Source organism: Scyliorhinus torazame, chromosome 24 (genome assembly GCF_047496885.1).
Source record: "Scyliorhinus torazame isolate Kashiwa2021f chromosome 24, sScyTor2.1, whole genome shotgun sequence".
NCBI classification, from domain to species: Eukaryota; Metazoa; Chordata; class Chondrichthyes; order Carcharhiniformes; family Scyliorhinidae; genus Scyliorhinus; species Scyliorhinus torazame.
Genome location: NC_092730.1, coordinates 56,222,974 through 56,295,062, shown reverse-complemented (window position 1 = coordinate 56,295,062; position 72,089 = coordinate 56,222,974). Strand labels below are relative to the sequence as shown.

Here is a 72,089-nt window from a genome sequence, read left to right as displayed (position 1 = left end):
GTCTGTGTGGGGGGCTGGGGGAAGGAAATTGTCTTGCCTGCCCACTCAAGCTGAATGTTGGGGTTGAGGTGGTGATCAGATTCCGTACGGAGGGTGAAATCCTTTCACTGAATTTCACATTTACAGCTCAGGTCCTCGAGGGATCGCTCCTGTATTCCCAGGAGGCGGTGGTCTCATTCTTTAAGCAAAAAACTTCAATCCAGGACCGGTTTGTCAATAAGAACACGCTGGAGGATTGGGATGTTAGAAACTGTTCAGCACTGATTCACTTTATTCATTGTTGTTTCCTGGAATAAACAAGTGGATTGTAGCTGTCCATTAAAAAAACAAATAGAATTCGGACTTTTCTGGCCAGTAACTTCACAATGTCCACTATTACATCACTCAGCATCCTCAGCTGCATTACATCTCGTCCACATGACATGTGAACATTACCTACAGCCAGTCGTTCTCGTTCCTCTTTGACATAAGTTTGAGACAAAAGAAAACATTTACGAATGGTCGATGAGGACAGTGGGCACTTTTATTGAAGGGAGTTTAAAGAAACCTTTGTGATAAAGAAGTGGGATCGGGGAAATGAAAGTAACAATATGTGGAATGAAGGCGCGGGTTGTTCCTGGACTGACTGCAGAATTTGCTGATTATTTATTCAATAGAGATTTCAGGCCAATTGTATTTGATGTCATTAAGGAGATTAACATTGAAGGAAGCATGTCGTTGTCTATAATGTGTCATTACCTCCTTTTATCAAAATTGCTTTGATAGATGGGATTCAAAGAATTGGAGTCATATGGCATTCCTGTGGATTGTTAGATCATTGCGAGGGTTCAAACAAATCCTTCGGAAAACCGCCAAGACCGAGGAGATTGTGCAGTGGAGATTGACTGGAGTGGTATCAGTGGTGAAGAGTGTGCTTCCGGAAGATGTATTTCCAATATTGCAAACCAGGCTGCACATTCAGAACCTTCTTACCAACTTCTCATCGATGAAAAGGATGCACTGGTGCAAATCTTCCATGAATCCTTAAATTCTGGAAAATCGCAGCGTGTTTACTTCAGACAGGCATCATAATGAGCGCAGGCTGGTAGTGCCGGAGAGCCTGTTCCTGTGCTGTACTGTTCTTTATGGAAAACTGCCAACATAACACCCTTATTCGAAAAGGGAGGGAGACAGAAACAGATAACTAAATGCTAGTTAGCATAATATCTGTCATGTGGAAACTGTTAGAGTACATTATTTTTGCAGAATAAAGGGATTAAGGGTTATGGTGTTCGGGCCGGAAAGTGGAGCTGAGTCCACAAAAGATCAGCCATGATCTCATTGAATGGTGGAGCAGGCTCGAGGGGCCAGATGGCCTACTCCTGCTCCTAGTTCTTATGTTCTTATTATAAAGGATATAATAGCAGAACATTTAGCAATATATAACATAATGAAACAGATTCAGCATGGCTTCAAGAAGGGCACATCATGCATGACAATCTTTTCGAATTATTTGAAGTGGTAATGATCAGGATAAATAAAGGGGAATCCTGCCTCCAGCTGCCTCCCTACCTCCAGTTCCCTCCATCTGTTCCTCTCACAATATCACCCATTGTGTCACTCACCTCCTTTCCCCCCTCTCACCCTTCCTCGCTTTTCCTATCCGCCCTCTAGCTCTAATCTATTTCCCTTTCTCTGGGATCTGCCTTGTCTCCAGGATCCCACTGACCCAGGGTTCGGGGACTCTCAGGCCGGCCACGGTTCTTTAACCGGCTCCATTCACAGGAAAAGTGACTTCAGTTTGCACAATATCATCCGCTCTCTCTGAAACCCCCAAACTGAAATTCAGACTCACCGGGAAGGTGAAGACTGCGTGGGCAGCACGGTGGTACAGTGGTTAGCACTACTGCCTCGCGGCGACGAGGTCCCAGATTCGATCCCAGCTCTGGGTCACTGTCCGTGAGGAGTTTGCACATTCTCCCGTGTTTGCGTGGGTTCCGTCCCCAAAATCCAAAGATGTGCAAACCAGGTGGATTGGCCACGCTAAATTGCCACTTAATTGGGAAAAATGATTTGGTTACTCTAAATTCTTTTAAAAGAAGGTGAAGACTGCGGGTCCCGCTCCTGCTGTTTAATACAGATCACTATAACTGGGCACAGTGAGCAGAAAGAAATTCATGTTGTTTGCGTGCATTTCACTCCAATTGAAAACGCCCCTGAATGAAAGTGTCCGTGTCACACGGCTCCCGTTCAGTCAGGAGATGGCACCAGTCCGCAATAAATGTATTTATGCAATTTATTTCTGATGATCTGTGTGTCCTTACATAGGACTCTTACTCTGATCTGAGACCTTACCTTGTCCTTGTGTCCTGGTGCTGCTCTTTTCATCCTGATTCAGTAATAACTATTTACTGGTATTAATTATGTAACTTACTTAGTGATTTATTTATTCAGCCACTAGGAGTGTTTTAAGCTCATTCTGTAAACGGAACTTTGCGTGGCTCGTATTCTGGCCCTTTTAACCCACCTATTTACTCTTGTTTCAGACTGAGAACTTAGTTATTAATGTTGAAGATTGTTGTTTATTTAAACCATGTTTCCACGCAAAACAAATTGATGCTGGTTATTAGATAAGAAACCCATGGGTGATGAGAACAGTTGGTGAATTTTATATGAGGAGTGTCCCCTCCTTTTCCGTCCTGACCTGCGATATTTAATTAAATAATTCACCAATGTGATGGCCAGGAACTGAAGTTGGGTCAAATGCTGGGACAGTCCCCACTATACCACCACCTGTCCCCGGGTAATGTCACCCCCTCGGTATTTACAGAACGAATACACAAACAATGAAGCGGGGAAATGTTTGAAATCAGAGATTGGATATTCTTGTAACCAATAGGGCTGTAATGGGAATCTTTCATTTTCCGATAGATCGGGATGAGCTGGGTCGCTCAGTCAGAAATCAGATATCTGGGGATTTAAATGTGATTACTACAATGATAATATTTAACCATGTTAATGTTATTTTGCTCCAATTGAAACGTGTCACGAAGACATCGTTACCTTGTTGCACAACTTGCTTTCAGCCAGGAGATGGCAGCAGTGCGCAATAGTTTGGGTCTCCTGATTATGTCCACAGATCTCGATAGGAATGGAGCTGCTGCTTCCCGGGAGCTGCCAAGCAAGAGGCACAGATATTGACCAACTGCAGCCGCTCCAAATAGATTCCCCTAATTACTGAACAAAACAAAAACAAGCAGAAATCATATTTTCAGAAACTATGACAGTGTCTCTGAAAACAATACACCAACACCTCTGAAAGAATCGATTTGCTGTAACTAATTCAAGATGAACCGCTTCAATGTCAGCCGTAATTCCTTACCAGTTCTCAGACAGGCAGCTTCACTTTTCAAGGTCCGGCTCAATAAAATCAATCACAGGCCCATGATCTGCTTTCCTCCTGTTCTCAGATACATCCACTTTGTACAAGGGCGCACTAACTGGTTTTCAGAGTAAGAGTCAGACTGCAGTCACTTCGTTCTCTCTCGATCCCTTTATCCCAGAACCACCTCACAACCAGGAATGGAACTTCTCACAGAGCCAAGAATGGAATAGTTTGTCGATTCTTCCACTGATTCAGGACCGTCCATCACCAGGACGTATTCGTCCAAAAGAGTTGGGATGAGATGGGGCTGAGTTTCACTGTGTATCCAATCAGTCCCCGGAGAAGCACAAAAACAGTGAGTGAGGGAGAGAGAAAGAAACAAAGAAACAGATAGAGAGATAAAATATGTTCCATTTCTACCACGATCTTTTTTCCCAGAAATACATTCACCTGAATGAAACCAAACCACGTTTCCATTCGCTGCCGTTGCTGCTTCTCCTTCCAAACGTTGCAGGAAACGTTATTATTTATTGATTGTTGTTTTGAGTGCGAGATTCTTTATATTTCGTTCAGTTTCCCAAAAAATGTTAAATATCTGACTAAACTCGATATAGGTTCAAACCGTTCATTTACAAACATTCCGATTCATTCCCGACTCAACGGCTGGCGCGGGGAATTCAACAAACATCTCGAATCACAGAGCTCGAACCTGCGCGGGGAAACGCTAATAGATTTCAATCCCAACGCCTTAACCACTCGGCCATCGCAGCTGGGTCCAGTGAGTCATTCATTATTAATTTGGTCGATGGAATACATTCTAAAACCAGCCTGGAATCACTCCAGGAAGTTGTTGTATTCAAACGATCAACGGGGCCCCGTGGTTTACGTGAGGAGGGGTTGAATCTTCGTGGAAAATGGCCATTGGATTTGGAGAGAAGCCTTGAGAGAATCGAAAACCTCAGCTCCCTAAACGCACAATTCCACTGATTGGAAATCTATTAGAAATTCAAATGGAACAGGACCACACTTTCCATTCTGGAAGAAATTTTAAATTATGAAATCTAGAAATTACAGCACAGAAGGAGACCTGTGCAGGCCGAATGGTCACATGATGACCTGATGACGCATCTAACATGGTCACGTGTCGGGATTCCGGCAGTTCCCCGGATCGCGGTCAGAGCACAAGCCAGGAGGACCTGCTCAATTATTAAATCAGTTATTTTTTATTACAACTCCTTGGTCGCCAGTCATTGAGAGAGCAGCATTTCTACATGGTGTCAGGAGTGGGCAGTATGGCAGAAGGACACCACCGTATCAACCTCCTTGTATCATAGAATCGTAGAATATCCAGCTCAGAAGTAGGCCATTCGGCCCAACCAGTCAGCACTGACACTCCGAATGAGCACCGCAGCAACTCTCTTCCAGAAGAGGTTTAAGAGATAGTGCAGCACCAGCCCGGCTAGCTCAGTCGGTGGAGCATGGGATCCTTAATCCTAGGGTGTTGGGCGCTTCCATGAAAATATTGACGCTGAATGAATTGTATTCATAACAGGAACACAAGGTTATGTCGCTGGATGGGAATCCAGAGGCCTGAACTCACCTTTCGTGACAACATTTAATAACTCTGGAAATTAAATTTCGTCTCAGTAATGGCCGAGAAAGGTTCTGCTTCAGACGGATCATATTTCCACAACTGGGAACACATTTACACAACAGGTAATGATTTGTCACAACCACAGTGAAATTCTGTCACCGGCAGAGTCACGATTCCACGACAGAGAGAACAGTTACACAGCAGGGAGCTCAGTTACACAGCAGAGAGCTCAGTTACACAGCAGAGAGCACAGTTACACATCAGAAAGCTCAGTTACACAGCAGAGAGCACAGTTACACAGCAGAAAGCACGGTTACACAGCAGAGAGCTCAGTTACACAGTAGAGAGTTCAGTTACACAGCAGAGAGTTCAGTTACACAGCAGAGAGCTCAGTTACACAGCAGAGAGCTCAGTTACACAGCAGAGAGCTCAGTTACATAGCAGAGAGAACAGTTACACAGCAGAGAGCACAGTTACACAGCAGAGAGCTCAGTTACATAGCAGAGAGCACAGTTACACAGCAGAGAGCACGGTTACACAGCAGAGTGCACAGTTACACAGCAGAGAGCACAGTTACACAGCAGAGAGCTCAGTTACATAGCAGAGAGCACAGTGACACAGCAGACAGCACAGTTACACAGCAGAGAGCACAGTAACACAGCAGAGAGCTCAGTTACATAGCAGAGAGCACAGTTACACATCAGAGAGCACAGTTACACATCAGAGAGCACGGTTACACAGCAGAGAGCACAGTTACACAGCAGAGAGCACAGTTACACTGCAGAGAACACAGTTACACAGCAGAAAGCTCAGTTACACAGCAGAGAGCACAGTTACACAGCAGAGAGCACAGTTACACAGCAAAGAGCTCAGTTACACAGCAGAGTGTGCAGTTACATAGCAGAGAGCAAGGTTACACAGCAGAGAGCACATTTACACAGCAGACAGCACAGTTACACAGCGGAGAGAACAGTTACACAGCAGAGAGCACAGATACACAGCAGAGAACAAGGTTACACAGCAGAGAGAACATTTACACAGCAGCCAGCACGGTTACACAGCAGAGAGAACAGTTACGCAGCAGAGAGCACAGTTACACAGCAGAGATCAAGGTTACACAGCAGAGAGCACAGTTACACAGCAGAGAGCACAGTTACACAGCAGAGAGCACAGTTACACAGCAGTGAGCACAATTACACAGCAGTAAGCTCAGTTACACAGCAGAGAGCACAGTTACACAGCAGAGAGCACAGTTACACAGCAGACAGCGCGGTTACACAGCAGAGAGCACAGTTACACAGCAGAGAGCTCAGTTACACAGCAGAGAGCACAGTTACACAGCAGAGAGCTCAGTTACACAGCAGAGAGCACGGTTACACAGCAGAGAGCACAGTTACACAGCAGAGAGCACAGTTACACAGCAGAGAGCTCAGTTACACAGCAGAGAGCTCAGTTACACAGCAGAGAGCACAGTTACACAGCAGACAGCACAGTGACACAGCAGAGAACACATTTACACAACAGAAAGCTCAGTTACACAGCAGAGAGCACAGTTACACAGCAGCGAGCACGGTTACACAGCAGAGCGCTCAGGTACACAGCAGAGAGCTCAGTTACACAGCAGAGATCACGGTTACAAAGCAGAGAGCTCATGTACACGGCTGAGAAGCTCAGTTACACAGCAGAGAGCTCCGTTACACAGCAGAGAGCCCGGTTACACAGCAGAGAGCACAGTTACACAGCAGAGAGCACAGTTACACAGCAGAGAACACTGTTACACAGCAGAAAGCTCAGTTTCACAGCAGAGAGCACAGTTACATAGCAGAGTGTGCAGTTACATAGCAGAGAGCAAGGTTACACAGCAGAGAGCACATTTACACAGCAGAGAGCACAGCTACACAACAGAGAGCTCAGTTACACAGGAGAGAGCACAGTTATACAGCAGAGAGCACCGTTACACAGCAGACAACACGTTTACACAGCAGAGAGCACATTTACACAGCAGCCAGCACGGTTACACAACAGAGAGAACAGTTACACAGCAGAGAGCACAGTTACACAGCAGAGATAAAGTTTACACAACAGTGAGCACATTTACACAGCAGAGAGCACAGTTACACAGCAGAGAGCACAGTTACACAGCAGAGAGCACAGTTACACAGCAGTGAGGACAATTACACAGCAGAAAGCTCAGTTACACAGCAGAGAGCACAGTTACACAGCAGAGAGCACAGTTACACTGCAGACAGCACGGTTACACAGCAGAGAGCACAGTTGCACAGCACAGAGCACAGTTACACAGCAGAGAGCTCAGTTACACAGGAGAGAGCTCAGTTACACAGCAGAGAGCTCAGTTACACAGCAGAGAGCACAGTTACACAGCAGAGAGCTCAGTTACATAGCAGAGAGCTCAGTTACACAGCAGAGAGCACAGTTACATAGCAGAGAGCACGGTTACACAGCAGAGAGCACGGTTACACAGCAGAGAGCACAGTTACACAGCAGAGAACAAGGTTACACAACAGAGAGCACAGTTACACAGCAGCGAGCACGGTTACACAACAGAGAGCTCAGTTACACAGCAGAGAGCTCAGTTACACAGCAGAGATCACGGTTACGAAGCAGAGAGCTCAGTTACACAGCTGAGAGCTCAGTTACACAGCAGAGAGCTCAGTTACACAGCAGAGAGCCCGGTTACACAGCAGAGAGCACAGTTACACAGCAGAGAGCACAGTTCAACAGCAGAGAGCACGGTTACGCAGCAGAGAGCTCAGTTACACAGCAGAGTGTGCAGTTACATAGCAGAGAGCAAGGTTACACAGCAGAGAGCACAGTTAATCAGCAGAGAGCAAGGTTACACAGCAGAGAGCACACTTACACAGCAGCGAGCACGGTTACACAGCAGAGAGCTCAGTTACACAGCAGAGAGCTCAGTTACACAGCAGAGATCACTGTTACAAAGCAGAGAGCTCAGTTACACAGCTGAGAGCTCAGTTGCACAGCAGAGAGCTCAGTTACACAGCAGAGAACCCGGTTACACAGTAGAGAGCACAGTTACACAGCAGAGAGCACAGTTCAACAGCAGAGAGCGCAGTTACACAGCAGAGAGCTCAGTTACACAGCAGAGTGTGCAGTTACATCGCAGAGAGCAAGGTTACACAGAAGAGAGCACATTTACACAGCAGAGAGCACAGTTACACAGCAGAGAGCTCAGTTACACAGCAGAGAGCACAGTTACACAGCAGAGAGCACAGTTACACAGCAGAGAACAAGGTTACACAGCAGAGAGCACATTTACACAGCAGCCAGCACGGTTACACAACAGAGAGCACAGTTACACAGCAGAGAGCACAGTTACACAGCAGAGATCAAGGTTACACAGCAGAGAGCACATTTACTCAGCAGAGTGCACAGTTACACAGCAGAGAGCACAGTTACACAGCACAGAGCACAGTTACATAGCAGAGAGCACGGTTGCACAGCAGAGAGCACGGTTACACAGCAGAGAGCACAGTTATACAGCAGAGAGCAAGGTTACACGGCAGAGAGCACAGTTACACAGCAGCGAGTACGGTTACACAGCAGAGAGCTCAGTTACACAGCAGAGAGCTCAGTTACACAGCAGACAGGATGGTTATACAGAAGAGAGCTCAGTTACACAGCAGAGAGCTCAGTTACACAGCAGAGAGCACAGTTACACAGCAGAGAGCACAGTTACACAGTAGAGAGTACGGTTACACAGCAGGGAGCACGGTTAAACAGCAAAGACCTTAGTTACACAGCAGAGAGCTCTGTTACACAGCAGAGAGCACAGTTACACATCAGAAAGCTCAGTTACACAGCAGAGAGCAGAGTTACACAGCAGACAGCACGGTTACACAGCAGAGAGCACAGTTACACAGCAGAGAGCACGGTTGCACTGCAGAGAGCTCAGTTACACAGCAGAGAGCACAGTTACACAGCAGAGAGCACGGTTAAACAGCAAAGACCTCAGTTACACAGCAGAGAGCTTAGTTACAGAGCAGAGAGCACAGTTACACATCAGAAAGCTCAGTTACACAGCAGAGAGCACAGTTACACCGCAGACAGCACGGTTACACAGCAGAGAGCACGGTTACACAGCAGAGAGCACAGTTACACAGCAGCGAGATCTGTTACACAGCAGAGAGCACAGTTACACAGCAGAGAGCACGGTTACACAGCAGGGAGCACGGTTAAACAGCAAAGACCTCAGTTACACAGCAGAGATCACGGTTACAAAGCAGAGAGCTCATGTACACAGCTGAGAAGCTCAGTTACATTGCAGAGAGCTCAGTTACACAGCAGAGAGCTCAGTTACACAGCCGAGAGCTCAGTTACATAGCAGAGAGCTCAGTTACACAGCAGAGAGCACAGTTACATAGCAGAGAGCACGGTTACACAGCAGAGAGCACGGTTACACAGCAGAGAGCACCGTTACACAGCAGAGAGCAAGGTTACACAGCAGAGAGCACAGTTACACAGCAGCGAGCACGGCTACACAGCAGAGAGCTCAGTTACACAGCAGAGAGCTCAATTACACAGCAGAGAGCACAGTTACACAGCAGAGAGCTCAGTTACACAGCAGAGAACACAGTTACACAGCAGAGAGCTCAGTTGCACAGCAGAGAGCACGGTTACACAGCAGAGAGCACATTTACACAGCAGAGCACAGTTACACAGCAGAGGGCACAGTTACACAGCAGAGAGCACAGTTACATAGCAGAGCGCTCAGTTGCACAGCAGAGAGCACGGTTACACAGCAGAGAGCACAGTTACACAGCAGAGAGCAAGGTTACACATCAGAGAGCACAGTTACACAGCAGCGAGCACGGTTACACAGCAGAGAGCTTAGTTACACAGCAGAGAGCTCAGTTACACAGCAGAGATCACGGTTACAAAGCAGAGAGCTCAGTTACACAGCTGAGAGATCAGTTACACAGCAGAGAGCTCAGTTACACAGCAGAGAGCTCAGTTACACAGCAGAGAGCACAATTACACAGCAGAGAGCTCAGTTACACAGCAGAGAGCACAGTTACATAGCAGAGAGCACGGTTACACAGCAGAGAGCACGGTTACACAGCAGAGAGCACAGTTACACAGCAGAGAGCACGGTTACACAGCAGAGAGCACAGTTACACAGCAGAAAGCTCAGTTACACAGCAGAGAGCACAGTTACACAGCAGAGAGCACAGTTACACAGCAGACAGCACGGTTACACAGCAGAGAGCACAGTTACACAGCAGACAGCACGGTTACACAGCAGGGAGCACAGTTACATAGCAGATAGCACGGTTACAAAGCAGAGAGCACGGTTACACAGCAGAGAGCACAGTTACACAGCAGAGAGCACAGTTACACAGCAGTGAGCACAATTACACATCAGAGAGCACAGTTACACAGCAGACAGCACGGTTACACAGCAGAGAGCACAGTTACACAGCAGAGAACAAGGTTACACAGCAGAGAGCACATTTACACAGCAGCCAGCACGGTTACACAACAGAGAGCACAGTTGCACAGCAGAGAGCACAGTTACACAGCAGAGGTCAAGGTTACACAGCATAGAGCACATTTACACAGCAGACAGCACAGTTACACAGCAGAGAGCACAGTTACACAGCAGAGAGCACAGTTACACAGCAGTGAGCACAATTACACAGCAGAAAGCTCAGTGACACAGCAGAGAGCACAGTTACACAGCAGAGAACACAGTTACACAGCAGACAGCACGGTTACACAGCAGAGAGCACAGTTACACAGCAGCGAGCACGTTTACACAGCAGAGAGCTCAGTTACACCGTAGAGAGCTCAGTTACACCGCAGAGAGCACGGTTACAAAGCAGAGAGCTCAGTTACACAGCAGAGAGCTCAGTTACACAGCAGAGAGCTCAGTTACACAGCAGAGAGCCAGGGTACACAGCAGAGAGCACAGTTACAAAGCAGAGACCACGGTTACACAGCAGAGAGCACAGTTACACATCAGCGAGCACGGTTACACAGCAGAGAGCTCAGTTACACAGCAAAGAGCTCAGTTACACAGCAGAGAGCACAGTTACACAGCAGAGAGCTCAGTTACATAGCAGAGAGCTCAGTTACACAGCAGAGAGCACAGTTACATAGCAGAGAGCACAGGTACACAGCAGAGAGCATGGTTACACAGCAGAGAGCACAGTTACACAGCAGAGAGCACGGTTGCACTGCAGAGAGCTCAGTTACACAGCAGAGAGCACAGTTACACAGCAGAGAGCACGGTTAAACAGCAAAGACCTCAGTTACACAGCAGAGAGCTTAGTTACAGAGCAGAGAGCACAGTTACACATCAGAAAGCTCAGTTACACAGCAGAGAGCACAGTTACACCGCAGACAGCACGGTTACACAGCAGAGAGCTCAGTTACACAGCAGAGAGCTCAGTTACACAGCAGAGAGCACAGTTACACAGCAGAGAGCACGGTTACACAGCAGAGAGCACGGTTACACAGCAGAGAGCACAGTTACACAGCAGAGAGATTTGTTACACAGCAGAGAGCACAGTTACACAGCAGAGAGCACGGTTACACAGCAGAGAGCACGGTTAAACAGCAAAGACCTCAGTTACACAGCAGAGAGTTCTGTTACACAGCAGAGAGTACGGTTACACAGCAGGGAGCACGGTTAAACAGCAGAGAACTCAGTTACACAGCAGAGAGATCTGTTACACAGCAGAGCGCAGAGTTACACAGCAGACTGCACGGTTACACAGCAGAGAGTACAGTGCACAGCAGAGAGCACAGTTATACAGCAGGGAGCACAGTTACATAGCAGAGAGCACAGTTACACAGCAGCCAGCACGGTTACACAGCAGAGAGCACAGTTACACAGCAGAGAGCACAGTTACACAGCAGAGAGCACAGTTACACAGAGAGAGCACACTTACACAGCAGAAAGCTCAGTTACACAACAGAGAGCACAGTTACACAGCAGAGAGCACAGTTACACAGCAGAGAGCTCCGTTACACAGCAGAGTGTGCAGTTACATAGCAGAGAGCAAGGTTACACAACAGAGAGCACATTTACACAGCAGCCAGCACGGTTACACAGCAGAGAGCCCAGTTACACAGCAGAGAGCACAGTTACACAGCAGAGATCAAGGTTACACAGCAGAGAGCACATTTACACAGCAGAGAGCACAGTTACACAGCTGAGAGCACAGTTACACAGCAGAGAGCACAGTTACACAGCTGAGAGCACAGTTACACAGCAGAGAGCACAGTTACACAGCAGTGAGCACAATTACACAGCAGAGAGCACAGTTACACAGCAGAGATCAAGGTTACACAGCAGAGAGCACAGTTACACAGCAGAGAGCACAGTTACACAGCAGCGAGCACAGTTACACAGCAGCGAGCACGGTTACACAGCAGAGAGCACAGTTACACAGCAGAGAGCTCAGTTACTCAGCAGAGAGCACGGTTACAAAGCAGAGAGCTCAGTTACACAGCAGAGAGCTCAGTTACACAGCAGAGAGCCCGGTTACACAGCAGAGAGCACAGTTACAAAGCAGAGAGCACGGTTACACAGCAGAGAGCACGGTTCCACAGCAGAGAGCAAGGTTACACAGCAGAGATCACAGTTACACAGCAGCGAGCACGGTTACACAGCAGAGAGCTCAGTTACACATCAGAGAGCTCAGTTACACAGGAGAGAGCACAGTTACACAGCAGCGAGCACGTTTACACAGCAGAGAGCACAGTTACACAGCAGAGAGCACAGTTACACAGCAGTGAGCACAATTACACAGCAGAGAGCTCAGTTACACAGAAGAGAGCACAGTTACACAGCAGTGAGCACAATTACACAGCAGAGAGCTCAGTTACACAGAAGAGAGCAAGGTTACACAGCAGAGAGCACAGTTACACAGCAGCGAGCACGGTTACACAGCAGAGAGCACAGTTACACAGCAGAGAGCTCAGTTACTCAGCAGAGAGCACGGTTACAAAGCAGAGAGCTCAGTTACACAGCAGAGAGCTCAGTTACACAGCAGAGAGCCCGGTTACACAGCAGAGAGCACAGTTACAAAGCAGAGAGCACGGTTACACAGCAGAGAGCACGGTTCCACAGCAGAGAGCAAGGTTACACAGCAGAGATCACAGTTACACAGCAGCCAGCACGGTTACACAGCAGAGAGCTCAGTTACACAGCAGAGAGCCCAGTTACACAGCAGAGAGCACAGTTACACAGCAGCGAGCAGGTTTACACAGCAGAGAGCTCAGTTACACCGCAGAGAGCACGGTTACAAAGCAGATAGCTCAGTTACACAGCAGAGTGCTCAGTTACTCAGCAGAGAGCACGGTTACAAAGCAGAGAGCTCAGTTACACAGCTGAGAGCTCAGTTACACAGCAGAGAGCTCAGTTACACAGCAGAGAGCCCGGTTACACAGCAGAGAGCACAGTTACAAAGCAGAGAGCACGGTTACACAGCAGAGAGCACGGTTCCACAGCAGAGAGCAAGGTTACGCAGCAGAGAGCACAGTTACACAGCAGCGAGCACGGTTACAAAGCAGACAGCTCAGTTACACAGCAGAGAGCTCAGTTACACAGCAGAGAGCTCAGTTACACAGCAGAGAGCTCAGTTACACAGCAGAGAGCACTGTTACACAGCAGAGAGCTCAGTTACACAGCAGAGAGCACAGTTACACAGCAGAGAGGTCAGTTATATAGGAGAGAGCACGATTACACAGCAGAGAGCACAGTTACGCAGCAGAGAGCAAGGTTACACAGCACAGAGCTCAGTTACACAGCAGAGAGCCCAGTTACACATCAGAGAGCACAGTTACAAAGCAGAGAGCACAGTAACAGCAGAGAGGACAGTTACACAGCAGAGAGCACGGTTACACAGCAGCGAGCACGGTCACACAGCAGAGAGCCCGGTTACACAGCCGAGAGCACAGTTACAAAGCAGAGAGCATGGTTGCACAGCAGAGAGCTCAGTTACATAGCAGAGAGCTCAGTTACACAACAGCGAGCACGTTTACACAACAGATAGCTCAGTTACATAACAGAGAGCTCAGTTACACAGCAGAGAGCTTAGTTACACAGCAGCAGGCAGAGTTACGCAGCAGAGAGCACAGTTACACAGCAGAGAGCACAATTACACAGCAGAGAGTACAGTTACACAGCAGGCAGCTCAGTTACATAGCAGAGAGCTCAGTTACACAGCGGAGAGCTCAGTTACACAGCAGCAGGCACAGTTACGCAGCAGAGAGGACCGTTACAAAGCAGAGAGCACGGTTACACGGTAGAGAGCACAGTTATACAGCAGGGAGCTCAGTTACACAGCAGACAGCTCAGTTACACAGCGGAGAGCTCAGTTACACAGCAGCAGGCACAGTTACACAGCAGTGAGCACAGTTACAAAGCAGAGAGCACGGTTGCACAGCAGAGAGCTCAGTTACATAGCAGAGAGCTCAGTTACACAACAGCGAGCACGGTTATACAGCAGATAGCTTAGTTACATATCAGAGAGCACAGTTACACAGCAGAGAGCTTAGTTACACAGCAGCAGGCAGAGTTACGCAGCAGAGAGCACAGTTACACAGCAGAGAGCACAGTTACACAGCAGAGAGCACAGTTACACAGCAGGGAGCTCAGTTACATAGCAGAGAGCTCAGTTACACAGCGGAGAGCTCAGGTACACAGCAGCAAGCACAGTTACACAGCAGTGAGCACAGTTACACAGCAGAGAGCACGGTTACACAGCATAGAGCACAGTTACACAGCAGAGAGAACAGTTACACAGCAGGATATACATTTACAAGCAGGGCCTCTCTGTGTGCAGCAGAAAACACATTTTCCGAAATCACCTTTTTCTCCATCTCGGCACCTTTTCTGTGTCATTGTGTGTGTGGCCTGATAGTCTCTTCCTGCTTTTCTGTGTGTCTTTCTCTGTCTGTCACAGCCGTGCTGATGTTACGCATTAATCTCACTTTTCCCAAACAGTAATTGTGATTGATAGATACAGAAAGATTTCCACAGTGACATTCAGTACCAATGTTTGATAGAAACTGAATCCCGCCCTCACATACAGTACCAGATATTGACTCATAATGAAGGAATCCTGCTCTCACAAACTGTTCCAGAGACTGAGGTGCAGAGTGTTCCCTCCACTCGCGAACACTACCTGTGATTTACAGATACAGAACAAATCTCAGTCAGGTGAGTAGCAGAGTTTGATGGGTACGACACGTGTTCCACACTCACCTTCTCTGCGCCAGATAATCAGATGCAGTCGACACGCGGTGTCTGTGTTGGTTTAACAAGAGTTTTACACAAGACCCGGTCCACATTTACACAATATCAGGGTATAAGACGTTGGAGCAGAAGTAGGCCATTCAGCCCATCGAATATGCTCCGTATTTCAATGAGATCATGCTTGACCTGATATATGACGTGTTATGACCTCATACGGTGGCACGTTGTCACAGTGGCTACCTCACAGCGCCTGCGATCCGGGTTCAATTCCAACCTTTGGTCACTGACTGTGTGGAGTTTGCACTTTCTCTCCGTGTCTGTGTGGGTTTCCTCCGGGTGCTGCGATTTCCTCGCACAGTCCAAATGTGTGCGGGGTAGGTGGAGTGTCCATGCTAAATTGCCCCTTAGTCTTCAGAAAGGTGGGTAGTGTTACAGGGATGTGATGGGGACACAGGGGCTCTTTCAGAATATCGTTGCAGAGTCGATTGGCAGAATGGCCTCCTTTTACATTTTAATGATTTCATGATAATCCTCATGTCCACTTTCCCGACTTTTTCTCTCTACATTTCATGATGAATCTTTAAAACCAACATTCCAACCAAGCCTCAGGTAGCAGTAACTCCGCAATGGTCGTTAATTTCCCGGCTGTCAATCATTTGGCCAATCTGAGGGAAGTCACATCCTGGAAATGTCATACATTGATCCAGTCCTAAAGTAAATTAAGTCCCTGATCACCATCGGCCCTTTGAGGGTAAGATCTGACTGGTGGTGATTTAACCTGAGGATCACCATACCTCAGGCGAGGAGCAATAATAATAATAATAATCGCTTATTGTCACAAGTCGGCTTCAATGAAGTTACTGTGAAAAGCCCGACTCGCCACATTCCGGCGCCTGTTCCGGGAGGCTGGAACGGGAATTGTGAGAAGGCGGGGTTTTCATGATTCAGTTCTATTATAGCCGTGTGATCTGAAACTAATTCGTCTGGTTTTCTCTCTGTTAATCTTGTCTCACAGTGAGGCAAACCTCACTGATTGGATAGACGAGTGATCGTTCTTCAGTCTTGTCATGAACGGACCCGCTGAATATGGAGGGAAATCCTGTGTGGCAGGATTTACCTCCAACTCAATCTTTCAGTTTGTGGATGATACCACTGTGGTAAGTCTTATCGCATACAATGACGAATCAGATACAGAAGGTAGATAAATCACATGGTTTCATAGTGTACTGTTATGTGACTTTACCTTCAAGACATGGACATTTAAGCAATGTACATTGAAGAAAACAGTGATGTCAGAGAGTGGTTGGAGCTGGGCTTTAGGTCAGCCATTTTGTAGGTTTTTAGTTTCAGTTTAAAAGCAGCTTGTGTGTGTCTGTGTGTTTCCAGAGAGCTGCAAGTTTGAAAAGAGCTTGGGAGCGTCTGTGTTTGCAGGGATCTGGGCCTCTGACATAAAGGACGATCTCTGGATTATTTGGGAGATTTAAATTCATAATTGGAAAGCCTTTAGCCTGATGTGATTCTGTTTAAAGGTGTTAAGTCGCTTGGAAGTTTGAAGGCACATTTTAAGGAATTATTTACCATTGCAATATTTTCTGAGTGATCTTTGAAGTAAGGGGTGTTAAGAGATCCAATGTTTATTTAAGATGTTAAGTTGAGTTCATGGGATAAACAGTTTTTTGTGTTTAAAAACCCACGTGTCCATAATTGTAATCCCACACCTAGGGAAAAAGCCATGTGCTAAGATGCTAAGAAAAGCAACAAATCCATTGAAGGGAGAGATTGGTTGAACTTCATGATACATCTTGGGGTTCTGAAAACGCCTCGCCCATAACAATTGGGGGCTCATCCGGGATAAAAGTCTATCTATTGGATTGGCTTTTGTGAACTTAAAGACAGTGAAGGATTGTTGCTTTTCCGCTGTGGTATTTTAGTTTAAGTGGGGAGAGTGTTGTGAACCATGGCTCTTTCAGAGGCCCAGAAGTTTTTGGATGTGGAGAATGTCACACGTACTACTTTACGGACAGGAACGAAAAGCAGACTGTTAGATTTGGCAAGAACATTGCAGTTAACATTACCTGACAAAATGCGAAAAGATGAGGTAGTTATGACGGTGGTTAAGCATTTAAAGTTGCCTGAGATAGAGTTTGACTCATTGGAAATGGCAAAAATTCAGTTGCTAATGAAACAAATGGAACATGAGAACGAATTAAAGCGGCTTGAATACGAGAGTGAGAGAGAGGAAAAAGGAAGAGAAAGAGAGTGAAAGGAAAAAGAAAGGGAGCGAGAAGAAAGAAGAAAAGCAAGAATAGCCCTAGCAGAACAAAAAGAAAAGGAAAGGGAAATACAGATCAGGGAAAAAGATAAAGATAGGGAGTTTGAACTTCAGAAAATGGCCATGAAACTTGACAATCTGTAAAAATTGGCAGATGTGAAGGGAAACGTACAGTTGGATGATAGCGATGAGGATAGTGAGAAAGAGCGTCATAGTCGAAGGCTTGGTGGGAATCTATTTAAATATGTCCAAGCATTACCAACCGTTGACGAGAAGGAAGTGGAAGCCTTTTTCATTTCATTTGCGAAGGTAGCGAAACAAATGAAATGGCCACAGGACATGTGGGTGTTACTGATTCAAACAAAGCTGGTAGGTAGAGCGAGTGAAGTGTTTGCATCACTCCCGGAGGAGGTATCTGGAACGTATGAGGAGATGAAGAAACCCATCTTGAGTGCATATGAGCGAGTGCCGGAAGCTTCCAGACAAATGTTTAGAAATTTAAGGACAGAATTTGGTCAAACATACATGGAGTTTGAAAGGCTGAAACAGAGTAATTTTGATAGGTGTATAAGGGCTTTGAAAATAGATCAAACGTATGAAGCTCTCAGAGAAATAATACGTTTGAAGGAGTTTAAAAATTCAATTCCTGATGTAGTGAGAACTCATGTGGAAGAACAGGGGGTTAAAACTGCGAGATTAGCAGCGGAAACGGCAGATGATTATGAATTTGTTCATAAATCAAAGATTGGTTTCCGACATCAGTTTCAGCCGGTGAGGGATAGAAACTGGGGACATGAGAAATACTCAAGTGGTAAAGGTAAAGGTGATCTGATGGCAGACACTAAAGAGAGAGTACCTCAGATTAAAAAAGACATCCAGGAAGTTGGAAAAGAACTGAAAAGTTTCAAATGTTTTCACTGTGATAAACTAGGCCATGTAAAGTCACAGTGTTGATGGTTGAAGAAAAGCACTGAGAAGGTTGATGTGGTAAAACAGGATAAGACGGTGGGGTTTGTTAGAGTGGTAAAGGAAAGCCCAAGGGAAGTGAAGGAGGTGCAAACAATTGTACAGCCTGTTAAGGAAGTAATTGTTAAGAAGGTGCCAGATGTATTTAAATAATTTAGTTGTCTGGGTAAAGTTTACTCCTGTGTATCAGGAGGAGCAGGTAAATAAGTCACAATTTTAAGAGATACAGTAGCTAGTCAATCTTTAATTGTAAGAGATGAGGAATTATGTAGTTTGGGAAGAATGTTGCCAGAAAAGGTGGTGATATGTGGAATTCAGTGTGAGAGGAGTAGTGTTCCATTATATAAGGTAAGGTTGGAAAGTCCAATGAAGGGAAGTGCTAGTCGGAGTAATAGATAAACTATCTTGTCCAGGAATACAGTTTATCTTGGGTAATGTATAGCTGCATCGCAGATGGGAGTGATGCCTACCGTGGTTGATAAACCAGTGGAAAATCAGACAACTGAAGTGTTGAAGGACGAAGATCCTGGGATTTTTCCGGATTGTGTAGTAACAAGGTCGCAAAGTCACAGGCTAAGACAAGATGAGAAATCAAAGAGTGAAGATGAAGTTGAAGTGCAATTATCCGAAACGATATTTGATCAGATGGTTGAAAAAGAACAAGAACAGGTGGAGGATGAGGCGGATATTTTTAGTTCAGGAAAATTGGCGGAGTTACAACGGAAAGATGTAGAAATGAAACGGATATATCAGAAAGCATAAACGGAAGAGGAATCTGAGAGTATACCAGAGTGTTATTCCCGTAAAAATGATGTCCTAATGAGAAAATGGAGACGTGTACATATGCAGGCGGAAGAAAAGTGGGCAGAAGTTCATCAAGTAGTATTGCCGGTCGGGTATACAAAAGAGGTGTTGCGAGTTGCACATGAGGTACCAGTGGGAGGTCATTTGGGAAAAGGGAAAACTCAAGCTAAAATCCAGAAACATTTTTATTGGCCTGGACTACATAAAGATGTAGTTAAATTTTGTCAATCATGTCGCACATGTCAAGTGATATGGAAAACTCTAGCAGTGATGTAACCAGCGCCCTTAATACCCATTCCAGCATTTGCTACAGGAATAGTGCCAGAGGACTGGAGGGCAGCAAATGTGGTCCCTTTGTTCAAAAAGGGGAGCAGAGACAACCCCGGCAACTATAGACCGGTGAGCCTCACGTCTGTAGTGGGTAAAGTCTTGGAGGGGATTATAAGAGACAAGATTTATAATCATCTAGATAGGAATAATATGATCAGGGATAGTCAGCATGGCTTTGTGAAGGGTAGGTCATGCCTCACAAACCTTATTGAGTTCTTTGAGAAGGTGACTGAACAGGTAGACGAGGGTAGAGCAGTTGATGTTGGTGTATATGGATTTCAGCAAAGCGTTTGATAAGGTTCCCCACGGTAGGCTATTGCAGAAAATACGGAGGCTGGGGATTGAGGGTGATTTAGAGATGTGGATCAGAAATTGGCTAGCTGAAAGAAGACAGAGGGTGGTGGTTGATGGGAAATGTTCAGAATGGAGTTCAGTTACAAGTGGAGTACCACAAGGATCTGTTCTTGGGCCGTTGCTGTTTGTCATTTTTATCAATGACCTAGAGGAAGGCGCAGAAGGGTGGGTGAGTAAATTTGCAGACGATACTAAAGTCGGTGGTGTTGTCGATAGTGTGGAAGGATGTAGCAGGTTACAGAGGGATATAGATAAGCTGCAGAGCTGGGCTGAAAGGTGGCAAATGGAGTTTAATGTAGAGAAGTGTGAGGTGATTCACTTTGGCAGGAATAACAGGAATGCGGAATATTTGGCTATGGAGGGAAAATATTATGAGGAAAGGCTAATGGACTTGATGTTGTTTTCGTTGGAGAGAAGAGGATACTTAATAGAGGCATACAAAATGATCAGGGGGTTAGATAGGGTGGACAGTGAGAGCCTTCTCCCGCGGATGGAAATGGCTTGCACGAGGGGACATAGCTTTAAACTGAGGGGTAATAGATATCGGACAGAGTTCAGAGGTAGGTTCTTTACGCAAAGAGTAGTGAGGCCGTGGAATGCCCTACCTGCAACAGTAGTGAATTCGCCAACATTGAGGGCATTTAAATGTTTATTGAATAAACATATGGATGATAATGGCATAGTGTAGGTTAGATGGCTTTCGTTTCGGTGCAACATCGTGGGCCGAAGGGCCTGTACCGTTCTATGTTCTATGTTCTAACTCGATGCAATCCGGCCTCACAACTTGGACTGGATTGTCACATCGGTGATTGCAGAAACTTTGGAAAAATGAGTCCCACTGGGAGAAAGCAGGATGGAAAATCGACAATGATGGGTTTCGAACCCACGCATGCAGAGCACAATGGATTAGCAGACCGTCCCCTTAACCACTCGGCCACCTCACCCCGAAAGCGCATTGATCAAATCAAAGGCTTATCAGGTACAAATAACCATTGTATTCAGCCAGCTGCGCGGATTCAAAAGCGTGCGTCTGCTTTTACTTGAGGAGAAATTCAGAATCCCACACCATGATCAAACGACCTTTAAATACCCTGTCCGTTTCTTACACGTGTTCTGCACTGATATATTCGCTGCAATAACTTCCCGGGAGATCAAACCTCCTCCCGATTTCAGTCAGTGACACCATCCGGGCTCGCCCGGATTTTTGAACCCGGGACATCTGGCATTTTATCGCAGCTGAGAATCAATGTCAATGTCAGGAGTGGGATTGAACCCTGGTCTCCAGAGGAGACTGACACCTGATGTATCCAAACGGTTCGGAGATGATTGGGCCGTGTTGGGGTGATCTTTCCGTGCGTCGGTGCAGATTGGATGGGCTGAATGGTCTACTTCTGCACTGGAGGCATTCTATGATTACTTAACCAGGGTGCAAACGGCAGCATCAGGCCACAAGGAATAGGTAAGGTCTCAGGCCAGAGCAAGAGTCCTATGTAATGACACACAGAACATCAGAAATAAATACATTTATTGTGGACTGGTGCCATCTCCTGGCTGACAGGGAGCAGTGCGACACGGACACTTTCTTTCAGGAGCATTTCAAATTGGAGTGAAATAACATAAACATAGTAAGACATCGTTTACGAAACAATTTATCAAACTAATGCAAAGCATCAAAAGGACTCAACCTTCGGCGGTATGTGATGGGGGGATACTGGTGAGCATCGCTGCCTTCCAAGCAGTTGATCCGGGTGCGATTCCCGGCCATCGCAATAATAATTTGATCGGAGGCGTTTGCGTGATTTCGTGTGTTTCGAGCTGAGGAAGAGAGCTGGAGAAAATGAGGTAGCTGGAGGCAGGAATCTTCGCTTGTTCTAAATAGTCTGGTTGGATTGTTCACGTCCGTCCGAGTGGCGAAAGTGTGATCTCGGTTTCTATAGTAGTTTATTATTGGATATTGTTATATATGCTTATTGCCCCTCTGTGGGGTATTCCTGGAAGTTATTATATAAACTTTTCCCCTTCTCGCTGTTAAAGGATTTGAAAACACTAAAAAAACTCCCGGTTTGATCTTTACCAAATGACATGACTGTGTTAATCAAACATAACTCATTCCAGTCAGTGGAGATGTGATATTGGCACCAATAATACTCACACACCACAGCAGATGTTGTCTGTTTTCCTCAGAGAGAGTCAATTGAAGAGCTTCCCTATTTTGTTACTTTGAGCTTCACAGTGATGTAATGCTGTCTGCTTCATTCCTGGGGAAAATGTCCCGTTCACACTGGATGCAACACTTTGATACTAATCTACTGAAAATAAAAGGCGGATGTGCCGCAGGGTGATAGAGTCATGTTTAATTTTGGGGTGACTGAGAATATAAATAGCAGAGGATGGTTTCGATCCATCGACCTCTGGGTTATGGGCCCAACACGCTGCGCTGCGCCACTCTGCTTTTTAGACCCACTGTGTTCGCAATTGCTGTTCTGCGGCAGCCACATAACTATTTTACTCTTAAACGAGAACCACGTGTTGTGAAGCTCACCTTGGCTGGACAATAACACGGAACATCAGCACGGCTGTAACAGACAGAGAAAGACACACAGTAAAGCAGGAAGAGACTATCAGGACACACACACAATGACACACAGAAAAGGTGCCGAGCAAACCAGCAAGGTACTGAAATGGAAAAACTGGTTATTTAGGAAAAAGGGATTTTCTGTTCCACAAAGATAGGCAATTAAATGTTTTTCCTGCTGTGTAACGGTGCTCTCTGCTGTCTGCTGTGTAACTGAGCTCTCTGCTGTGTAACTGTTCTCTCTCTTGGAACCGTGACTGTGCCGGTGACAGATCTTCACTGTGATTGTGTCAGATCATTCCCTGTTGTGTAAATGTGTTCCCAGTTGTGGAAATATGATCCGTCTGAAGCAGAACCTTTCTGCGCCATTACTGAGACGAAATTTCAATTCCAGATTAAGTAAATTTTGTCACGAAAGATCAGTTCAGGCCTCTGGAGTCCCAGTTCAGGAACATATCCTTGTGTTCCTGTTATCAAATCAGTCCGATCAGCTCAACACTCTCAGATTACAATATGGAAGCGCCCAACGTGGGTCTGGAACCCACGACCCTGGGATTAAGAGTCCCATGCTCCACCGACTGAACTAGCCGGGCTGATGTCCAAATTACCATTAACCCTCTTCCTGAGGAGATTAGAATTTGCTAAGCAACGAACTTTGTGTCAAACCGGTTGCTAAAAATCGATTAATTCTTCAGTCACAGTCGTTGGGAGCATGGCTCGAACCTACTGGGGAAAGTCCAACACCTTAACCACTCGATCATCGCAGCTGTGTTCAATAGGTCATTCATTAAACATTATAAAACATACAAAACATTATAAAACCGGCCTGGAATCACTCCAGGAAGTTCTTGCATTCCTGCGATGAACGGTGCCCCGGTGTTTATGTGAGGAGCGGTTGAATCTACCTTAAAATGACCATTGGATTTGGAGAGAAGCCTTGAGAGACTCGAAAATCCCAGCTCCCGAAACGCACAATTTCACGAATTCAATTGTTTGCGTAAGAAAAACAGTTGCATTGGAAATATCCTCGAAGTTCATTTTTGCTTTACATGGAACAGCACAGAACTTCCCAGTCTAGATCCAAATTAAAGCATGAGTGGGGTGCAGGATTGGAGGGTCATGCAGAGTCGATGGGCCGAATGGCCTCCTTCTGCATTGTACTGGTTTCTAGGGAAACAGAGAGAATCACAGTATTTATTCACATGCGATAAACATCAGCCCGTATGTCCCATGCGGTGGTCGCGTGGCTTAATGGCTAAGGCGTCTGATTTCTGTGAACCTAATGAAGCTTTCAGAAGATTGGAGGCTCGAGTCCCACCGCGATCGTTTGATATAGAAATCCGGTGCAACTTGCTGTCAGCCGAGTTTTCCTTCCTCCGCTCAAAGTTTCACCTTTCCATCCAAACGTTGCAGGGCTCTTTTTGGAATATAATTTTTTGGAACATTGTTCATTCAATTCGCTTTCATCTTAGTATTTTATTTATCCCCTGATGAATCTGTTTGACTTGGATAAAATATAGAATAAAATATTATGTATCAATCGGTTCAATACAATTCTGTGGAGGAAATTCTAATATCATCAGGAAGACAGACAGAGTCAAAGAGTATTGGATGTTGGCAGCATGGAAACAGCCCTTCGTCCCAGCTTGTCAATGCCGCCCAGTTTCTATCGCTAAGCTAGTCCCACTTGCCCGCATTTGGCCCATATCCATCTACACCCACCCTGCCCATGTAACTGTCTAACTGATTTTTAAAAGACAAAATGATAACTGCCTTTGCCCCTGTCTCTGGCAGCCCGTTCCAGATGCTCCTCATTACCTTATTTATGCTCTTCATTATTTAATAGACCTCTATGACATCACCCATAAGCCTCCTACGCTCCAGGAAAAAAAAGTCCCAGCCTATCCTGCCTCTACTTTTCACTCACACCATCAAGTCCTGGTAGCATCCTTGTAAATCACTTTCTAGTTCAACAATATCCTTCCGGAAATAGGGTGACCAGAATTGAACACAGTATTTCCCTTGTGGTCTTACCAGCATGTATTGTACAACTTGAACAAGACATCACAACTCTTGTATTCAATATTTTGACCTTAAAACCTAGCATGCTGAATGCCTTCTTCCCCACCCTTTCCACTTGCGACACCACCTTCAAGGATGTGTGAACCTGTTCTCCTCGATCTGTTGGTTCTGTATTTCTCCCCAACTCCCTACTAGTAACTGAGTAGGTCAATCACTGATTTGACCTACCAAAATGCATCACCTCACATTTATCCAAATTAAACTCCATCTGCCATTCATCGGCCCACTGGCCCAAGATGTTTAATAATGAGCCGAATCAACTGTTGTTCAGAGGGATGAAAGATTATGTCACTGGATTGGGAATCCAGAGGCCTGACCTAATCTTTGGGACAGGGAATAATTCCTAGCATTCAAAATCACTGATTTAATAGCTTTTCAGGGGGGTTGACAGGGGGGATGCTGAGAGTTTGATTCTTCATGTGGGAGAGTCTGGAACCTGAGGGATTAATCTCAGGGGAAGGGACCGCCCAATTAAGCCAGAAATTATGAGTAATTTCTTCTCTAAGGAGATAGTGTATCTGTGGAAATATCGTTTCTAAGCGAATACGATTGTCGAGGATGGGTCAGTTAATATGTTCAAGATTTAATCAGTAAAGAAAACAAGGATTATGGGGATGTGGCGGGAAAGTGGGTTTGAGGATTATATCAGATCAGTCATAATCTCTTTGAATGGTGGAGCAGACACGATTGGCCGAATGGCATACTTCTGCTCCTCCGTCTTACAGTGTAATGAGGTCATCTGATGAAGTTGATTTCACGGCTGGGCGGCCGGTTCTGGAAAGACAAAATCTGCCAGCAGTGCCCCAGATGAAGCTGGCGTCTGTTTTGGAGTTTCTGAAGCCGCAAGTTTTCATGGTGCCAACTCCTGCCCAAAGCTGGTGTCGTGATTTAAATCGATTATCAGACAGAGGATTCGGAATATCGGTATAGAGATTGGTGCAAGAAGATTCACTCCTCAGGCCTGTTGAACTCCGAATCTAAACTCCATCCTAGTTCCTGAGACACTGAATGAATCATCAGGTCACCCTCAATAAGTGGCCCAACGCGGAGACGCAGGAAATGGATCATCGACGAGAATGGATTCAGACCCGCAGATGGAAAGCACAATGGATTAGCAGCGCATCGCCATCACCCCTCGGCCAACTCGCCATATGACCTGACTTCACCAAACCACCTCATGGATATTTAATGTGCACAATAACTAACGGAAGAAGGTCGTCTGTGTGCATTGGTCCAGATGTGCAGCCAGATGTGAAGTGTTGGGAATGTTGTTTCTGTCAGCAAATTACATTTCCATCATATCAGCTGAAGGATTGTTCTGAATGGACTGATGGGAAACACTTCAACACCATGTTTCACATGTTTCTACACATTGTAAATAAAACACCGCGGAAAGACTGAAAGATACAAACATTTGATCGCATCATGATGATGATCAGTCAGACGCCTTAAACATCCCGTCAATGTCGGAGTTCTGACGATTCTAATTTGTTATCCAGAGAATCCCTGCAGGACATTCGGCCTCTTGAGTCTGCACCGAACTTCCGAAAGATACCGGAGGCACCCGGAGGAAACCTACGCAGACACTGCACAGACAGCTCCCTGGAGCTGTGAAACAACTGTGATAGCCACTGTGCTACCGTGCTGCCTACAGTGTGAGTAGGTTTCGAATCTGTGCGGAGGAACCCCATTTGACTGCAAGTACCAAGCCACAGCCACTCCGCTAACTGAACTACGTTTAACAAGACATTCATTGACAATTTATGCGATATAAACCCAACCTGGAATCACTCCAGGAAGTTATTGCTTTCATGCGATGGCGGGTCTCCCAGTCTGTCTGTGAGAAGGGATAGAATATCCGTGGAAAAAGACCATTGGATTTGGAGTCTGTCATAATATCCACTCATGTATATAATGAGATGCAGACAGTCAGTGATGGACACACAGGATGACCAGTAAGCACAACACAGTGCAGCCAATCACCAAACAGGACAGTACCACTATAAAGCCAGAGGGCACTAGGTTTCCCGCTCTCTCTGGACCCTGCCACGGAGACAGTCAGAGTCCACGAGCTAGCAAGTGCAAACACCATGCGGTAGCTAGTAAGTCTGATCAGGCTACTACAAGGTCTCCAGTCAGTTCAGTATAGTGTCGACCCACAGCTGAATATGTGTATCAGTTCTATCGTTGAATAAAACAGTGTTGGATTTTCTCCAGTGTTCGACGTCTGTTTTTAGCTTCCCTGCATCGAGTGCAGTCCACATTGAGCCTACCTGCCTAACACATCATGGTACCAGAGTGATACTGATCTTGACGGACCTATCTCGAGTGAATCAGCATTGACCAGGAAGCAGCCATCCGGTGAAATGGAAAACACCAGCCTCCTCCGCAGCTCCGCATCTCCGGCAACCTTGGCGCCAATTGGAAAATCTTCAAGCAAAAGTTCCTCCTGCAGATCGAGGCCCCGGACCTCGAAGCAGCATCGGATGCCAGGAAGATCACATTATTTCTCTCCACCGTGGGGGACCACGCCATCCACATCTACAACTCCCTTACATTCGCTGCCGGCGAAGACAAAACAAAATTGAAACAGTCCTGCTGATGTTTGACAGCCACTGCGACACTGAGGTGAATGAGAGCTTTGAATGGTACTTTTTCCATTAGAGGCTTCAGGGTAAGAATGAAACTTTTCAGTCCTGCGTGACCCATCTCCGCATCCTAGCGCAGTCATGTAACTATGACTCGACGGCAGATTCCATGATCCGGGATCAGATCGTTTTCGGTGTCCACTCCGACTCCCTTCGGCAGCAGCTCCTGAAAGTCAAACAGTTGACCCTCTCAGTTGCTATCGAGACATGCGTTATCCATGAGCATGCTAAGAATCGTTACTCCCACATCAGGGCGGCAGAAACTGCAAAACTGGCCTCCCATGAGGTGGAACGGGTGCAGGCCATTGTTCAAATGCACGGCCTGAGCATCGAGGAGAGTGGTCGCTTTGTGCGCTTTTCCCGGGTCCCTGCGCATGTGCGTCATGACCGAGTGGACGACGAGGCCGAAAACATGACTGCACAGGTGCGTACGTCGACCGATCGCACTGCGCATGCACGATGGCGCACGAAATGCCCTGCCGTCGGCGTCATGACATCTCCGAATTGTGGCTCCACCCACTTAAAGCGGAAATGTCCGGCAAAAGGACGCCGGTGTCTACAGTGTGGCAAGCTTGGCCACTATGCAGCCCTTTGCAGATCTGCTCCACCGCTCAGCAGCCAGCGATCCCAGCTGCGGCGCAGAAGTGTCCGCTCAATACAACAAGGCATGCCAGATTCCGATCCCGACAGCCCAACAGACCCTGATGCTGAGTGCGTTAGGTCCCCATACCGGGTGGGCATCATAACTACACATGCGCTGCCTTCCACCACAACGAGAAACGCCTCTCGATCCTCAGTGTGGATCGACGAGTGGTGTGCTGTCCACACAATTAATGAAATGAAAACGAAATGAAATGAAATGAGACAAGGCTTGCATCCGATTCAAACTTCACACCGGCGCATCAGCGAACCTCATCTCAAAATCCGGCCTCAACACCATGCGCGCCAGACCAAGCATTCTTCCACCGGCCTGCCAGTTCCTTGACTACAATGGCAATGCCATAGCTGCCAGTGGTTCCTGTCAACTAGGGGTATCCAACAAGGCGACACGGCAACGCTGTGGTTTGAAATCGTCGGGCCTGATAGAGCGTCCCTGCTCGATGCTCGAGCTCCTGAACCTGGTTCAGCGAGTCCACGCCACGTCATCATCACCGGCGACGGCCTCGCCAGCAAGTTCCAAGCCTATTTATATTCTCACTCACACCAAACGGAAACAAGGCGCTATTTGTCAGCAGCACACATGCCTTCTTCTTTATAACAGGAAGATCCAATACCTCCTTTTCAATGGAAAAGCATTGGTCTCAGGACATGAGATTCCAGCTTAAATATGCACAGCAAGACCCCACCGGCAGAAGCCCAGTTCATGACTCGATAATCTGCTTCAGTGACTCTGGTTGAGGAATTAATAGTGATCCCAAGAGAAGGGTAAAATTCGTCTTCTCTTGTAAATAGTCTGGCAGGTTGGATTGTTCACATCCCTCCAAGAGGGGCAGTTGGGAACTCGGTTTCTATTGTGATTCATTGCTCGATAAAGCTTTATTTCCCTATTGGCCCCCTGTGAGTTATTACTGGATATCGTTCTATATCTATATTGCCCCTCTGTGGGGTACTACTGGATAACGTTTCCTGTGCAGCTTTGACTAAGGGTCACCTGGACTCGAAACCTTAGCTCATTTCTCTCACTCCAGATGCTGTCAGATCTGTTGAGACTTTAAAGCATTTTCTCTGTGATTCCCTCTGTGTGAGCTTTACAATGTTGTAATGTGTCATGCTGTCTCTTTCATTCTTGGGACTAATGTCGATATGAGACTGCAAGAAATTTTCTGATAGGTATTTGCTGCAAAGCAAACAGGAACGTGTGTTATGTTTACTTTTGGCGTGAGGGAGAATGTAAATAGCAGAGAATACCCTCGATTCCTCGATCTCGGTCTAATGGCCCAGCACTTCCGCTGCGCACTCTCCTCCTTAAACCAGGAGCTACAACATTACTGCCCTGCGGTAACCACACAATTATTCACTTCCTCATTTTTTTCTTTCAACAAGAACACACGTTTGAGCACACTGATTCTGGTCAGCACAGTTCAGATAATTTACTTTCGTGCGGAATGGTTGTTCTGTGGAAGGTGATGTGATTTCTTCTGTGACGTTGTTCTGATGGGAAAGTGGGGAGTGACTGGAATCACCTTTATAAAATGAAGTTCGGGGCGGCAGATTCATCTCTCTGGGAACATTGATCACGCTGTTACAGACTTCCTCAAACTTTGCCTCAAGTCCGACCACAAAAATAAAGAGCACCGAGCAGAGTGGCGCAGCGGAAGCGTGCTGTGCCCATAACTCAGAGGTCGATGGATTGAAACCACCCTCTGCTATTCGTACTCTCAATCGCACCAAACGGATAAAAGTTGCTATTTGTCAGCAGCACATCTGCCTTTTTCTTTATTGGTACCAAAGTTTTGCTTTCAGTCTTATCCACTCTTTGACACCTGTTCTTCAGCTAGCCACAGTACAGTCGAGGTGATTAAGTTGACTTCTCCCAGAACACTCTTCTGCCGCCTCGACTGGATAAACGTTCACCTGATTGGACACTGGAGGGGTTCTTCGCCTCCTTGTCTGTGAGAGCAGCAGCAGAAGCAGCTGTGGAGAGAGATTGCAGTCGCCAGAATGCAACTCTCCAATTAGATACTTCACGCCCTCAGATCTTAGACTTTCAAAACCTTCGTCTGAGGAACAGGTAGAGCGGCATATCGGACCTTGCTGATTAGATGAAACTGATCAATGCAGCAATGAGAAGCTCCTTAACCACCAGCGGTTTGGACAAGGATGGCACTCAGATACAGGACTCTGGCTCGGGTTCAAAAGTAGGGAAAGCATGTCTTGTTTGAAATGTAATAAAGATGAAGACAGACTTTAAGACGATTTGTGCACGGATCTTAGTTTTTGCGTCAACGCGTCAGGATGGCCGAGCGGTCTAAGGCGCCGCGTTCAGGTCGCAGTCTCTTCTGGAGGCGTGCGTTCGAATCCCACTCCTGATATTGTCTTTTACTCCACGAGGTTAAATTTCTCCAGCAAGATTTTCAACCTCAGGAAGATCCAATACCTCCCTTTCAATGGAAAAGCGTTGGTCTCAGTACACGAGATTCCCGCTTAAATACGCACAGCAAGACCCCACGGGCAAAAGCCCAGCTCATGACTCGACAATCTGCTTCGGTGAGTCTGGTTGAGGAATTCATATTGATCCCAAGAGAAGGGTAAAATTCGTCTTCTCTTGTAAATAGTCTGGCAGGTTGGATTGTTCACATCCGTCCAAGAGGGGAAGTTGGGGACTCGGTTTCTATTGTGATTCATTGCTCGATAAAGCTTTATTTCCTTATTGGCCCCCTGTGAGTTATTACTGGATACCGTTATATATCTATATTGCCCCTCTGTGGGGTACGACTGGATAACGTTTCCCGAGCAGCTTTGACTAAGGGTCACCTGGACACGAAACGTCAGCTCATTTCTCTCCCTCCAGATGCTGTCAGATCTGCTGAGACTTTAAAGCATTTTCTCTGTGGTTCCCTATGTGTGAGCTTTACAATGTTGTAATTTGTCATGCTGTCTCTTTCATTCTTGGGACTAATGTCGGGATGAGACTGCAAGAAAGTTTCTGATAGCTATTTTCTGCAAAGCAAACAGGAACGCGTGTTATGTTTACTTTTGTTGTGAGGGAGAATACAAATAGCCGAGAATACCCTCGATTCCTCGACCTAGGGCTAATAGCCCTGCACGCTTCCGCTGCGCACTCTGCTCCTTAAACCAGGAGCTACAACATTACTGCCCTGCGGTAACCACACAATTATTCACTTCCTCAATTTTTCTTTCAACAAGAACAGACGTTTGAGCACACTGATACTGGTCAGCACAGTTCAGATAATTAACTTTCGTGCGGAATGGTTGTTCTGTGGAAGGTGATGTGATTTCTTCTGTGACGTTGTTCTGATGGGAAAGTGGGGAGTGACTGGAATCACCTTTATAAAATGAAGTTCGGGGCAGCAGTTTCATCTCTCTGGGAACATTGATCACGCTGTTACAGACTTCCTCAAACTTTGCCTCAAGTCCGACCACAAAAAAAAAAAGAGCACCGAGCAAAGTGGCGCAGCGGGAGCGTGCTGGGCCCATAACCCAGAGGTCGATGGATCGAAACCATCCTCTGCTATTCGTGCTCTCAATCACACCAAACGGAAAAAGTTGCTATTTGTCAGCAGCACATCTGCCTTTTTCTTTATTGGTACCAAAGTTTTGCTTTCAGTCTTATCCACTCTTTGACACCTGTTCTTCAGCTAGCCACAGTACAGTCGAGGTGATTAAGTTGACTTCTCCCAGAACACTCTTCTGCCGCCTCAACTGGATGAACGTTCACCTGATTGGACACTGGAGGGGTTCTTCGGCTACTTGTCTGTGAGAGCAGCACCGGAAGCAGCTGTGGAGAGAGATTGCAGTCGCCAGAATGCAACACTCCAATTAGATACTTCACGCCCTCAGATCTTAGACTTTCAAAACCTTCGTCTGAGGAACAGGTAGAGCGGTATATCGGACCTTGCTGATTAGAGGAAACTGATCAATGCAGCAATGAGAAGCTCCTTAACCACCAGCGGTTTGGACAATGATGGCACTCAGATACAGGACTCTGGCTGGGGTTCAAAAGTAGGGAAAGCATGTCTTGTTTGAAATGTAATAAAGATGAAGAAAGACTTTAAGTCGATTTGTGCACGGATCTTAGTTTTTGCGTCAACGCATCAGGATGGCCGAGCGGTCTAAGGCGCTGCGTTCAGGTCGCGGTCTCTTCTGGAGGCGTGGGTTCGAATCCCACTCCTGATATTGCCTTTTACTCCACGAGGTTAAATTTCTCCAGCACGATTTTCAACCTCAGGAAGATCCAATCCCTCCCTTTCAATGGAAAAGCGTTGGTCTCAGTACATGAGATTCCCGCTTAAATACGCACAGCAAGACCTCACCGGCAAAAGCCCAGCTCATGACTCGACAATCTGCTTCGGTGAGTCTGGTTGAGGAATTCATATTGATCCCAAGAGAAGGTTAAAATTCGTCTTCTCTTGTAAATTGTCTGGCAGGTTGGATTGTTCACATCCGTCCAAGAGGGGAAGTTGGGGACTCGGTTTCTATTGTGATTCATTGCTCGATAAAGCTTTATTTCCTTATTGGCCCCCTGTGAGTTATTACTGGATACCGTTATATATCTATATTGCCCCTCTGTGGGGTACGATTGGATAACGTTTCCCGACCAGCTTTGACTAAGGGTCACCTGGACACGAAACGTCAGCTCATTTCTCTCCCTCCAGATGCTGTCAGATCTGCTGAGACTTTAAAGCATTTTCTCTGTGGTTCCCTATGTGTGAGCTTTACAATGTTGTAATGTGTCATGCTGTCTCTTTCATTCTTGGGACGAATGCCGGGATGAGACTGCAAGAAAGTTTCTGATAGCTATTTGCTGCAAAGAAAACAGGAACGTGTGTTATGTTTACTTTTGTTGTGAGGGAGAATGCAAATAGCCGAGAAGACCCTCGATTCCTCGACCTCGGGCTAATAGCCCTGCACGCTTCCGCTGCGTACTCTGCTCCTTAAACCAGGAGCTACAACATTACTGCCCTGCAGTAACCACACAATTATTCACTTCCTCATTTTTTTCTTTCAACAAGAACAGACGTTTGAGCACACAGATACTGGTCAGCACAGTTCAGATAATTAACATTCGTGCGGGATGGTTGTTCTGTGGAAGGTGATGTGATTTCTTCTTTGACGTTGTTCTGATGGGAAAGTGGGGAGTGACTGGAATCACCTTTATAAAATGAAGCCCGGGGCAGCAGTTTCATCTCTCTGGGAACATTGATCACGCTGTTACAGACTTCCTCAAACTTTGCCTCAAGTCCGAGCACAAAAAAAATGAGCACCGAGCAGAGTGGCGCAGCGGAAGCGTGCTGGGCCCATAACCCAGAGGTCGATGGATCGAAACCATCCTCTGCTATTCGTACTCTCAATCACACCAAACGGATAAAGGTTGCTATATGTCAGCAGCACATCTGCCTTTTTCTTTATTGGTACCAAAGTTTTGCTTTCAGTCTTATCCACTCTTTGACACCTGTTCTTCAGCTAGCCACAGTACAGTCGAGGTGACTAAGTTGACTTCTCCCAGAACACTCTTCTGCCGCCTCTACTGGATGAACGTTTACCTGATTGGACAGTGGAGGGGTTCTTCGGCTACTTGTCTGTGAGAGCAGCACCGGAAGCAGCTGTGGGGAGAGATTGAAGTCGCCAGAATGCAACTCTCCAATTAGATACTTCACGTCCTCAGATCTTAGACTTTCAAAACCTTCGTCTGAGGAACAGAAAGAGCGGTATATCGGACCTTGCTGATTAGGGGAAACTGATCAATACAGCAATGAGAAGCTCCTTAACCACCAGTGGTTTGGACAAGGATGGCACTCAGATACAGGACTCTGGCTGGGGTTCAAAAGTAGGGAAAGCATGTCTTGTTTGAGATGTAATGAAGATGAAGACAGACTTTAAGTCGATTTGTGCACGGATCTTAGTTTTTGCGTCAACGCATCAGGATGGCCGAGCGGTCTAAGGCGCTGCGTTCAGGTCGCAGTCTCTTCTGGAGGCGTGGGTTCGAATCCCACTCCTGATATTGCCTTTTACTCCACGAGGTTAAATTCCTCCAGCAAGATTTTCAACCTCAGGAAGATCCAATACCTCCCTTTCAATGGAAAAGCGTTGGTCTCAGTACATGAGATTCCCGCTTAAATACGCACAGCAAGACCCCACCGGGAAAAACCCAGCTCATGACTCGAAAATCTGCTTCGGTGAGTCTGGTTGAGGAATTTATATTGATCCCAAGAGAAGGGTAAAATTCGTCTTCTCTTGTAAATAGTCTGGCAGGTTGGATTGTTCACATCCGTCCAAGAGGGGAAGTTGGGGACTCGGCTTCTATTGTGATTCATTGCTCGATAAAGCTTTATTTCCTTATTGGCCCCCTGTGAGTTATTACTGGATATCGTTATATATCTATATTTCCCCTCTGTGGGGTACGACTGGATAACGTTTCCCGAGCAGCTTTGACTAAGGGTCACCTGGACACGAAACGTCAGCTCATTTCTCTCCCTCCAGATGCTGTCAGATCTGCTGAGACTTTAAAGCATTTTCTCTGTGGTTCCCTATGTGTGAGCTTTACAATGTTGTAATGTGTCATGCTGTCTCTTTCATTCTTGGGACTAATGCCGGGATGAGACTGCAAGAAAGTTTCTGATAGCTATTTTCTGCAAAGCAAACAGGAACGTGTGTTATGTTTACTTTTGGTGTGAGGGAGAATGTAAATAGCAGAGATTACCCTCGATTCCTCGACCTCGGGCTAATGACCCAGCACGCTTCCGCTGCGCACTCTGCTCCTTAAACCAGGAGCTACAACATTACTGCCCTGCAGTAACCACACAACTATTCACTTCCTTATTTTTTTCTTTCAACAAGAACACACGTTTGAGCTCACTGATTCTGGTTAGCATAGTTCAGATACTTTACTTTCGTGCGGAATGGTTGTTCTGTGAAGGTGATGTGATTTCTTCTGTGACGTTGTTCTGATGGGAAAGTGTGGAGTGACTGGAATCATCTTCATAGAATGAAGTTCGGGGCGGTGGATTCGCCTCTCTGGGAATATTGATCACACTGTTAGAGATTTCTTCAAACTTTGCCTCAATACCGACCACGGAAAGAATGAGCCACGATCCGCGCAGCATAGCGGGAGTGTTCTGTGCCCATAACCCAGAGGTCGATCGATCGAAATCATTCTCTGCTATTCGTATTCTCACTCACAGCAAACGGAAACAAGTTGCTGTTTGTCAGCAGCACATGGGCCTTTTTCTTTATTAGTATCAAAGTTTTGCTTTCAGTCTGATCCGCTCTTTCACACCTGGTCTTCAGCTAACCACAGTACAGTCGAGGTGACTAAGTTGATTTCTCCCAGAACACTCTTCTGCCGCCTCGACTGGATGAACGTTCACCTGATTGGACACTGAAGGGGTTCTTCGGCTACTTGTCTGTGAAAGCAGCACCGGAAGCAGCTGTGGAGACATATTGCAGTTGCCAGAATGCAACTCTCCAATTGGATTCTTCACGTCCTCAGATCTTAGACTTTCAATACCTTCGACTGAGGAACAGGTAGAGTGGATATCGGACCTTGTTGATTAGAGCAAACTGAACAATGCAGCAATGAGAAGCTCCTTAACCATCAGCGGTTTGGACAAGAATGGCACTCAGATACAGGACACTGGCTGTGGTTCAAAAGTAGGGAAAGCATATCTTGTTTGAAATGAAATAAAGATGAAGGCAGACTTTAAGTCGATTTGTGCACGGATCTTAGCTTCGGTTTCAACGCATCAGGGTACCCGAGCGGTCTCTTCTGGAGGCGTGGGTTCGAATCCCACTCCTGATATTGCCTTTTACTCCACGAGGTTAAATTTCTCCAGCAAGATGTTCAACCTCAGGAAGGTCCAATACCTCCCTTTCAATGGAAAAGCGTTGGTCTCAGGACATGAGATTCCAGCTTAAATATGCACAGCAAGACCCCACCGGCAGAAGCCCAGTTCATGACTCGATAATCTGCTTCAGTTACTCTGGTTGAGGAATTAATATTGATCGCAAGAGAAGGGTAAAATTCGTCTTCTCTTGTAAATAGTCTGGCAGGTTGGATTGTTCACATCCGTCCAAGAGGGGAAGTTGGGGACTCGGTTTCCATTGTGATTCATTGCTCGATAAAGCTTTATTTCCTTATTGGCCCCCTGTGAATTATTACTGGATACCGTTATATATCTATATTGCCCCTCTGTGGGGTACGATTGGATAACGTTTACCGAGCAGCTTTGACTAAGGGTCACCTGGACACGAAACGTCAGCTCATTTCTCTCCCTCCAGATGCTGTCAGATCTGCTGAGACTTTAAAGCATTTTCTCTGTGGTTCCCTATGTGTGAGCTTTACAATGTTGTAATGTGTCATGCTGTCTCTTTCATTCTTGGGACGAATGCCGGGATGAGACTGCAAGAAAGTTTCTGATAGCTATTTGCTGCAAAGAAAACAGGAACGTGTGTTATGTTTACTTTTGTTGTGAGGGAGAATGCAAATAGCAGAGAATACCCTCGATTCCTCGACCTCGGGCTAAGAGCCCTGCACGCTTCCGCTGCGTACTCTGCTCCTTAAACCAGGAGCTACAACATTACTGCCCTACGGTAACCACACAATTATTCACTTCCTCATTTTTTTCTTTCAACAAGAACAGACGTTTGAGCACACTGATACTGGTCAGCACAGTTCAGATAATTGACTTTCGTGCGGAATGGTTGTTCTGTGGAAGGTGATGTGATTTCTTCTGTGACGTTGTTCTGATGGGAAAGTGGGGAGTGACTGGAATCACCTTTATAAAATGAAGTTCGGGGCAGCAGTTTCATCTCTCTGGGAACATTGATCACGCTGTTACAGACTTCCTCAAACTTTGCCTCAAGTCCGACCACAAAAAAAAGGAGCACCGAGCAGAGTGGCGCAGCGGAAGCGTGCTGGGCCTATAACCCAGAGGTTGATGGATTGAAACCATCTTCTGCTATTCGTACTCTCAATCACACCAAACGGAAACTAGTTGCTATTTGTCGGCAGCACATCTGCCTTTTTCTTTATTGGTACCAAAGTTTTGCTTTCAGTCTTATCCACTCTTTGACACCTGTTCTTCAGCTAGCCACAGTACAGTCGAGGTGACTAAGTTGACTTCTCCCAGAACACACTTCTGCCGCCTCTACTAGATGAACGTTTACCTGATTGGACAGTGGAGGGGTTCTTCGGCTACTTGTCTGTGAGAGCAGCACCGGAAGCAGCTGTGGAGAGAGATTGCAGTCGCCAGAATGCAACTCTCCAATTAGATACTTCACGCCCTCAGATCTTAGACTTTCAAAACCTTCGTCTGAGGAACAGATAGAGCGGTATATCGGACCTTGCTGATTAGAGGAAACGGATCAATGCAGCAATGAGAAGCTCCTTAACCACCAGCGGTTTGGACAAGGATGGCACTCAGATACAGGACTCTGGCTGGGATTCAAAAGTAGGGAAAGCATGTCTTGTTTGAAATGTAATAAAGATGAAGACAGACTTTAAGTCGATTTGTGCACGGATCTTAGTTTTTGCGTCAACGCATCAGGATGGCCGAGCGGTCTAAGGCGCTGCGTTCAAGTCGCAGTCTCTTCTGAAGGCGTGGGTTCGAATCCCACTCGTGATACTGCCTTTTACTCCACGAGGTTAAATTTCTCCAGCACGATTTTCAACCTCAGGAAGATCTAATACCTCCCTTTCAATGGAAAAGCGTTGGTCTCAGTACATGAGATTCCCGCTTCAATACGCACAGCAAGACCTCACCGGCAAAAGCCCAGCTCATGACTCGACAATCTGCTTCGGTGAGTCTGGTTGAGGAATTCATATTGATCCCAAGAGAAGGTTAAAATTCGTCTTCTCTTGTAAATTGTCTGGCAGGTTGGATTGTTCACATCCGTCCAAGAGGGGAAGTTGGGGACTCGGTTTCTATTGTGATTCATTGCTCGATAAAGCTTTATTTCCTTATTGGCCCCCTGTGAGTTATTACTGGATACCGTTATATATCTATATTGCCCCTCTGTGGGGTACGATTTGATAACGTTTCCCGAGCAGCTTTGACTAAGGGTCACCTGGACACGAAACGTCAGCTCATTTCTCTCCCTCCAGATGCTGTCAGATCTGCTGAGACTTTAAAGCATTTTCTCTGTGGTTCCCTATGTGTGAGCTTTACAATGTTGTAATGTGTCATGCTGTCTCTTTCATTCTTGGGACGAATGCCGGGATGAGACTGCAAGAAAGTTTCTGATAGCTATTTGCTGCAAAGAAAACAGGAACGTGTGTTATGTTTACTTTTGTTGTGAGGGAGAATGCAAATAGCAGAGAAGACCCTCGATTCCTCGACCTCGGGCTAATAGCCCTGCACGCTTCCGCTGCGTACTCTGCTCCTTAAACCAGGAGCTACAACATTACTGCCCTGCAGTAACCACACAATTATTCACTTCCTCATTTTTTTCTTTCAACAAGAACAGACGTTTGAGCACACAGATACTGGTCAGCACAGTTCAGATAATTAACATTCGTGCGGAATGGTTGTTCTGTGGAAGGTGATGTGATTTCTTCTGTGACGTTGTTCTGATGGGAAAGTGGGGAGTGACTGGAATCACCTTTATAAAATGAAGCCCGGGGCAGCAGTTTCATCTCTCTGGGAACATTGATCACGCTGTTACAGACTTCCTCAAACTTTGCCTCAAGTCCGAGCACAAAAAAAATGAGCACCGAGCAGAGTGGCGCAGCGGAAGCGTGCTGGGCCCATAACCCAGAGGTCGATGGATCGAAGCCATCCTCTGCTATTCGTACTCTCAATCACACCAAACGGAAAAAGGTTGCTATATGTCAGCAGCACATCTGCCTTTTTCTTTATTGGTACCAAAGTTTTGCTTTCAGTCTTATCCACTCTTTGACACCTGTTCTTCAGCTAGCCACAGTACAGTCGAGGTGACTAAGTTGACTTCTCCCAGAACACTCTTCTGCCGCCTCTACTGGATGAACGTTTACCTGATTGGACAGTGGAGGGGTTCTTCGGCTACTTGTCTGTGAGAGCAGCACCGGAAGCAGCTGTGGGGAGAGATTGCAGTCGCCAGAATGCAACTCTCCAATTAGATACTTCACGTCCTCAGATCTTAGACTTTCAAAACCTTCGTCTGAGGAACAGATAGAGCGGTATATCGGACCTTGCTGATTAGAGGAAACTGATCAATACAGCAATGAGAAGCTCCTTAACCACCAGTGGTTTGGACAAGGATGGCACTCAGATACAGGACTCTGGCTGGGGTTCAAAAGTAGGGAAAGCATGTCTTGTTTGAGATGTAATGAAGATGAAGACAGACTTTAAGTCGATTTGTGCACGGATCTTAGTTTTTGCGTCAACGCATCAGGATGGCCGAGCGGTCTAAGGCGCTGCGTTCAGGTCGCAGTCTCTTCTGGAGGCGTGGGTTCGAATCCCACTCCTGATATTGCCTTTTACTCCACGAGGTTAAATTCCTCCAGCAAGATTTTCAACCTCAGGAAGATCCAATACCTCCCTTTCAATGGAAAAGCGTTGGTCTCAGTACATGAGATTCCCGCTTAAATACGCACAGCAAGACCCCACCGGGAAAAACCCAGCTCATGACTCGAAAATCTGCTTCGGTGAGTCTGGTTGAGGAATTTATATTGATCCCAAGAGAAGGGTAAAATTCGTCTTCTCTTGTAAATAGTCTGGCAGGTTGGATTGTTCACATCCGTCCAAGAGGGGAAGTTGGGGACTCGGCTTCTATTGTGATTCATTGCTCGATAAAGCTTTATTTCCTTATTGGCCCCCTGTGAGTTATTACTGGATATCGTTATATATCTATATTTCCCCTCTGTGGGGTACGACTGGATAACGTTTCCCGAGCAGCTTTGACTAAGGGTCACCTGGACACGAAACGTCAGCTCATTTCTCTCCCTCCAGATGCTGTCAGATCTGCTGAGACTTTAAAGCATTTTCTCTGTGGTTCCCTATGTGTGAGCTTTACAATGTTGTAATGTGTCATGCTGTCTCTTTCATTCTTGGGACTAATGCCGGGATGAGACTGCAAGAAAGTTTCTGATAGCTATTTTCTGCAAAGCAAACAGGAACGTGTGTTATGTTTACTTTTGGTGTGAGGGAGAATGTAAATAGCAGAGATTACCCTCGATTCCTCGACCTCGGGCTAATGACCCAGCACGCTTCCGCTGCGCACTCTGCTCCTTAAACCAGGAGCTACAACATTACTGCCCTGCAGTAACCACACAACTATTCACTTCCTTATTTTTTTCTTTCAACAAGAACACACGTTTGAGCTCACTGATTCTGGTTAGCATAGTTCAGATACTTTACTTTCGTGCGGAATGGTTGTTCTGTGAAGGTGATGTGATTTCTTCTGTGACGTTGTTCTGATGGGAAAGTGTGGAGTGACTGGAATCATCTTCATAGAATGAAGTTCGGGGCGGTGGATTCGCCTCTCTGGGAATATTGATCACACTGTTAGAGATTTCTTCAAACTTTGCCTCAATACCGACCACGGAAAGAATGAGCCACGATCCGCGCAGCATAGCGGGAGTGTTCTGTGCCCATAACCCAGAGGTCGATCGATCGAAATCATTCTCTGCTATTCGTATTCTCACTCACAGCAAACGGAAACAAGTTGCTGTTTGTCAGCAGCACATGGGCCTTTTTCTTTATTAGTATCAAAGTTTTGCTTTCAGTCTGATCCGCTCTTTCACACCTGGTCTTCAGCTAACCACAGTACAGTCGAGGTGACTAAGTTGATTTCTCCCAGAACACTCTTCTGCCGCCTCGACTGGATGAACGTTCACCTGATTGGACACTGAAGGGGTTCTTCGGCTACTTGTCTGTGAAAGCAGCACCGGAAGCAGCTGTGGAGACATATTGCAGTTGCCAGAATGCAACTCTCCAATTGGATTCTTCACGTCCTCAGATCTTAGACTTTCAATACCTTCGACTGAGGAACAGGTAGAGTGGATATCGGACCTTGTTGATTAGAGCAAACTGAACAATGCAGCAATGAGAAGCTCCTTAACCATCAGCGGTTTGGACAAGAATGGCACTCAGATACAGGACACTGGCTGTGGTTCAAAAGTAGGGAAAGCATATCTTGTTTGAAATGAAATAAAGATGAAGACAGACTTTAAGTCGATTTGTGCACGGATCTTAGCTTCGGTTTCAACGCATCAGGGTACCCGAGCGGTCTCTTCTGGAGGCGTGGGTTCGAATCCCACTCCTGATATTGCCTTTTACTCCACGAGGTTAAATTTCTCCAGCAAGATGTTCAACCTCAGGAAGGTCCAATACCTCCCTTTCAATGGAAAAGCGTTGGTCTCAGGACATGAGATTCCAGCTTAAATATGCACAGCAAGACCCCACCGGCAGAAGCCCAGTTCATGACTCGATAATCTGCTTCAGTGACTCTGGTTGAGGAATTAATATTGATCGCAAGAGAAGGGTAAAATTCGTCTTCTCTTGTAAATAATCTGGCAGGTTGGATTGTTCACATCCGTCCAAGAGGGGAAGTTGGGGACTCGGTTTCTATTGTGATTCATTGCTCGATAAAGCTTTATTTCCTTATTGGCCCCCTGTGAGTTATTACTGGATATCGTTATATATCTATATTGCCCCTCTGTGGGGTACTGCTGGATAACGTTTCCCGAGCAGCTTTGACTAAGAGTCACCTGGACACGAAATGTCAGCTCATTTCTCTCTCTCCAGATGCTGTCAGATCTGCTGAGACTTTAAAGCATTTTCTCTGTGGTTCCCTATGTGTGAGCTTTACAATGTTGTAATGTGTCATGCTGTCTCTTTCATTCTTGGGACTAATGTCGGGATGAGACTGCAAGAAAGTTTCTGATAGCTATTTTCTGCAAAGCAAATAGGAACGTGTGTTTTGTTAACTTTTGGTGTGAGGGAGAATGCTAAAAGCAGAGAATATCCTCGACCTCGGGCTAATGGCCCAGCACGCTTCCGCTGCGGCACTCTGCTCCTTCAACCAGGAGCTACAACATTACTGCCCTGCGGTAGCCACACAACTATTCACTTCCTCATTTTTTTCTTTCAACAAGAACACACGTTTGAGCACACTGATTCTGGTCAGCATAGTTCAGATACTTTACTTTCGTGCTGAATGGTTGTTCTGTGATGGTGATGTGATTTCTTCTGGGACGTTGTTCTGATGGGAAAGTGGGGAGTGACTGGAATCACCTTCATAAACTGAAGTTCGGGGCGGCAGTTTCGCCTCTCTGGGGACATTGATCACGTTATTACAGATTTCCTCAAACGTTGCCTCAAGTCCGACCACGAAAATTATTTGCTACGAGCCGAATGGCACCGCGGGAGTGTGCTGGGCTCAAAACCCAGATGACGATGGATCGAAACCATCCTTTGCTATTCGTATTCTCACTCACACCAAACGGAAAAAGATGCTACTTGTCAGCAGCACAGATGCCAATTTTTTTATTAGTATCAAAGTTTTGCTTTCAGTCTGATCCGCTCTTTGACACCTGTTCTTCAGCTAACCACAGTACAGTCGAGGTGACCAAGTTGACCTCTCCCAGCACACTCTTCTGCCGCCTCTACTGGATTAACGTTCACCTGATTGGGCACTGGAGGGATTCTTCGGCTAATTGTCTGTGAAAGCAGAACCGGAAGAAGCTGTGGAGAGAATTGCAGTCGCCAGAGCGCAACTCTCCAATTAGATACTTCATTCGCTAAGATCTTAGACTTTCAATACCTTCGTGTGAGGAACAGGTAGAGCGGGAATTCGGGCCTTGTTGATGACAGCAAACTGATCAATACAGCAATGGCAAGCTCCTTAAACTTCCAGCTGTTTGGACAAGGATGGCACTCAGACACAGGACTCTGGCAGGTGTTCAAAAGTAGGAAAAGCATATCTTGTTTGAAATGAAATAACGATGAAGATAGACTTTAAGTCGATTTGTGCACGGATCTTCGCTTCGAAGACAACGCATTAGGATGGCCGAGCGGTCTGCGTTGAGGTCGCAGTCTCTGCTGGAGGCGTGGGTTTGAATCCCATTCCTGATATTGACTTTTCCTCCGCGAGGTTAAATTTCCCCCGCAATATTTCAACCTCAGGAAGATCCAATCCCTCCCATTCAACGGAAAAGTGTTGGTCTCAGGACATGCGATTCCTGCTTAAATACGCTCAGCAATACCCTCCAGGCAGAAGCCCATGTAACGACTCGATAATCTGCTTAATGACTCTGGTTGAGGAATTCAAATGGATCACAGGACTCCGGCTAAAATTAATCTTCTTTTGTTGTACATCGGTCTGGCTGGTTGGGTTGTTCTCATCCGTCCGAGACGGGAAGTTGGGAACACGGTATCTATTGTGATTTATTTCTAGTTAATGCTTTATTAACGTTTTGCCCCCCTGTGAGGTATTACTGGATATCGTTATATCTCTATATTGCCCCTGTGTGTGGTACTACTGGATGACGTTTGCAGTCCAGCTTTGACAAAGGTTCTCCTGGCCTCGAAACATTAGCTCTTTTCTCTCCCTACAGATGCTGGGAGACTTGCTGAGATTTTAAAGCATTTTCTCTGTGGTTCCCTATTTGTGACATTTACAATGTTGTAATTTGTCATGCTGTCTCCTTCATTCCTGGGACTAATGTCGGGATGAGAGTACAATAGAGTTTTGACTACAATAGAAATTTGCTGCAAAGCAAACAGGATCGTGCGTTATGTTTACTTTTGGCGTGAGGAAGAATGTATATTTTGCTTTCGTGCTGCATGGTTGTTCTGTGAAGGTGATGTGATTTCTTCTGTGACGTTGTTCTGATGGGAAAGTGGGGAGTGACTGGCATCACTTTTACAGAAAGAAGTTCGGGCCGGAAGTTTCACCTCCCTGGGAACGTTGATCAAGCTGTTACCGAATACTTCAAACTTTGCCTTATGTCCGACCGCGAATAGCTCAACCACGAGCGGACTGGCGCAGCGGGAGGGTGGTGGGCCCATAGCCCAGCAGTCGCTGGAACAAAACCATCGTCTGCTATTTGTATTCTCACTCACACCAAAAGCAAACAAGGCGCTATCTCCCAGCAGCACATCTGCCTTTTTCTTTATTAGTATCAACATTTTCCTTTCAGTATGATCTGCTCCTTGACACCTGTTCTTCAGCTACCCACAGTATAGTCGAGGTGACTAAGTTGACTTCTCCCAGAACTCCCTTCTGCCGCCTCTACTGGATGAACTTTCACCTGTTTGGACACTGGAGGGGTTCTTCGGCTGTGAAAGCAGCACCGGAAGCAGCTGTGGAGAGAGATTCCAGTCGCCAGGATGCATCTCTCCAATTGGATACTTCACGTCGCTCAGATCTTCGTCTCTCAATACCTTCGTGTGAGGAACAGGTTATAATGAAAAAATATATCATTTGAACCATGAATGTGAACCTGGAAAAGACTGAGATTTGAAATGAAATGGAAAGGTCCCACAAAGGGTTAACAGCCGCAGGTTGTTTAAAATACAGATAGCTTCGCAGGCGTTAAAGAAAACAGATATGGACAAATCAACCTGGTTTTAAAGTTAAAAAGACATTCAATCAATTTAAAATCTTAAGTTATATAAACGGGAACAGTATTTCACACTTCCTGAGAAGTGCATTATTTTACTGAACAATTAAAAAAGGAACAACCAGGATCTTAGATTTAAATTGGGGGAGAAGGTTAAGCGGGAAACCTTGCTGACGCCACTTAAATATGAGACAACTGCTTTCCAGCTAAGAAACACATGAGGTGGCACGTTTCTACCATAATTTACACATTTTTGACGTTAAAAATCTTTTAGCAAATAATCAGGTCATAGGGTATAGGTCCAAGCCAGATAAGGTTAGAAATATAGGGGGCGACCTGCCGTTGACACCAGCTGACCAGTAGAAGTGCTGAGGCGAACTGCTTCGTTGAACACGAGTTCATATTTAGTATTGAGACTGAGAAAACACATCAGTAAAGACAGATATCAGAAAAGTTGCTGGCGAAGCAATAAATACATGTATTACCTGCCAAACAAAAGTATTACATGTCAAGCAGAATAAGCTAGTTCAACGACAGGGAGATTGCATTAGCTACAGTCAGCAAGCAACAGCTACATTTCAATAAATGCCATGTAGAAACTAAGTCTGCGCAAAGGGCTATATAATACCTAATAATTCAGCAGCCAGCTCTCATAGCTGCCCTCGGTCATGGGTAGGACTGAACACGGAAGCCGAGCAGAACAGCGAATCCATCAGGAAAAAAACAAAAGTTACAGGAGATAATTGTCAAGGCAGACTTGAAGGTCGAACAACTGACCAGGAAGATGCAAAGAAAATATCTTATTACTTTTCTGTAAAAACAGTGATTACATCTTTTAATTTGAAATTAAAACGAACTTAAATTGATAACCTGAAAGAGTGTTTTTCGAAAGTTTACTTCACTCTACTTAGAAAAGCCGAACCCGTGAGTGAAGCACCTGAGTGGAAAGTAAACAGAATCTTCTCTGAAGACATGGGTTATGCCGTGGGATAACATGAAACACTGGTTTGACCCGAATAGCGCCCACCTAAGTCTGCATAGGAGTCAGGGAGTGAGAATCCCTGTTCATCATTGAGAATATCTTGACCCTTTTCTGGTACAGGGGGAATTCTAAGAATAGTGGTGAGGTTTTAACTTCATGTCGCGCAACGTGGAGGGCTAGAATGTTAGAAGTTTCTGGGTAAAGCGAGGCTAGAATATTAGAAGTTTCTAGTTAAGCAGGTGGAGGTTTGAATATTAGAAGTTTCTAACCTACACAGGGAATGGAATATTAGACGATTCTAGTTCCCAAATAATTGTTAGAATATTAGAAGTTTCTAGTATATGTGTGAGGCGAACTTTACCTGCCGAGTTTAATGCGGAAAGTCATGTGTGATTGACTTTTGGAAGGATATTCTGTCGATCGGGGGGACCTAAAACTTAGTTGGGTGCGAGCGTCAGAAGACTAGAAGATACTGACCCTGAGTAAAAGTCTGCAAGACATCTTAGTAAAAGTACTGGGATTCTTGCATCCATTACTGGTAGAAGGAGGACAAAAATAAATCTTCCTTGGAGTCAAGCAGATTATGAGGGAAAGCCTAGAGAAATAGGGACGCCGAGAAAACTTTAGAAACCAAGATCAATCGACCGTTAACTAAAACAAGAAGACAGTGCCTCAGTACCCCTGGATAGGTCCCAGATAGGGTGCATATCCTGAATGTCGGAGTGCACCTGAAAGGGACAACCAGGAACAGAAATTTAGAATCCAGAAAATGGCAATTAGGGTAATCCTCTTGCTCTGAAACACGGTCAAGAGATGTGAAGCAACGGGGCGAGTGGAAGAGATTAAAAGAGGCAAAAAAAACTCCTTGATAAGGGAGGCTTATCAGAACGGAGGGGTCTCATTTTTGTTAGAATGCCTAAAACCCGATGGAATAGACATCCAAGGTCTCGGTGGATAAATGAGTGTGTGTGTGTTTAATAAGGATTTGTGAATTTCCCTTTGGTGTTTCAAGTTTTTAAAATGTTGTATTTTGCAAAACCGAGTTTCACATCAATTAGAAGTTATAAACGGCAGGTAGAAATGTGACCAATATTATGAGGTAGTAAATCAGTATGTTCAGAACTAAATTGGTCACAGCATAAACAGAAAAAGAGGTTTTACTCAGTCAGAGCTCTGTGCAGGAAAGTACTTTGAAACTAACCCGTTGAAATTGACACGGCACAGCTCCAGCAGGTTCCTCGTGCCCGAAGACTCAAAAGATAGTCAGGAGCAGGAAAAATGATGTTTAGAATGTTAAATACATGGTAGAAGGAGCTTTAGGGAATAAAGATATTAGACCAGAAGTTAGATTAGGAGAATTACTTTCAGTATCAGGAAATGAGAATCTGATGGCAGGGAAATATTCAATAAAATTTGATGCAGGAAAAATTAGGATATTAAATACCAATCGATAGCACAGAGGCAGTTTGGGTGAAGCTACCAACTAAAACTAGGTAAAAGGTAAAGAAAAGATCGTTCAGAATTTGGGTGAACATATAGTTGAATTAGAGAAGCATGGCGTCTGGAGCAAAAAGAATTATATCAGAAATGAAACATCTGACCCAGCTAAATAATAACCAAGGGATTATGATAATCCATAGGCAACCTTTCGGCAGCAAAGAAGAAACGTAATCAGCAAGGATTGTATATGGGATGGTATGAAAGTGACAAAATGTCATTACTGCAGAGAAAACCTAGCTAACGATGATGTAATTCTGAAATGATGTGCAGGATTGTGGAGAAGTGACAAACTTATTATCCCAATTAGTGAGGGAGTATATAGTTTAAAAGATGTTGGGATGACCCGGGGACATAAAATTAGCCTAACAGTGTTCAGAGACTGTATCACCGCAATGGTGCCGTGCCAGAGGGTAGACCATACCCCCAAACCGGTTGGACAAGGAGAAAAGGAATGTTGTACGAAATTAATGATTGACCCGGGATATGGATTTGGAAAAAATATGAACCAAAACTTTCCCGATACAGGGAAGGGGTTTCTGTGGATAAATTGAAACCCCCAGACAATGGACAGGCTTTAGAGGAAAGGAATGTTTAGTTATGAGTGTCAGTGAATTACTGCACTCACTAGTATTATGTGATGAAGTAGAGTGGGATGACAGTGAATTAAAACCTGTTAGCAGCATTGATAGGACAGATGATGAAGATAAAATGTCATGTTCAGAACTTACCTTTCATAAAAATCCTGTCATAATCAGAAATAAAGAAATTGGAGTTAAGTCAGTAGCAATATCCGAAATGTATCAGGGTAAGTTTCAACCAGATTGGACCACTGAGCGAGCAAAAGAGGAGGAGTTTGAGATTCTTCGAATCTCACTCAGGGGTGCAATGATAGAAGGAGAAGGCTTAACCGGCCTTAATTGTATGATGTACATAATTGAGCAAAAACCAAGCCAGCAAAAAACCCAAAAAGAAACAAAAAGGACCTCCGGAGGTCCTGGAGAGGGCACTTCTGGAGTATCCAAACAAGAATAGAACATACAAATGAACAAATAGGGCCCTCTCCAACCTTGGCCTGTTCGTTTGATTTTTCAGATAGATAGAATGATACAGACACATTTGTTTGGAAGGAGAAAAGGGACTACAATCAAGAGGGATACAAGGATCGGGTTTAAAGAAGGAATGGAAGAAGCTAGGATTAGGAGTAAGCTAGATTGGTTAAAATGGGGGGCAACAATGTTAATGGGGATTGCCGTGATTAGTTTCGGAATATTAGTATTCTAATTGCATTAGGGGAATCAGGTGAAGTAATGGGATATGGAAAAATAGATACCAGCTTCAGTCAGATAAAACACATAATAAAAATAAGAATAAGCAAATGTTTAAATATAACGGAAGAAATCATTAATTTCCAAATCATCCAGGAGATAGGCTCAAGAGCAGTCTGTTAGAATCAAGCAACAGTGTCAGTAACAACATATTCAGTAGAATGTTGGGAGCACTTGCAAGCAGCCTGGAATACGTACTAAAATTATCAGATCGGTTAAAGATTTTTAGACAGTATTCGGGGAAAACTAATGATACTAACTGGGACCCCGAGAAAGGGCAAGTTAAGATAAGAAATGCGTTGCAAAACAAAACCACAAGTAGGAGTAATTTGGGAAACGATTTGATAGACGTGGGCTTAAAAATTAAAGAAACATTTAAAACAGCAATTAAAATTATAGCAAGTCCATTTAAATGGTTTTGGACTACGTTAACCTTGGTTCAAAACAATTGGTACTTGTTTGTATCAATTGCGGGAGGAGTAATTGCCGCCGCATTGCTGTGGAAATTGGGAAATTTTAAATTATGTCAAAACCTATGTTGCAAATGTTGAAATAAAATTGCTCAACGGAAAGAGAGAAAAATGATATAATTGGTTACATATTTGAGGACCGTAACTGACAAAGCCAGGAAGAAATCTTTTCGAGTTGGGAATAAACCGAAGTATCAAATGATTACTGAGCAGTGAAACCTTCGGTCACACTTCTCTGACTGGACATGTGGCCTGGACACCAGCTGATGGATGATCTGAGTTCTCCACGGGACGTGTACTACATGATGGATTTTTTAAGGGTCGCGACAGACAGCAGCGACTGACGAGGAACCCCCACAGTTTACGAGACAATAGTATTAAGACATTTTTGTTTGTTTGAGCTTGATGTTGCAGTGCGAAATTTACAACCAATGTTTTAAACGAAGTTTCCTTGAGGCATTATGATAATTATTTTTTTTTAAATGTCGTGCATCTTATTAAGAATTGTTATGTATGTATGAAAAATAATTTGACATGGCTTGAGATAACAGATGCCAACTGACAAGGAACAAATGCAGGACTTTGGTAGTTGATTTTAGTTAGAGGGAGCCTTACAGCACTAAACTACAATGGGCGGCAGATAGCTGGGCAATAGAACAATTGGAACTAGGATAGCATTGGATGCTGTCAAAAGCATGAATTATTCTAAAGAACAAGTGACATCTACAGATACAATTGACATGCTTAGAACTAAACGCAACAGCACAGAATCTGACAGAGTTAATTAGAACTTGAGACAGGAGCACAACTTGTCATACAATAGCGAAAACCAGCAGGGAATCTCAGTCTGTCTGATGATGACGGAGCTAAAGCTGCTCAACAGTTTGAACAAATTTAGTTTACTCAACATCCACAAAGGGTGTGAGTTTTCTGTAAAATGGGACTGTTTTAATACAAAGGGGTTAAACAAGGGTTCACTTAAAGAGTAGTATGGGTAATCTCGTGGGTAATTTACCAAAGTACCAGCACATATCATATCACGGGGAATATTGATGTTGTTAATACCATGTGTGATTTATATACTCTCATTATTGGGCACAAGTTCTGGCTTAAAAATCACTCTGTTAAGACCAGGAAACGATGTGTTGATATTAAATTTTGTCTTACAGATTGTGATTGCTAAAAAATATGTGAAGATGTAACACACAAACTGTTTGTGTGATTAGTTGCATAGCAAAGTGTTAAGATAAGGCTTACTTTTGTAACTTTGTACTTGACAACAGGGAGGAATAATGTTTATATGGAAGACGATAAAGTGATGATTCGATGTGAAGAAAGTGGGCTCAATTGAGTTGGACCCCCACCAGTTGGATGTATTAAATGTATTGCTCCTTGCAATAGAAACAGGGTTGTCAACCATTTTTGGTTGGTTATGTGGCGACTGTTATAAGGGCAAATATACGCGTCATGTGTTTCAAGAGATGATAACGGAGGAAAGGGATCTTGAAGAGAAATGGCAGTCAGTTACAATAGCATCTATATCAAATGGTTCCGGACGTACTTGGTTCAGGGACATTTTAGTTACCCATGAGAGAAAATCAGGGTTGGAAGTGGGGTCAAAGACACCTTTTAAATTGATGATGCACGGGAGTAAGTGGTTAATACATGATAAAGTCGTTTACGATACCAATGAGGAACATAAGGCAATTTGGATGCAACAGGAATGGGACACTCGACTGCCAGTGACAGGTAAACAAACTTTTTGGTTACTGATGTATTGAGTGGCTTACTGATCCTAAGGGACACGAGGCAGCTAGTACGGTACTGCTATCCCAAGGAGATAAAATGCTTTGGAGATAGTGGAACACACGAAAAAAACTATTGGGTTACCTTTATGAACAGCTGCCACTATAGTCCACGGTGATTATAATTAAAGAATGACCTGTCTGTCACCTGTGGTATAAGCGATGGATAAAATCACACGATGGGGTTGGGACACGATTTGAAAACAGGAAAATTGAATATTGAAAGCACAGATATGGGATACGATGGTATAAAATGAGTAGGGGGATAAGAATTAAAAGAATGGGGCCATGTTTCAAATGCCAAGAGGGGGTGTAATGCAAAAGTTGAACAATATGTCATTTGAACCATGAAAGTAAGCCTGGAAAAGCCTGAGATTTTAAAAGAAAGCGAAAGGTCCCACAAAGGGTTAACAGCCGCAGCGTGTTTGAAATACAGATAGCTTCACAGGCATTAAAGAACAGAGCTAGAGCCAACTCATCCTGTTTTTCAAGTTAAAAAGACATTCAATCAATTTAAATGTTTAAGTTATATAAAAGGGAACAGTACTTCACACGTCTTTAGAAGTGCATTATTTTATAGAACAATTCAAAAAGGAACAGCCAGGATCTTCGGTTTAAATTGAGGGATAAAGGTTAGGCGTGAAACCCTGCTGACGCCAGTTAAATATGAGACAACTGCTTTCCAGCAAAACACATGAGGTGGCACGTTTATAACATAATTTACACATTTTTGACGTTAAAAACCTTTTAGAAAGTAATCAGCCCATAGGGTATAGGTCCAAGACAGATAAGGTTAGAATTACAGAGGGCTTCGACACTAGCTGAACCGTAAAAGTGCAGAGGCGAACTGCTTCGTTGAACACGAGATCATATCCAGTATTGACACTGAGAAAAACATCACTAGAGGCAGATATCAGAAAAATTGCTGACCAAGCAACAAATAAATTTATTAGCTGCCAAACAAATGTATTACCTGTCAAGCAAAATAAGACTGGGAGCTTACATTAGCTACAGTCGGCAAGCAGCAGTTACATTTCAATAAAGGTCATGTAGAAAGTTAGGCTGCGCAAAGGGCTCTATGAATGGTAATAATTCAGCATCCAGCGAGTCAGATCTCATAGCTGCCCTCGGTCATGGAAAGGACTGAACACGGAAACCGAGCAGAACAGCGACTCCATCAGGAGAAAACCAAATGTTAAAGAAGAAAGATTGTCAAGGCAGTCCTGAAGGCCTAACAACTGACCAGGACGGTCCAAAGAAAAGCTCTTATTACTTTTCTGTAAAACAGTGATTATATCTTTTAATTTGAAATTAAAACGAACTTAAATTGAGAACGTGAAAGAGTGGTTATTAAAAAGGTTACTTTACTCCACTTAGAAAAGCCGGACCCGTGAGTGAAGCTACTGAATGGAAAGTAAACAGAATCTTCTATGAAGACATGTGTTATACCGGCGGATGACTTGAAACACTAGTTTGACCCGAATAACACCCAGCTAAGTCTGCACAGGATTCAGAGAGTGAGAATCCCTGTTCACCTGTTAGAATATCTTGACCCTTTTCTGGTATAAGGGGAATTCTAAGAATAGTGATGAGGTTTTCAGATCGCTCAGATCTTAGACTCTCAATATCTTCGTGTGAGGAACAGGTAGATCGGGAATTCGGTCCTCCTTGATTGGAGCAAACGGATAAATGCAGCAACGAGAAGCTCCTTAACCCCCAGAGGCTCGGAGAGGGATAGCACTCAGGTACAGGACTCTGGCTGGGGTTTGAAAATAGACAAAGCACATCTTGTTTGAAATGAAATGACGATCAAGATACAATTTAAGTCGATTTGTGCAGGGAGCTTTTTTTCCACGCCAACGCGTTAGGGTGGCTGAGCGGTCCAAGGTGCTGCGCTAAGCTTTGTAGTCTCCTCTGCAGGCGTGGGTTCGATTTCCACTCCTGATAGTAACTTTTCCTCCACGAGGTTAAATTTCTGCAGCAAGATTTTCAACCGGAGGAAGATCCAATATCTAATATTCAATGTAAAAGCGTTGGGCTCAAGGACAGGTGATTCCTGCTTATAAACGCACAGCAAGTCCCCACAGGCAAAAGCCCAGTTAATGACTCGATAATCTGCTTCAGTGACTCTGGTTGAGGAATTAATATTGATCCCAGGGCTCCGGGGAACATTCGTCTTATCTTGTTGTAAATAGTCTGGCTGGTTGGATGGTTCACATCCGGCCGAGAGGGGAAGTTGGGAACTCGTTTTCTATTGTGATCCATTGCTCGATAAAGCTTTATTTCCTTATTGGCCCCTGTGAGTTATTATGGATATCGTTATATATCTATATTGCCCCTCTGTGGGGTACTGCTGGATAACGTTTCCAGTCCAGCTTTGAGAAAGGCCTTCTGGACTCGAAACTTTAGCTCTTTTCTCTCCCTACAGATGCTGTCACGCCTGTTGAGATTTTACAGCATTTTCTCTGTGGTTCCCTATGTGTGAGCTGTACAATGTTGTAATGTGTCATGCTGTCTCCTTCAATCCTGGGACAAATGTCGGGATGAAACTGCAAGAAAGATCCTGATAGGTATTTGCTGCAAAAACAGGAAGGTGCGTTATGTTTACTTTTGGTGTGTGGGAGAAAGTAAATAGCAGAGAATACCCTCGATTCCTCGACCTCGGGCTAATGGCCCAGCACGCTTCCGCTGCGGCATTCTGCTCCTTAAACCAGGAGCTACAACATTACTGCCCTGCGGTAGCCAGAAAACTATTCACTTCCTCGTTTTTTCTTTCAACAACAACACACGTTTGAGCACACTGATTCAGGTCAGCGTAGTTCAGATACTTTACTTTCGTGCTGAATGGTTGTTCTGTGAAGGTGATGTGATTTCTTCTGTGACGTTATTCTGATGGAAAAGTGGGGAGTGACTGGAATCACCTTTATAGAAGGAAGTTCGGGGCGGCAGTTTCACCTCTCTGGGGACATTGATCAACCTGTTACTGATTCCTTCAAACTTTGCCTCACATCCGACCCCGGAGGTCACTGAAAGCTTTGTGATGATTCTGATATGCAGACGTTTTAAACGAAACTGTGAAACAACATAATGATTTGATCCACTCAATAACAATAGCTGAGATTGGGGCATTGTATGTGTGTGTCAGTTGTCTGCCAGTGTCCGTTAAAATGTCTGCATGTCAGAATCAACACAAAGGTTTCAGTGGCATTGTGCATTGTCTGTGTGTGGAGGAGAGGGTGCATTTCGGCGTTTGGGTGTAAATAAATCTTTAACTGTCAGTCTCTGGTGTGACATGTGAATATTGGATCAATTCTCTATCTGCAGTCTCTGTTGCTGTGTGTGGCTGTGTTGTATCATTCTGTGAATCTCACCCTGGTGCTCTCTGTGAATTTAAGGTTGCTTTATTTGGTGTATGATAAATTCAGAGACACACGGCACGGTCAAACAATCTTTCAATCTCGTGTTCGTTTCGTTCACCGCAGCGGGAGCGGTGCGCAAGTGATTTCTGGGAGGTAAGTTTATCCTTTAAAAACACTTACCTTCACAGGACCAGGCCAGTCGATTTCAGCGGGAGCGGTGCACAAGTGATTTCTGGGAGGTAGGTTTATCCTTTAAAAACACTTACCTTCACAGGACCAGGCCAGTCGATTTCAGCGGGAGCGGTGCGCAAGTGATTTCTGGGAGGTAAGTTTATCCTTTAAAAACACTTATCTTCACAGGAGCAGGCCAGTCGATTTCAGCGGGAGCGGTGCGCAAGTGATTTCTGGGAGGTACGTTTATCCTTTAAAAACACTTACCTTCACAGGAACAGGCCAGTCGATTTCAGCGGGAGCAGTGCGCAAGTGATTTCTGGGAGGTAAGTTTATCCTTTAAAAACACTTACCTTCACAGGAACAGTCCAGTCGCTTTCAGCGGGAGCGGTGCGCAAGCGATTTCTGGGAGGTAAGTTTATCCTTTAAAAACACTTCTTTTCTGTTTTATTTTTTTCCACCCGCGGACTTCAGGGAAGCCCCCCTCCCCCCCCCCCCCCCGCCCCTAACCAATAAATTCTGGTGGAGAGGAAACCCGAGTAGCGTCTCCCACCCGCCCTCCTCCTCTAACCTAATAATAAGACCCATTGGTGTGAGGTAAGTGCCATATTATATTATTATTATATTATATTATTAGCATTGTGCAGGTCAAGGTTCGGAGGTGGAGAGCAGTCTCTGTCAGGGAGAGAACCTGAGAACATCTAAGACACTCAGAAGGTAAGAAGGTAAGTAAGCGATTTTTACACATTTTTACTTTTATACCTTTTTCAAATTGTGTGTGTCGGGGGGGGGGGACTGAAGTGACATCACAGAAAAGCTGTGGCCTGAGTGGCTGGTTGGGAATCTACACTAAATTAAAAAAAATTAAGCATTGGTAACTAATTAAACATAATTACTTAATTATAATTTAGAGGGGTATCTAAGCCAGAGATCGGAGAGTACTATATTTAGCTTTCGCCTTTCTATTAGAAATCTACTGCTAGGAAACAGATAGTTAACAGTAACTTTGAAATTAAAAAATATATATATTAAAAAATGTTTTTTTTTTAATTTTCATTTTTATTATATGACGCAATGTCAGTTAGAGGGGTGCAGTGCTCTGACTGTGAGATGTGGCAGGTCCGGGAGGCTTCCAGCGTCCCGGATGGCTTCATCTGCAGAAAGTGCACCCAACTGGAGCTCCTCACAGACCACATGGTTCGGTTGGAGCAGCAATTGGATGCACTTAGGAGCATGCAGGTGGCGGAAAGCGTCATAGATCGCAGTTATGTAAATGTGGTCACACCCAAGGTGCAGGCAGAGAAATGGGTGACCACCAGAAAGGGCAGGCAGTCAGTGCAGGAATCCCTTATGGTTGCCCGCCTCTCGAACAGGTATACCCCTTTGGATACTGTCGGGGGGATAGCCTATCAGTGGAAAACAGCAGCAGCCAGAGCAGTGGCACCACGGCTGGCTCTGATGTTCAGAAGGGAGGGTCAAAGCGCAGAAGAGCAATAGTAATAGGGGACTCTATAGTCAGGGGCACAGATAGGCGCTTCTGTGGACGTGAAAGAGACTCCAGGATGGTATGTTGCCTCCCTGGTGCCAACGTACAGGATGTCTCCGAACGGGTAGAGGGCATCTTGAAGGGGGAGGGCAAACAGGCAGAGGTCGTTGTACATATTGGTACTAACGACATAGGCAGGAAGGGGCATGAGGTCCTGCAGCAGGAGTTCAGGGAGCTAGTCAGAAAGTTAAAAGACAGGACCTCTAGGGTTGTAATCTCGGGATTACATGCCAGTGACTCTAGAAATAGGAAGATAGAGCAGCTAAACACGTGGCTAAACAGCTGGTGTAGGAGGGAGAGTTTCCGTTATCTGGACCACTGGGAGCTCTTCCGGGGCATGTGTGACCTATATAAGAAGGACGCGTTGCATCTAAACAGGAGAGGCATAACTATCCTGGCCGCGAGGTTTGCTAGTGTCACACGGGAGGGTTTAAACTAGTATGGCAGGTGGGTGGGCACGGGAGCAATAGGTCAGAAGGTGAGAGCATTGAGGGAGAACTAGGGAATAGGGACAGTGGGGCTCTGAGGCAGAGCAGACATGGAGAAGTTGCTGAACACAGCGGGTCTGGTGGCCTGAAGTGCATATGTTTTAATGCAAGAAGTATTACAGGTAAGGCAGATGAACTTAGAGCTTGGATTAGTACTTGGAACTATGATGTTGTTGCCATTACAGAGACCGGGTTGAGGGAAGGGCAGGATTGACAGCTAAACGTTCCAGGATTTAGATGTTTCAGGCGGGATAGAGGGGGATGTAAAAGGGAAGGCGGAGTTGCGCTACTGGTTCGGGAGAATATCACAGCTGTACTGCGGGAGGACACCTCAGAGGGCAGTGAGGCTATCGGGGTAGAGATCAGGAATAAGAAGGTGCAATCACAATGTTGGGGGTTTACTACAGGCCTCCCAACAGCCAGCAGGAGATAGAGGAGCAGATAGGTAGACAGATTTTGGAAAAGAGTAAAAACAACAGGGTTGTGGTGATGGGAGACTTCAACTTCCCCAATATTGACTGGGACACACTTAGTGCCAGGGGCTTAGACGGGGCGGTGCTTGTAAGGAGCATCCAGGAAGGCTTCTTAAAACAATATGTAGACAGTCCAACTAGGGAAGGGGCGGTACTGGACCTGGTATTGGGGAATGAGCCCGGCCAGGTGGTAGATGTTTCAGTAGGGGAGTATTTCGGTAACAGTGACCACAATTCAGTAAGTTTTAAAGTACTGGTGGACAAGGATAAGAGTGGTCCTAGGATGAATGTGCTAAATTGGGGGAAGGCTAATTAAAACAATATTAGGCGGGAACTGAAGAACATAGGGTGGGGGCGGATGTTTGAGGGCAAATCAACATCTGACATGTGGGAGGCTTTCAAGTGTCAGTTGAAAGGAATTCAGGACCGGCATGTTCCTGTGAGGAAGAAGGATAAATATGGCAATTTTCGGGAACCTTGGATAACGAGAGATATTGTAGGCCTCGTCAAAAAGAAAAAGGAGGCATTTGTCTGGGCTAAAAGGCTGGGAACAGATGAAGCCTGCGTGGAATATAAGGAAAGTAGGAAGGAACTTAAGCAAGGAGTCAGGAGGGCTAGAAGGGGTCACGAAAAGTCATTGGCAAATAGGGTTAAGGAAAATCCCACGGCTTTTTACACGTACATAAAAAGCTAGAGGATAGCCAGGGAAAGGGTTGGCCCACTGAAGGATAGGGAAGGGAATCTATGTGTGGAGCCAGAGGAAATGGGCGAGGTACCAAATGAATACTTTGCATCAGTATTCACCAAAGAGAAGAAATTGGTAGATGTTGAGTCTGGAGAAGGGTGTGTAGATAGCCTGGGTCACATTGAGATCCAAGAAGACGAGGTGTTGGGCGTCTTAAAAAGTATTAAGGTAGATAAGTCCCCAGGGCCTGATGGGATCTACCCCAGAATACTGAAGGAGGCTGGAGAGGAAATTGATGAGGCCTTGACAGAAATCTTTGGATCCTCACTGTCTTCAGGGGATGTCTCGGAGGACTGGAGAATAGCCAATGTTGTTCCTCTGTTTAAGAAGGGTAGCAAGGATAATCCAGGGAACTACAGGCCGGTGAGCCTTACTGCAGTGGTAGGGAAATTACTGGAGAGACTTCTTCGAGACAGGATCTACTCCTATTTGGAAGCAAATGGACGTATTAGTGAGAGGCAGCATGGCTTTGTGAAGGGGAGGTCGTGTCTCACTAACTTGATAGAGTTTTTCGAGGAGGTCACTAAGATGATTGATGCAGGTAGGGCAGTGGATGTTGTCTATATGGACTTCAGTAAGGCCTTTGACAAGGTCCCTCATGGTAGACTAGTACAAAAGGTGAAGTCACACGGGATCAGGGGTGAGCTGGCAAGGTGGATACAGAACTGGCTAGGTCATAGCAGGCAGAGAGTAGCAATGGAAGGATGCTTTTCTAATTGGAGGGCTGTGACCAGTGGTGTTCCACCGGGATCAGTGCTGGGACCTTTGCTCTTTGTAGTATATATAAATGATTTGGAGGAAAATGTAACTGGTCTGATTAGTAAGTTTGCAGACGACACAAAGGTTGGTGGAATTGCGGATAGCGATGAGGACTGTCGGAGGATACAGCAGGATTTAGATTGTTTGGAGACTTGGGCGGAGAGATGGCAGGTGAAGTTTAATCCGGACAAATGTGAGGTAATGCATTTTGGAAGGACTAATGCAGGTAGGGAATATACAGTGAATGGTAGAACCCTCAAGAGTATTGAAAGTCAAAGAGATCTAGGAGTACAGGCCCACAGGTCATTGAAAGGGGCAACACAGGTGGAGAAGGTAGTCAAGAAGGCATACGGCATGCTTGCCTTCATTGGCCGGGGCATTATGTATAAGTATTGGCAAGTCATGTTGCAGCTGTATAGAACCTTAGTTAGGCCACACTTGGGGTATAGTGTTCAATTCTGGTCGCCGCACTACCAGAAGGATGTGGAGCCTTTAGAGAGGGTGCAGAAGAGATTTACCAGAATGTTGCCTGGTATGGAGGGCATTAGCTATGAGGAGCGGTTGAATAAACTCGGATCGTTCTCACTGGAACGAAGGAGGTTGTGGGGAGACCTGATAGAGGTCTACAAAATTATGAGGGGCATAGACAGAGTGGATAGTCAGAGGCTTTTCCCCAGGGTAGAGGGGTCAATTACTAGGGGGCATAGGTTTAAGGTGAGAGGTTCAAGGTTTAGAGTAGATGTACGAGGCAAGTTTTTTACGCAGAGTGTAGTGGGTGCCTGGAACTCTCTACCGGAGGAGCTGGTGGAAGCAGGGACGATAGTGACATTTAAGGGGCATCTTGACAAATACATGAATAGGATGGGAATAGAGGGATACGGACCCAGGAATTGTAGAAGATTGTAGTTTGGTCGGGCAGCATGGTCGGCACGGGCCTGGAGGGCCGAAGGGCCTGTTCCTGTGCTGTACAATTCTTTGTTCTTTGTTCACGTGCGCTGTAGTGAGATAATCTCTGAAAGAATTTCTCTGGAGCTCCAAACGCCTCCCAATTTAAGTCAATGTCTCCATCTCGATCGCACAGATTTGTTAAATGGTGCTTTGCGAAGCTTGCCCGGGATTTGAATCCGGGACATCTCGCTCTGTAGAGAAATGAAATCTTCGACGCGAGAGTCACACCCCGAGACCAACGATCTACTCGGTGGTTGAATTTCACTCCATGCAAATTATCATTGCCTCCCAAAGGCTAACGCCCATATGTTCCCCACACAATTATAAATCAGAAATGTGAATGAACAATGTGACATTTATCTCTTTGTACTGGAGCTGATCAGAAGCAGTGATGTCAGTTTGCACAACTCGACAAGTCGGCCTGTGGTTGTGCGTCGGCAATATCGTGTTTATGTAATTCTGCCAGTCAGTGGGTTCAGTTGTCATTTTAGGAGAAATTCGAAGTCATCATGACTTCACCAGTGGCCTCATGGTTAAGGTGTGAGTGATATTAATCATGATGTGATCAAATGAGAGTCTGTTTCAGTCTTTCCGCGGGGAGTTTTCATGCTGAGAAGAAACATGTTGGACATGGTCTGGGAATGTTTCACACCGGTCCATTCCCAACATTCCCTCACCTGATGGGATGGGGTTTTCCTTCCAAACGTTGCGGCTCACCTTATTAATATTGATTAAATATCAGTTATCAATAATTCTTTTCGATATTTAATTTAGTTTATTTAAAAAATGATAATTCTAATACAGGAGAATTTTTTTCTTTCATTCCCCAAACAGCCAAATTGGTTGAAAACTATCAATGAGAGGCAAAAGGAGAACCGTGGTCAGTGGTTTGTTTATGGAACTGAGTTCATATTCTGGAACAGAGCCACTGCGAGGGGGGTTCGAAGCTGCACAGGGAAACCCGGTGCGACCTTGAGTGGAACACCTTACCCACTCGGCCGTCACCGTCTTTGTACCTCCTCCCTTCTCAATATCCAAGGCCCCAAACACTCTTCCCTAGTGAAACAGTAACACACTAGTTCTTTTTCAGTTTAATCCACTGTATTTGCTCCTACATTTTGGTCTCATCTACTTCAGCACACCAAATCGCAGACTGGCTGCCCGCTTGGAGACATCTTAGTTTAGTCCGTCAGCCTGACTCCGAACTTCCTCCCACTTGTCATTTCAAATCTCCATTGCTCCTACTCTGACCTTTCTGTCCTTGATCTGTTACAGTGTTCCAATAGAGATCAACGTAACCTCGAGGAAGGTTACGTCGTCTGTAACTCAGTACGCCAGAGAATTCGGGACACAACATCGAGTTCAATAGTTTATTGAATCATATTGCATTCCTTCCCTTTTCAGTTGGACGGCGGAGAGGTATTTGGAGATGTTTCGAAAATGAATTGAAGATCTATATGCTGAGACAACTTGAATCGTGGCCGCCATTGGCGGAGAAATGAAAGTGTAACTGAGCAAGAGGAGAGGGATGGATTCAGAAAGAGAAAGAGAAATGTCTGGGAATGGAAACGGAACTCCAGTCTGGGAAGTGAGAAATTTCCCCCTGAACTACTGACGTTCACACAGCCGCTCATTCCATGTGTCCAGTCGGAAACCTGTCTGAAGCAACATGCAGTTTAACATAGCGCCTGTAATAAACCTCCACTGTCATGAGCTGTTCATTACAGCTGTGATAAACGTGTTGGTGTTAGCATTGAATGGTGAAGATTCACATCCTTGTTTGCAGCTGTCGATCAGAAACAGTCTGGAAACCTGACTGAACTGATGTGTGTGCCCAGTTTGCAATCTGTCAGGTCATCAGCTTTCAAAGATTTTATTTTGGTCCTGACTCTGCTTGTTCTGTGAAGGTGATGAGTTTTCTTCTGTGACGTCATTCTGATGGGAAAGTGAAAAGTGAATGGCGTCACGGTTGTGGAATGAATTTCGGGCGGCAGTTCCACTTTTCTGCGAACATTGATAAACGTTTTACTAATTGATTCATACTTTACTTAACACCCGACGCTGTCGAGATTCGAACCCACAACCTTCGAATGTCTCACCATGACGAGAAGGACAAAGCGCTCTCCGTTGCGCCACAGAGCCACGCTTGCAGCAAAATCCCCATCCCTATTTGGAAATGTCTGAAGTTGTCCAACAGGCAGTTCAAAAGTTCAGTAATTTGGTCAGTGACTGCACCTGAGGAAGGAGCAGTGCTCAGAAAGCTGGTGATTTGAAACAAACCTATTGGACTTTAACCTGGTGTTGTAAAACTTTTTACTGTGCATTGTAAACGTACTTTATTGTCTGTAAATGTTTGGGCCGTCCTGTGGTGAAAAGAGCGACAGACATTCCAGTCGAACCCCTTCTGTAAATGTGGCTCCAGTCACTTTTCACTTTCCCATCAGAATGACGTCACAGAAGAAAACTCATCACCTTCTCGGAACACCCATTCAGAACAAAAATAAAATCTTTGAAAGCTGCTGACCAGAGTCAGGCTGCTCACTCCTAAAACAGATTGCCAACTGGACATATACATCAGCGGGCAACTGTTCAGTCAACGTTCCAGACTGCTTCTGACAGACAGTTCCCCGCATGGGAATGTCTGAAGTTGTCCAACAGGCAGTTCAAAAGTTCAGTAATTTTGACAGTGATTACATTTTAAAAGTACTTTATTGTCTGTAAAAGTTTGGGCCGTATTGCCGTTGTGCAAAGATCGAAAGAAATTCCAGTAGAACTCTGAAAGCACGCAGACAGGTTGGTGCAATGGGAGGACACGTGCATAAGGAGCACATCCGGCCTATTGAGTCTGCACCGGCCCTTGGAAAGAGAACCCCACCAAAGCTAACACCGCCGCTGTATACCCGGAACCCAGCAACCCCATCCAACCTGCAGGTCTTTGCACTGTGGGAGGCAACCCACGCAGACACGAGGAGAATGTGCAGACAATGGCCCAAGCACGGAATCGTACCTGGGACTCTGGACCTGTGACGCGACAGTGCTAACTACCGTGCTATCAATGAGATTGAGTGATCTGATGATAACATCTCAACTCCACTTTGCTGCCTTACCCCCTAACCCTTGATTCCCTTCCTGACGGAGCACTACAGCTCGGCCCTATCCATGCCCTACCCCCAAAGCTCGAACTAATGTTTGGAAAATAAGAGTCAATTAAACATGGCCCATCCACCAAACCTGCAGATAGTTGGACTGTGGGAGGAATGCGGTGCAGTACCGAGGTCCCACTGCCTGATCGCTTCCCATTCTATTCATCCTTCAGCCTCTGATTTGAGCAATAAGGTATTTTACTCATTAATTGTCTGCAGGACACACTCCAGGCACAGCTTTTCTGTGGTCTTCTCACAGACAAGTCCACTCTTCACTTTCTGACTCACATCTTGCTGCAGTTTCTTCAAACCAGCCCTCCAACTGCCCACCAGAGTCTCAGGTAGTTTAAGTATTTCTCTGAAATTCGCAAGAAGAAGATCACAGTGTCTGTGAGGGCATATAAGGGTTTAATCCACACTCACATACAGACTGATAATGAGGGACTGACACACAAACACACACACACATCCCGCCACGGCAGATGGTGAAATATGAAATCAATAAAAACATCTGGAATTAAAAGTCTGATGACCATGAACCGATTGTCCGAAAGCCCAACTGGTTAACTTTAGGCAGAGAAATCTTACCTGGTCTGGCTGTACATGTGCCTCCCGACCCACAGCAATGTGGTTTTCCCTTACCTGCCTCCGGATGACTTACCAAGCCGCTCATTTCACGGCAGTTTGTGATGGGCAGTAATTTCTGGCCAAGCCAGCGGCGCCCACATCGCATGAATGAATTTAAAAGATCGGAAATTCAAAACGAGAGATTGATAAATACAAAATTAATCCCAAACTAATTTACAGTCCGGAATCTGGCAGTCAGAACAAATCGCTTGGACATGCACGGTTTCAACGACACAATTAGCAAGTGATCCAACCTTCACACAGCAGCGGGAAATGCAAAAACAGTCTGAATATTACACAGATATATTGAACCAGAGAATGACTGATACAGAGTGAATCATTTACACTCACACGAAGTATAATCCAGTCGTGCTTTCACTAGAGTTTCACATGGGTGCCACTGCTTCGGCAACAGGTATGTCTTGTCAATGAGAACAGTCTTTGCTGCCTGGCTACCGTATAGCAGTAACGACAATAGTAACTTGCTCCTGAGCAGAAGAGCGCAGCGGAGCGGACTGATCACATGATCCAAAAGTCAATGGATCGAAACTATCTTCTGCTATGCAACAGATCACCTGGATTTTCCTTGTGGTAAATGTTTATTAGTCTGCCCTCAATCGACAAGCAATCTCCAGAGTCGTTTTTATTCCCAAATTGACACGAGCAGTAAGTGCTTCAAAAGCACACCCGCCGAGGATTTCGCCTTGCTCTCAGCCCATTTCAGGCCATATTCAGAATTACATGGAACATAGAGTGCCGCAGGAGGCCACTCGGCTGATCGTTTCTGCACCCACCCAATCCCCGGAACCCAATAACCCGTCCTAAACTTTTTGGACACGAAGGGCAATTTATCATGGACAATCTATCTCACCTGCATGTCTTTGGACTGTGGGTGTAAACCGGAGCACCTGGACGAAACCAACGCAGACAGGGGGGGGGGGGGGGGACGGGGGACGTGCAGACTCCGCACAGACAGTGATCCAGCGGGGAATCGAACCTGGGACCCTGGCGCTGTGAAGCCACAGTGCAAGACACTTGTGTTACCGTGCACCCTTTTTTCTCAGCCCATTTCAGGCCATGCTGCGAATTACCTTCCCTTGTTCCCTCATACACCTTGATCATCAGAACAGCAAAGAGAAAAAAATCAAATTACCCTCCATAAAAACAAGACAGAGAAGTGCATACATATTACTACAGTCTGTCTGATCTACAGGACACACTGCAGTAATTCTCCATGCTTATTTGGACAGCAGCGCCCTCCCTTTGTCATGCACTGGAATGCATTGCTTCGGAGTGTGACAGAGGCAGGTTGTAAATGTATCCGGATAAGCACTTGGCACGTCATAACCTTCAAGGTATTGGCCAAGTGCTGGGAAATTGGATTCGGTCGCCAGGTCACGTGTTTTTCATGCGTCGGTGTAGATTCGATGTGCCAAAAGCCTCTTCTGCATGTATAATTCTGTGATTCAGTGACATAGAGAAGGAGAAGAGGGTCAGCACAGCGGAAACAGCATCACTTTAAATACACAGTTAATAAGTATTTGACAGATCTGATCGTTCCTCTCAATCACTGATTTAAATTTGGAAATAAATCTCCAAGTTCACCATGAGCTGTTCAGGTGAATTTTCGTATCTTGAGGTTTACATGAGAAACATATTGTATTAAATCATTCTGTGAGTGTTTCTGGTTGATGCACTGATGATGCTCGGAGTTCCCAGCGTTTACTCATTGGTCTTTATAACAGTTAATCCAGTTTTAATTTTGACTTGTTCTCGGGCAGAGGATCGTAACACATGTCAGTGAGCATCCACATTTATGGATGATGCCTCAAAACCCTTCACGGCTCACGGAGTGAAGAATATTATCGACATGGAAAATGACCAAGTTTGGCAGCTGGAGCTCTCCCTTGTATTTTCTGCGATCTGGGTGACAGCGGATCATGAAAACTGAAAAAGCGTTGCAGCCGTTGGCCGCGCGGCCGAATGGATAAGGCGTCTGACTTCGATGATGTCAGAAGGTTGCAAATTCAAGTCTTGCCGCGGTTGCTTTGTACCGAAATCCAGTCCACCTTGCTGAAGTTTTTCCTCGTCAGCTCAAAGTTCCGCCTTTCCTTCCAAACATTGCAGGGCTTTTCTCAGAATGTATTTCCTTGTTATTTTGTGCATTCAATTCTCTTTACTCGTCGTACATTGTTTGGCTCCGAACTAATCCACAATATATGTTTCACCCGGATAAAGTATTGATGCTGCCAACTAGAACAAAATGCTTTGTCTCAATCGATTTAATAAAATCCTGTGGAGGGAATTCCTTTCTCCTCAGGATGAGCTGAATTACCTGTTTATTTGTTCACGGGGGTGAAAGCTTATGTCACCGCTTATCATCGTTGTTGCTTTTTGATTGTTATTTCACATGCAGCTGTTATTTTTTTAATAGTTTTAAATCCTGCTCTCGTGGCAGCGGCCTGTGGAGCAGGTGGCTGTGGCCCCAGCAGAATATTCAATCCCCAACTCATTGGTAAAGGTTTCACATGCACATTTCTCCCTAAAATTTTCGAGATTGCCAAACATGATTGTATTTTTTAATCTGTTCTTTGGTTTGTCAAGTGAAACACGTGTCTGTTGAGTTTTATATTCTTCACCGGAAGGCAAATATTTTCTTGCTTTATTTCAATTACTTCTGGGGTCCACTTCCTCCGCCTCCATTTGAAAAACAAACCACCCAAACCTCTGGCTGCCATCAGAACCCGCTAAGTTTAGTAATGTGACAACTTGTATCTTTATTGACTTGTCAGAGACACCACAGTAAATACGCCACTCCTGCACGAACTGCACCCAACTATACCCAATGTGGTGGTCAGACACAAGTGAGTCATGTGGGGAAGTCATTGTGCCGTACATCCCACTCCTGACACCATGTAGATCAGCTAATTTCACAAAGACTGTCGACCAAGGACTTGTAAGAAACAACAATGCGCGGCAGGAGCACAGTGGTTAGCCCTGTTGCTTCACAGCGCCAGGGTCCCGGATTTGATTTGCCGCTGGGTCACTGTCTGTGCGGAGTCTGCACGTTCTCTCCGTGTTTGCGTGGGTTTCCTCCGGGTGCTCAGGTTCCCTCCCACAAGCCCAGAAAGATGTGCTTTTAGGTGAATTGGACATTCAGAATCGTCCTTTAGTGAACCCGAACAGGCGCCGGAGTGTGGCGACTAGTGGTTATTCGCACTAACATTATAACAGCATTAATGTAAGCATGCTTGTGACACTAAAGAAGAGGAAGGAGCCTGAGGAAGGAGCAGCGCTCCGAAAGCTAGTGACATCGAAACAAACCTGTTGGACTTTAACCTGGTGTTGTAAGACTTCGTACTAAAGAAGACGGCAGCCCAGTAGCAGTGGGCTAGCTCTATTGCCTCACGGCGTTTGAGATGCCAGGTTCGGTCCCGGCTCTGGGATCCCGTCTGCGTGGAATTTGCACAGTCTCCCCGTCTTTGCGTGGGTTTAGTCCCCACAACCTAAAGTGCTGCAGGGTAGGTGGATTGGATACGCTGAATTGCCCCTTAATATAGATATATTTTTAAATTGGGTACTCTAAATTTAAAAAAAGGAAAAGTGGCTGAAAGCGAGTTGTGCGAAAAGGCAACGATGTATTCATTACCCGTTTGAATTGCAGCGAAAAAACATCAACATAATAATCATCTTTAACAGTGTCGTAATCCCGATTACGTGATGATGCTGTGAAAATCCCCTAGTCGTCACACTGCGGCGCCTGTTCGGGATAACTGAGAGGAATTCAGAATGTCCAATTCGCCTAACAAGTACATCTTTTGGGAGGAAACCGAAGCAGCCAGAGGAACCCCACGCAGACACGGGGAGAACGTGCAGACCCGGCACAGTCAGGGGCCCAAGCCAGGAATCGAGCCCAGGTCCCTGGCACTGTGCAGGGACAATGCAAATCAATGTGGTACAGTGCCGCCCAACATGGTTTTTAGCGGTTAACATTATTGTAAAACACCAATTAGTCACTATTAAAGCCCCAGACATCTGCTTTCTGACTGAGCGAACCTGCTCATCCCGATCTATCGGAAAATGTAAGACTCCCATTCCAGCCATATTGTTGCAAAACAATCTAATCTCTGATTTAATCCATTATCCCGGTTCATTGCTTGTGTATTCGTTCGATAAATACAGAGGGGGCAGCACGGTAGCACAGTGGTTAGCACAATTGCTTCACAGCTCCAGGGTCCCTGTTTCGATTCCGGCTTGGGTCACTGTCTGTGCGGCGTCTGCACATTCTCCCCGTGGGTGTGTGGGTTTCCTCGGAGTGCTCCGGTTTCCTCCCACAGTCCAAAGATGTGCAGGTTAGGTGGATTGACCATGCTAAATTGCCCTTAGTGTCCAAAATTGCCCATAGTGTTGGGTGGGGTTGCTGGGTTATGGGGATAGGGTGGAGGTGTGGACCTTGGGTAGGTTGCTCTTTCCAAGAGCCGGTGCAGACACGATGGGCCGAATGGCCTCCTTCTGCTCTGTAAATTCTATGAATCTGTGTGACCGAGCCCGGTAAGAGATGGTCGTAGAGTTACATCTGTCTGAACAATTGACACAGATTCAGCTCCTGGCCATCACAGTGGTGAATTATTTAATTAGATATCGCAGGTCAGGACAGAAAATGAGGGGACAGTCCTCAAATAAAATTCACAAAATGTTCTCATCATCTAACTTCATCTCTCCCGTTTCAATTTGTTTTCCGTGGAAGGTTTAGGCAACAATAGTAAATAGTAAATAGAAACATTGGTAAAAAGGTGGGTTAATCGGGTCAAAAAAACGACACAATCAAAGTTCAATTTACAAACTGTGTTATGGATACTCCTGGGGCCAGATGAATTAGCAACTAAATTATTTACATAATAAACAATAGTAAAAAATATATGATTGGTGGCTCGATGGAGCAAGTGATACAGTGTAGGACTTGTATTTCGTGTTCTGCTGAGACGTTCTGACGTTATTGGTTCGAAATCAGCCAGAGTCGCCTTTTTAAAATAAATTTAGAGTACTCAATTCATTTTTTCCAATTAAGGGGCAAATTAGCGTCGACAATCCAGCTAGCTTACACATTTATTTTGGGTTGTGGGGGCGAAACACACGCAGTCACGGGGAGAATGTGCAAACTTCACACGGACAGTCACATAGAGCCACGATCGAACCTGGGACCGCGGCGCATGATACCACAGTGCTAACCACTGCGCCAGCGTGCTGCCCAGCGGAGTCGGCTTTTGGGTGGGACCAAGGCACAGTGGTTAGCACTGCTGCATCACAGAGCCAGGGATCCGGGTTCAATTCCAGCATTGGGTGACTGTGTGCGGAGTTTGCACGTTCTCCCCATGTCTGAACAAAGAACAAAAAACAAAGAAATGTACAGCACAGGAACAGGCCCTTCGGCCCTCCAAGCCCGTGCCGACCATGCTGCCCGACTAAACTACAATCTTCTACACTTCCTGGGTTCGTATCCCTCTATTCCCATCCTATTCATGTATTTTTCAAGATGCCCCTTAAATATCACTATCGTCCCTGCTTCCACCACCTCCTCCGGTAGCGAGTTTCAGGCACCCACTATACTCTGCGTAAAAAACTTGCCTCGTCCATCTACTCTAAACCTTGCCCCTCTCACCTTAAACCTATGCACCCTAGTAATTGGCCCCTCTACCCTGGGGAAAAGCCTCTGACTATCCACTCTGTCTGTGCCACTCATAATTTTGTATACCTCTATCAGGTCTCCCCTCAACCTCCTTCGTTCCAGTGAGAGCAAACCGAGTTTATTCAACCGCTCCTCGTAGCTAATGCCCTCCATACCAGGCAACATTCTGGTAAATCTCTTCTGCACCCTCTCTAAAGCCTCCACATCCTTCTGGTAGTGTGGCGACCAGAATTGAACACTATACTCCAAGTGTGGCCTAACTAAGGTTCTATACAGCTGCAACATGACTTGCCAATTCTTATACTTAATGCCCCGGCCAATGAAGGCAAGCATGCCGTATGCCTTCTTGACTACCTTCTCCACCTGTGTTGCCCCTTTCAATGACCTGTGGACCTGTACTCCTAGATCTCTTTGACTTTCAATACTCTTGAGGGTTCTACCATTCACTGTATATTCCCTACCTGCATTAGACCTTCCAAAATGCATTATCTCACATTTGTCCGGATTAAACTCCACCTGCCATCTCTCCGCCCAAGTCTCCAAACAATCTAAATCCTGCTGTATCCTCTGACAGTCCTCATCGCTATCCGTAATTCCACCAAACTTTGTGTCGTCTGCAAACTTACTAATCAGACCAGTTACATTTTCCTCCAAATCATTTATATATACTACAAGGGCGGCCGACACATAGCGACACCGCGACCTGGAGGCTCTCCTCCAGCCACTCACCATCCTGTATTAGAACTATATCTCTGTTACTTCACTATAGCTGGATTAATTTTATTTCTCTGATGTAATGTACCTGTCTCTGTGTATATCTCTGTCTGTGTGTACATGCGTGTTTCTATATATATGTGTGTGTCTGAGAATATGTGTGAATGTTTATGTGCCTGTGTCTGTATACCTGTGTTTGCGGGTGTGTACAACTCTGTGTACTGTGTGTGTACACGTGTATATACCTGTGTGTGTATGTTTGTGTATCTGTGTGTGTGCAACTCTGTGTATAATGTGTGTGGGCCTGTACACTGTGTGTATACGTGTGATTGTATGTCACTATTGTTTCCTCTCTGAGAGTCTTTTAGCCATTTCTAAATCTCTCAGAGGTACAATTGCTGAGTCTGATTGCTTTTTGTGATTGCTGTTTATGAATGAAACAGTGTATTTCAGCATCTTACTCTGAACAACCGTTTGAGAATAATCCTGAATCTGTCATGCTCCAGGACTCAGTGGCATGATGGATCTTAGTCTGAACATGTGTTTGAGGATTATCCTGTACCTGTCAGGCTCTGTGACTCAGTGTGAAGATGCGGTTCAGGATGTGACCTTTCAATCTCTGGGACAGTTTATAAGTTTGCCTTCATTCCACGTAATTTTCCAGCACAGAAAGAAACCATTGCTGTGGGAGGCTTGAAGCAAACAATGTGTGATAGTTTTGGACCAGCATTTAATATCAGAACACAATTCTGAAAGATAATGTAACCTTCAACCTGATACTGGATTGCTCTGGAAGTTTAACTCAGATTGTACAGATTGATTTGATCTGTCACACTCAGTCTGATTCTGAGTCAGAATTTTGACATGAATGTAAAATGGACCACAGTCTGGAATTGCTGCAGTATCTTCCATCCGGAACAGAGTGAGTGAGGATTTTGCAATAGTTTGCAAGTTACAGCTCAGTTCATAGTCAGCGAAATTATATTGCATCTTTTATTTTCATAAATTAGGTGAGTTTTAAACGAGAATCAGTGTTTGTATCTTTGTCGCTTTCAGCATATCTCAATCTGAGAAGGCACCTGATATTTGTGTTTGCTTCTAATGTATTTGTGAGGACGCACTCTGAGGATTAGTACAGCCACCCCGGATGTGAGTGATGTGGCTGGTATTTCACTCTATTCTCAGAGTACATTATTACGGTTAATTGTGTAATTCTAAACATGTGTCAGTTTTCTCTGATATTGATTATTTCACTAAGCTGCTCCATTGTGGAACTGATACAGTGATGATGAGAATGGGTGAGAATTTGCACTGGGATTTATGGGGCCTCCTGTCAGTGGTACTGTGTTAGGGTGACATGGACACAGCGTCTGTCTCTCCTGCTGTTTGATTGATGGGTTGAAAATGTGTCTCTGGAACTGTTTCTGCTGCCTGAGACTGTGGAACTGATGACCTGTCTGTGTCTCTTTGCTCTGTCAGTGACAATGTACGGATTGTGTGTGGGAAAGAGCTGGCGACACTCTTCCCTGTAACTTGTGTGGAGGAAACATCACCCCTGATCCCGTGTGACTTCACCTTTTGTACTAGTCTACCATGAGGGACCTTGTCAAAGGCCTTACTGAAGTCCATATTGACAACATCCACTGCCCTACCTGCATCAATCATCTTAGTGACCTCCTCGAAAAACTCTATCAAGTTAGTGAGACACGACCTCCCCTTCACAAAACCATGCTGCCTCTCACTAATACGTCCATTTGCTTCCAAATGGGAGTAGATCCTGTCTCGAAGAATTCTCTCCAGTAATTTCCCTACCACTGAAGTAAGGCTCACCGGCCTGTAGTTCCCGGGATTATCCTTGATACCCTTCTTAAACAGAGGAACAACATTGGCTATTCTCCAGTCCTCCGGGGCATCCCCTGAAGACAGTGAGAATCCAAAGATTTCTGTCAAGGCCTCAGCAATTTCCTCTCCAGCCTCCTTCAGTATTCTGGGGTAGATCCCATCAGGCCCTGGGGACTTATCTACCTTAATATTTTTTAAGACACCCAACACCTCGTCTTCTTGGATCTGAATGTGACCCAGGCTATCTACACACCCTTCTCCAGACTCAACATCTACCAATTTCTTCTCTTTGGTGAATACTGATGCAAAGTATTCATTTAGTACCTCGCCCATTTCCTCTGGCTCCACACATAGATTCCCTTGCCTATCCTTCAGTGGGTCAACCCTTTCCCTGGCTACCCTCTTGCTTTTTATGTACGTGTAAAAAGCCTTGGGATTTTCCTTAACCCTATTTGCCAATGACTTTTCGTGACCCCTTCTAGCCCTCCTGACTCCTTGCTTAAGTTCCTTCCTACTTTCCTTATATTCCACGCAGGCTTTGTCTGTTCCCAGCCTTTTATCCCTGACAAATGCCTCCTTTTTCTTTTGACGAGGCCTACAATATCCCTCGTTTCCAAGGTTCCAGAAAATTGCCGTATTTATCCTTCTGCCTCACAGGAATATGCCGGTCCTGAATTCCTTTCAACTGCCACTTGAAAGCCTCCCACATGTCAGATGTTTATTTGCCCTCAAACATCCGCCCCCAATTTATGTTCTTCAGTTCCCGCCTAATATTGTAAAATTAGCCTTCCCCCAATTTAGCGCATTCATCCTCGGACCACTCTTATCCTTGTCCACCAGTACTTTAAAACTTACTGAATTGTGGGCAGTGTTCCCGAAATGCTCCCCTACTGAAACATCTAGCACCTGGCCGGGGTCATTCCACAATACCAGGTCCAGTACCGCCCCTTCCCTAGTTGGACTGTCTACATATTGTTTTAAGAAGCCCTCCTGGATGTTCCTTACAAACTCCGCCCCGTCTAAGCCCCTGGCACTAAGTGAGTC

The 72,089-nt window shown here is 45.4% G+C and overlaps 8 non-coding genes across 8 annotated transcripts; 7 read left to right on the top strand and 1 right to left on the bottom strand.

Annotated features, from left to right (window-relative positions):
- Positions 1–23,028: 23,028 nt before the first annotated feature.
- Positions 23,029–23,101, bottom strand: trnak-cuu (transfer RNA lysine (anticodon CUU)). The gene has a single exon. It is a non-coding gene; the product is annotated as a tRNA-Lys (tRNA).
- An 8,260-nt stretch (positions 23,102–31,361) lies between these two features.
- On the top strand, positions 31,362–31,433 carry trnam-cau (transfer RNA methionine (anticodon CAU)). Its single transcript has one exon. It is a non-coding gene; the product is annotated as a tRNA-Met (tRNA).
- A 579-nt stretch (positions 31,434–32,012) lies between these two features.
- On the top strand, positions 32,013–32,095 carry trnal-cag (transfer RNA leucine (anticodon CAG)). The gene has a single exon. It is a non-coding gene; the product is annotated as a tRNA-Leu (tRNA).
- Positions 32,096–33,185: 1,090 nt separating this feature from the next.
- Positions 33,186–33,257, top strand: trnam-cau (transfer RNA methionine (anticodon CAU)). The gene has a single exon. It is a non-coding gene; the product is annotated as a tRNA-Met (tRNA).
- A 580-nt stretch (positions 33,258–33,837) lies between these two features.
- Positions 33,838–33,920, top strand: trnal-cag (transfer RNA leucine (anticodon CAG)). The gene has a single exon. It is a non-coding gene; the product is annotated as a tRNA-Leu (tRNA).
- Positions 33,921–37,459: 3,539 nt separating this feature from the next.
- trnal-caa (transfer RNA leucine (anticodon CAA)) lies at positions 37,460–37,542 on the top strand. The gene has a single exon. It is a non-coding gene; the product is annotated as a tRNA-Leu (tRNA).
- A 1,090-nt stretch (positions 37,543–38,632) lies between these two features.
- On the top strand, positions 38,633–38,704 carry trnam-cau (transfer RNA methionine (anticodon CAU)). The gene has a single exon. It is a non-coding gene; the product is annotated as a tRNA-Met (tRNA).
- A 580-nt stretch (positions 38,705–39,284) lies between these two features.
- On the top strand, positions 39,285–39,367 carry trnal-cag (transfer RNA leucine (anticodon CAG)). The gene has a single exon. It is a non-coding gene; the product is annotated as a tRNA-Leu (tRNA).
- Positions 39,368–72,089: the final 32,722 nt, after the last annotated feature.